Raw genomic sequence first — 72,089 nt, 5'->3', positions numbered from 1 at the left:
GCTTTTGGTCCTTAGGCATTTTTCATGTGGGCACCCTTTCCTGCCTTTGACTCTTTCCAGCCGGACAGTCGCTTTGCGAGCTGCGGCTTAAGGCAAGAGAGGACTTAGATGCCGGCACATTACTTGTCCGACTGCAGGTAGCACCGACATAGTACAAGGTGGCAAGCCCCCAGGCCGATTGGCCGAACCCGGTGCCAGCCAGAATAAAGAAATAACACATTCATAGGCATAGAACTTATCATATAGATAAAAAGGGTAGCCCCCGAGTGCTCCTCGAGGGACCCGATGTCTTAGCACTTAATACAGAAGGTAGCGTGATACATACTACATCAACTGTAAAATCTTCGGAGGAGGTTTGCATTCCATGGACGCTCTGATTCCTTTCGAGAGTCGTCTCTCTTGCGTTCTCTGGGCTTTTGTGCATCGATTAGGTAGTAGGAGTCATTGCCCAATGCTTTGCCGGTGATAAAGGGGCCTTCCCAAGGGGCCGAGAGCTTGTGTTGGCCGGCTGTTCGCTGGATCAGCCAGAGCACCAGGTCTCCCTCTTGGAAGGATCTTGGCTTGACCTTACGACTGTGGTAGCGGTGCAGACTTTGCTGGTAGATGACGGACCAGCTGCGTGCCAACAGCCGGCACTCTTCTAGCAGATCGACGTTGTCTTCTCATGCTTCCTTCGCCTCCGCCTCCGTGTACATGGTGTCGCAAGGTGAGTCGAACTCGATGTCAGTTGGGATGACAGCCTCGGCCCGGCCCGTACACAAGGAAGAAAGGAGTGAAGCCAGTGGACTTGTTCGGAGTGGTGCGCAGGCTCCAGAGGACGGCCGACAGCTCGTCGATCCAGCAGCCGGCCGAGTGCTCTAGAGGCTCGACCAGTCGGGGCTTGATGTTGGACAAGATGAGGCCGTTTGCCCGCTCGACCTGGCCATTTCACTGCGGATGGGCAACGGATGCTAAGTCCACTCGGATGCCCTGCGTCGCACAGAAATGTGCCAAGGCGCCTTTGGCAAAGTTTGTGCCATTGTCGGTGATGATGCTGTGGGGCATACCGTACCGGACGGTGATATCTGCGATGAAGGTCGCAGCAGTTGGATCGTTCAACTTCTTGATTGGCTTTGCTTCAATCCACTTGGTGAATTTGTCCACGGCGACAAGCAGATGGGTCATGCCGCCGCGTGTTGTCTTGAATGGTCCCATGATGTCTACTACACAACCTTCTTCTTGTAGACGTTGTTGGGCCTCAAAGTGCAGAGGTTTGTAGGACAGTAGCAAATTTCCCTCAAGTGGATGATCTAAGGTTTATCAATCCGTGGGAGGCGTAGGATGAAGATGGTCTCTCTCAAGCAACCCTGCAACCAAATAACAAAGAGTCTCTTGTGTCCCCCAACACACCCAATACAATGGTAAATTGTATAGGTGCACTAGTTCGGCAAAGAGATGGTGATACAAGTGCAATATGGATGGAAGATATAGGTTTTTGTAATCTGAAAATATAAAAACAGCAAGGTAGCTAATGATAAAAGTGAGCACAAACGGTATTGCAACGCATTCAAACAATTCCTAGGGTTCATACTTTCACTAGTGCAAGTTCTCTCAACAATAATAACATAATTGGATCATATAACTATCCCTCAACATGCAACAAAGAGTCACTCCAAAGTCACTAATAGCGGAGAACAAACGAAGAGATTATTGTAGGGTACGAAACCACCTCAAAGTTATCCTTTCTGATTGATCTATTCAAGGGTCCGTAGTAAAATAACACGAAGCTATTCTTTGCGTTTGATCTATCCTAGAGTTTGTACTAGAATAACACCTTAAGACACAAATCAACCAAAACCCTAATGTCACCTAGATACTCCAATGTCACCTCAAGTATCCGTGGGTATGATTATACGATATGCATCACACAATCTCAGATTCATCTATTCAACCAACACATAGAACTTCAAAGAGTGCCCCAAAGTTTCTACAGGAGTGTCAAGACGAAAACGTGTGCCAACCCCAATGCATAAGTTCACAGGGTCACTGAACCCGCAAGTTGATCCCCAAAACAGACATCAATTAGATCACGTGAATATCCCATTGTCACCACAGATAAGGACATGCAAGACATACATCAAGCGTTCTCAAACCCTTAAAGACTCAATCCGATAAGTTAACATCAAAGGGAAAACTCAATCCATTACAAGAGAGTAGAGGGGGAGAAGCATCATAAGATCCAACTATAATAGCAAAGCTCGCGATACATCAAGATCGTGCCAAATCAAGAACACGACAGAGAGAGAGAGATCAAACACATAGCTACTGGTACATACCCTCAGCCCCGAGGGTGAACTACTCCCTCCTCGTCATGGAGAGCACCGGGATGATGAAGATGGCCACCGGTGAGGGATCCCCGCTCCAGCAGGGTGTCGGAACAGGGTCCCGATTGCTTTTTGGTGGCTACAGAGGCTTGCGGCGGCGGAACTCCCGTTCTAGGTTAAGTTCTGGAAGTTTGGGGATTTATAAGAGAGGTTGGCGTCGAGAACAAGTCAGGGGGCCCCACAGGGAGTCCACAAGGCAGGGGGCGCGCCCTCCACCCTCATGGGGCACACGGGACTCCCCTTCGGTAACTCTTCGTTCCAATATTTTTTATATTTTCCAGAAAAAATATCCGTTGATTTTCAGCGCATTCCGAGAACTTTTATTTCTGCACAAAAACAACACCACGGTAGTTCTGCTGAAAATAGCGTCAGTCCGGGTTAGTTCTAACCAAATCATACCAAAATCTTGTAAAAATATTATGAGCATGGCATGAATACATCAAAAATTATAGATACGTTGGATACGTATCAGCATCCCCAAGCTTAATTCCTGCTCGTCCTCGAGTAGGTAATTGATAAAAACAGAATTTTTGATGTGGAATGCTACCTAACATAATTTTCAATGTAATTTTCTTTATTGTGGCATGAATGGTCAGATCTGAAAGATGCAAGACAAAAGTTTAATATTGACATAAAAATAATAATACTTCAAGCATACTAACAAAGTAATCATGTCTTCTCAAAATAACACGGCCAAAGAAAGTTCATCCCTACAAAATCATATAGTTTGGTTATGCTCCATCTTCGTTACACAAAATGCTCAAATCATGCACAACCCCGATGACAAGCCAAGCAATTGTTTCACACTTTAGTATTCCCAAACTTTTTCAACTTTCACGCAATACATGAGCGCGAGCCATGGACATAGCACTATAGGTGGAATAGAATATGATGATGGACGTTATGTGGAGAATACAAAAAAGGATAAAGTCTCACATCGATGTGGCTAATCAACGGCTATGGAGATGCCCATCAATTGATGTCAGTGTGAGGAGTAGAGATTGCCATGCAACGGATGCACTAGAGCTATAAACGTATGAAAGCTCAACAAAAGAAACTAAGTGGGTGTGCATCCAACTTGCTTGCTCACGAAGACCTAGGGCATTTGAGGAAGCCCGTCGTTGGAATATACAAGCCAAGTTCTATAATGAAAAATTCGCACTAGTATATGAATGTGACAAAATAAGAGACTCTCTATCATGAAGATCATGGTACTACTTTGAAGCACAAGTGTGGAAAAAGGATAGTAACATTGCCCCTTCTCTCTTTTTCTCTCATTTTTTGGGCCTTCTCTTTTTTTGGCCTTTCTCTCTTTTTTATTTCCTCACACGGGACAATGCTCTAATAATAATGATCATCACACTTCTATTTATTTACAACTCAAGGATTACAACTCGATACTTAGAACAAAATATGACTCTATATGAGTGCCTCCGGCGGTGTACCGGGATGGGCAATGACTCAAGAGTGACATGTATGAAAAATTATGCATGGTGGCCTTGCCGCAAATACGATGTCAACTACATGATCATGCAAGGCAACATGACAATGATGAAGCATGTCATAATAAATGGAACGGTGGAAAGTTGCATGGCAATATATCTCGGAATGGCTATGGAAATGCAATAAAAGGTAAGTATGGTGGCTGTTTTGAGGAAGATATAAGGAGGCTTATGTGTGATAGAGCGTATCACGGGGTTTGGATGCACAGGCGAAGTTTGCACCAACTCTCGAGGTGAGAAAGGGCAATGCACGGTACTCAAGAGGCTAGCAATGATGGAAGGGTGAGAGTGTGTATAATCCATGGACTCAACATTAGTCATAAAGAACTCACATACTTATTGCAAAAATCTATAAGTCATCAAAACGAAGCACTACGTGCATGCTCCTAAGGGGATAAATTGGTAGGAACAGACCATCGCTCGTTCCCGACCAGCAGTCATAAGGAGGACAACCAAAGAAACACCTCATGCTTCAAATTTATTACACAACGGTTACCATACGTGCATGCTACGGGACTTGCAAACCTCAACACAAGTATTTCTCAAATTCAAAAATACTCAACTAGCATGACTCTAATATCACCATCTTCATATCTCAAAACAATCATCAAGTATCAAACTTCTCATAGTATTCAATGCACTCTATATGAAAGTTTTTATTATATCCCTCTTGGATACCCATCATATTAGGACTAGTTTTATAACCGAAGAAAATTACCATGATGTTTAAGACTCTCAAAATAATATAAGTGAAGCATGAGAGTTCATCTATTTCTTCAAAAAAAAAAACCACCGTCGTGCTCTAAAAGATATAAGTGAAGCTTTAGAGCAAACGACAAACTACTCCAAAAGATATAAGTGAAGATCAATGAGTAGTCGAATAATTATGTAACTATGTGAAGACTCTCTAATATTTAAGAATTTCAGATCTTGGTATGTTATTCAAACAACAAGTAAAAAAAATGACGCTCCAAGCAAAACACATATCATGTGGTGAATAAAAATATAGCTCCAAGTAAAGTTACCGATGAACGAAGAAGAAAGAGGGGATGCCATCCGGGGCATCCCCAAGCTTAGGCTCTTGGTTGTCCTTGAATATTACCCTGGGGTGCCTTGGGAATCCCCAAGGATAGTATCTTGCCACTCCTTATTCCATAGTCCATCGAATCTTTACCCAAAACTTGAAAACTTCACAACACAAAACTTAACAGAAAACTCGCAAGCTCCGTTAGTATAAGAAAATAAATCACCACTTAGGTACTGTTGCAAACTCATTCTAAATTCATATTGGTGTAATATCTACTGTATTTCAACTTTTCTATGGTTCATACCCTCCGATACTACTCATAGATTCATCAAAATAAGCAAACAACACAATGAAAACAGAATCTGTCAAAAACAGAATAGTCTATAGTAATCTGTATCATTCGAATACTTCTGTAACTCCAAAAATTCTGAAATAAATTGGTGGACCTGAGTAATTTGTCTATTAATCATCTGCAAAAATAATCATCCTAAAATCACTCTCCAGTAAAAAAATGGCAGCTAATCTCGTGAGCGCAAAAGTTTCTCCTTTTTTACAGCAAGATCGCATAGATTTCACCCAAGTCTTCCCAAAGGTTCTACTTGGCACAAACACTAATTAAAACATAAAAACACATCTAAACAGAGGCTAGATGAATTATTTATTACTAAACAAGAGCAAAAGCAAAGGACAAAATTAAAATTGGGTTGCCTCCCAACAAACGCTAACGTTTAACGCCCCTAGCTAGGCATGATGATTTCAATGATGCTCACATAAAAGATAAGAATTGGAACATAAAGAGGGCATCAAGAAACACATGGCAAGCACATTTAAGTCTAACCCACTTCCTATGCATAAGGATTTTGTGAGAAAACAAATTGTGGGAACAATAATCAACTAGCATATGAAAGCAAAATAAGCATAAGTTCAAGATTTTAAGCACATAGAGAGGAAACTTGATATTATTGCAATTCCTACAAGCATATATTCCTCCCTCATAATAATTTTCAGTAGAACCATGAATAAATTCAACAATATAACCATCACATAAAGTATTCTTTTCATGATCTACAAGCATAGAAAATTTAATACTCTCCACATAAGCAAATTTCTTCTCATTCCGAATAGTGGGAGTGTCATAAGAAACTCGAATACTATAAATTGTTTCCACATTAAAAGAGTAATGTTCAGAAAAAGGGTAATCATAATCATGACAAGTTTTTTAAATATAATCATCACTACTTTTTATAATATAAGTATCATCACAATAATCATCATAAGTAGCAACTTTGTTCTCATCATAATCAATTGAAACCTCTTCCAAGATAGTGGAATCATTACTAAATAAAGTCATGACATCTCCAAATCCACTTTTATAATTATCACAATAAGATTCAATATCCTCCAAAATAGTGGGATCATTACTTCCTAAAGTTGACACTCTTCCAAACCCACTTTCATCAATATAATCATCATAAATAGGAGGCATGCCATCATCATAATAAATTTGCTCATCAAAACTTGGGAGACTAAAAATATCATCTTCATTAAACATAGCATCCCCAAGCTTGTGACAAACATTAATTGCAGCAAATAAATTCTCAAACATGTCATTCTCATCAAACATAGCATCCCCAAGCTTGGGCCTTTTCATATCATAAGCATAATCACTCTCATCATTAATAGTATGGATAGCACCAATAGTATAGCAATTATCATCATCACAATGAGTAATAGGAGCAACATCATTTGGGAGGGAAACCTTTTTACCTTTGCTTCTCCATATTTCCTTTTCTTCTTCACATTATGTGTGGGTTTAATCCTCTTTTTGGAGATCCTTATTAATGAGATTGGTTGAATAGAAGGCTCCTCCTCGTTACCTAATTCATCATAAGAAATAATAGGAGGATATTGGGAAGTCTCTTCCCTTTCATTAGTATTCTCTTCATCTTCCATTTGTTTTCTTGTCTTTATGTAATTGGCAATATAAGTATTTTCAATGCAATTCACCGCACAATACATAAAAATTTCTTCTAGATCGAAATCAAGAACCCTCTCAAGGGAAAATTCTGGAATATTCTCATTTATTCATAACCCAAAAGCAAACTAAGTTCATTATGATGTGCAAGGGAAATCAAGTCATCACAATTTTTGGACATGATTCGATCATGAAACAATTTGCATTGGATATTTAAATGACCACGTTCATTGCAAAGTTCACAAGGATGGCTAAGAAAATTTAAATTTTCAGCACAAACTTCTAGCCTTTCTTGCAACCATTTAGTTTCTAAATACTTATGCCTCTTGCAAAATCTATCTTCCCTATTTGGTGTGTAGTTGCAGAATCTATGTACTCCACACAAGTTGACATGCTTATAAGAGACATTTTCATCATGACTAGTGCAATCATCATTAGTACTATGGATATTCAAAGAGTTCATACTAACAACATTGCAATCATGCTCATCATTCAAAGATTTAGTGCCAAACATTTTAATGCATTCTTCTTCTAACATTTTGGCACAATTATGGGAATCCTTATTTTCATGAAAAATATTTAAAAGATGAAGCATATGAGGCACCCTCAATTCCATTTTTTTGTAGTTTTCTTTTATAAACTAAACTGGTGATAAAACAAGAAACTAAAAGATTCAATTGCAAGATCTAAAGATATACCTTCAAGCACTCACCTCCCCGGCAACGCCAGAAATTGCTTGATGTCTACTACGCGACCTTCTTCTTGCAAACGTTGTTGGGCCTCCAAGTGCAGAGGTTTGTAGGACAGTAGCGAATTTCCCTCAAGCGGATGACCTAAGGTTTATCAATCCGTGGGAGGCGTAGGATTAAGATGGTCTCTCTCAAGCAAACCTGCAACCAAATAACAAAGAGTCTCTTGTGTCCCCAACACACCCAATACAATGGTAAATTGTACAGGTGCACTAGTTCGGCAAAGAGATGGTGATACAAGTGCAATATGGATGGTAGATATAGGTTATTGAAATCTGAAAATATAAAAACAGCAAGGTAACTAATGATAAAAGTGAGCACAAACGGTTGCAATGCGTTGAAACAAGGCCTAGGGTTCATACTTTCACTAGTGCAAGTTCTCTCAACAATAATAACATAATTGGGTCATATAACTATCCCTCAACATGCAGCAAAGATTCACTCCAAATTCACTAATAGCGGAGAACAAATGAAGAGATTATTGTAGGGTATGAAACCACCTCAAAGTTATCCTTTCTGATTGATCTATTCAAGAGTCCGTAGTAAAATAATACGAAGCTATTCTTTCCGTTCAATCTATCCTAGAGTTCGTACTAGAATAACACCTTAATTAAGACACAAATCAACCAAACCCTAATGTCACCTAGATACTCCAATGTCACCTTAAGTATCCGTGGGTATGATTATACGATATGCATCACACAATCTCAGATTCATCTATTAAACCAACACATAGAACTTCAAAGAGTGCCCCAAAGTTTCTACCGGAGAGTCAAGATGAAAACGTGTGCCAACCCCTATGCATAAGTTCACAAGGTCAGTGAACCCGCAAGTTGATCACCAAAACATACATCAAGTAGATCACGTGAATATCCCATTGTCACCACAGATAAGCACATGCAAGACATACATCAAGTGTTCTCAAATCCGTAAAGACTCAATCTGATAAGATAACTTCAAAGGGACAACTCAATCCATTACAAGAGAGTAGAGGGGGAGAAACATCATAAGATCCAACTATAATAGCAAAGCTCGCGATACATCAAGATCGTGCCAAATCAAGAACACGAGAGAGAGAGAGAGAGATCAAACACATAGCTACTGGTACATACCCTCAGCCCTGAGGGTGAACTACTCCCTCCTCGTCCTGGAGAGCACCGAGATGATGAAGATGGCCACCGGTGAGGGATCCCCCCTCCAGCAGGGTGCCGGAACAGGGTCCCGATTGGTATTTGGTGGCTACAGAGGCTTGCGGCAGAGGAACTCCGGATCTAGGTTATGTTCTGGAAGTTTGGGGATTTACAAGGGAGGCTGGCGTCGAGAACAAGTCAGGGGGCCCCACAGGGAGTCCACGAGGCAGGGAGCGTGCCCTCCACCCTTGTGGGTCCCATGGGACTCCCCTCCGGTAAACCTTCGTTCCACTATTTTTTATATATTCCAGAAAAATCTCTGTTTATTTTCAGCGCATTCTGAGAACTTTTATTTCTGCACAAAAACAACACCACGGTAGTTCTGCTGAAAACATCGTCAGTCCGGGTTAGTTCTAACCAAATCATACCAAAATTTTGTAAAAATATTATAAACATGGCATGAATACATCAAAATTATAGATACGTTGGAGACGTATCATCCCACCATGTCCAGCCCCCACACGGCGAAGGGCCTAGTGAGGGGGATGGTCTTGAGTGCAGAAGCCGGCAGATGTTGCTTCCAGCTGAATTTCTGGCATCCCTTGCAATGCTTGGCCAAATCCTTGGCGTCCTCCGAAGCAGTCGGCCAGAAGAAACCATGGCTGAAAGCTTTGGCAACAAGGGACCTGGAGGTCGCATGGTGGCCGCACTCGCTTTGGTGGATATCTTTGAGGATTGCTTGGCCCTTCTCTGGTTCAACGCAGCGCTGGAAGACTCCAGTCACGCTGCGTCTGACAAGCTCTCGGTTTACTATCATGTAGGCTCCTGCTCGGCGCTGCACTTGCTGGGCCGAGATCTCATCAGTCGGCAGCTCTCTGTTCACCAGGAATTTGAGGATGGGCTACGCCCATGATGGTGCTTCGACTTCATGTACTGCTATCATGGCCACTTGTACTAGGGCGGTTGGGTTGGGAGGCGGCGGGTTGGAGTCTGCCGCCACTTGCTGCGCTGTTGAAGTCCCCCGGCCGATTGCTGCAGCCCCCTGGCCGGGTGCGACAGCTGCAGTCCCTGAGCCACTTGGTGAAGTCCCCGGGCCGACTACTGCAGCCCCCGGGCTGGGTTGTGAAGTCCCCGGGCCGGGTGCGACTGCTACAGTCCCCGTGCCGCCTACCGAAGTCCCCGGGCTGGCTGTCGCAGGCCCCGAGTCGGATCCGACTGCTTCAGCAGCAGCCGGCACGAAGATGGACTCGGATTCTGGAGAAGGCTTGATTGACGGCTTGCGGAGGCGCTGAAGGGAAACACCGGCTGGTATTGCTTGACGGGTGGACCTGATCCGTGCCAGGGCATCATCTTGCTCGTTGTTGTTCCGTGGCACGTGAAGGAACTCGCACCCTTCAAAATATCCACTGAGCTGCTGGACGAGGAAGCGATAACTTGCCATATTTGCATCCTAGGCGTCCCAGTCGCCAGACGACTATTGGACCACCAAGTCTAAGTCGCCGTAGCACAGGATCCGGCGAATGCCGACTTCTTTGGACAGCCAGAGTCCGTGTACCAGTGCCTCATACTCGGCCACGTTGTTGGAGGCGGCATAGTGAATTTGAAATGTGTATCTAAGTTTGTCGCCTTTGGGAGAGGTGAGGACAACACCGGCTCCCAAGCCGGTGCGCATCTTCGAGCCATCAAAGTGCAGTCGCTAATGAGTGGAGTCGGGAGCTGGCTCCAGGTACTGGGTCTCGGCCCAGTCGACGAGGAAGTTGGCCAGTGCTTGGGACTTGATGGTGGTGCGTGGCTGGTAGAAGATGGTGTAGGGGACCAACTCAATGGCCCATTTGGCCACCCGGCCAGATGCATCTCTATTGCCTATGATCTCAGCAAGTGGCATAGTGCAGACAGCCGTGATTGGGTGCTCTTGAAAGTATGGCTTCAGCTTCTTGGCAGCAAAATGCACGCCGTAGCACATCTTCTGGTGGTGAGGGTAGTTCTGCTTGGAGGCTGACAGCACCTGGCTCAGGTAATACACAGGCCTCTGGACTGGCAGTGCCTTGCCATCTTCTTTGCATTATACCACCATGACTGTGCTGACCACCCGGCTAGTGGCGGCGATTTAGAGGAGCATAGGCTTCTTATCAGTCGGAGCGGCCAAAACAGGCGGCATGGACAACATCTTCTTGAGCTGGAGGAAAGCCTCGTCCACCTTGTCATTCCACTCGAAGTGAGTGGTTTTCTTCATGAGTTGGTACAGGGGAAGAGCCTTCTCGCCCAGCCGACTGATGAAGCGGTTGATGGATGCCAAGCAACCAGTGAACTTCTGGATGTCTCGCAGTCGGGTGGGTCTTTCCATCCTCTCGATGGCTTTGATCTTCACAGGGTTGCACTCAGTGCCGCGCTCTGAGACCAGGAAGCCAAGGAGCTGGCGGGCTGGTACTCCAAAGACACATTTCTCTAGGTTGAGCTTGATCTGAAACCGGCGCAGATTTTCAAAAGTTTCCTTGAGATCTTCCAAGAGGCTACCGCGCTTCTTCGTCTTCACCACAATATCGTCTACATAGACGTGGGAATTTCTGTCGAGTTGCTTGTGGAGGCACTTCTGCATGCAACGGTGAAACGTGGCACCAGCATTTCTCAAGCCGAATGTCATGGTCAGGTAGAAGAAGGCTCCGAATGGTGTGATGAAGGCGGTCTTCAGGCAGTCTGCCGGGTTCAACTTGATCTAGTGGTACCTTGAGTAGGCATCCAAAAAACTCAGCAGCTCGCATCCGGTTGTGGAGTCTATCACTTGGTCAATCCGAGGCAGAGCAAACGGATCCTTGGGGCAGGCTTTGTTGAGACTAGTGTAATCAATGCACATGCCCCACTTGTTGTTCTTCTTCAGTACAAGGACTGGGTTGGCTAGCCACTCTGGAAAAAACACTTCTATAATGAAGTCGGCTGCAAGGAGCCGGGCTATCTCTTCACCAACAATTCTTCTCTTCTCCTCTGATAGTCGGCGGAGGGGTTGCTTTACTAGTTTTACATCCGGTCTGACATTTAGCTTGTGCTTGGAGAAATCCGGTTTCTTGACTAGTTTTGCATCCGGTCTGACATTTAGCTTGTGGTCAGCGAAATCCATCGGAACACCCGGCATGTCTTTTTGAGACCATGCAAAGATGTCCCGATTCTCATGGAGGAAATCGACGAGCTCGCTTTCCTATTTGCTATTAAGGTTGGTACCTACGATAGCGTGCCTCTCCGGGTGCTCGGGGTCCAAGGGGATCTTCTTTGTTTCTTTGGCCGGCTGGAAGGAGCCCTGGTTCTCTGTGTTGGGGAACGTAGTAATTTCAAAAAAATTCCTACGCACACGCAAGATCATGGTGATGCATAGCAACGAGAGGGGAGAGTGTTGTCCACGTACCCTCGTAGACCGACAACGGAAGCGTTATCACAACGCGGTTCACGTAGTCGTACGTCTTCACGATCCGACCGATCAAGTACCGAACGCACGGCACCTCCGAGTTCTACACATGTTCAGCTCGATGACGTCCCTCGAACTTCGATCCAGCCGAGTGTTGAGGGAGAGTTTCGTCAGCACGACGGCGTGGTGACGATGATGATGTTCCACCGACGCAGGGCTTCGCCAAAGCTCCGCAACGGTATTATTGAGGTGTAATATGGTGGAGGGGACACCGCACACGGCTAAAATATCGTATATCAAGTGTGTCCCTCGGGTGCCCCCCTGCCCCCGTATATAAAGGAGCAAGGAGGAGAGGGCCGGCCAAGGGGAGGTAGCGCGCCCAAGGGGGGAGTCCTACTCCCACCGGCAGTAGGACTCCTCCTTTCCTCGTGGGAGTAGGAGAAGGGAAGGGGGAAGGAGAAAGAAGGAAGGGGGCGCCCCCCTTCCCTAGTCCAATTCGGACTAGCCCATGGGGAGGGGCGCGGCCACCTTTTGAGGCCTTTCTCTCCTTTCCCGTATGGCCCATTAAGGCCCAATACGAATTCCCGTAACTCTCCGATCCTCCGAAAAATACCCGAATCACTCGGAACCTTTCCGAAGTCCGAATATAGTCGTCCAATATATCAATCTTTACGTCTCGGCCATTTCGAGACTCCTCGTGATGTCCCCGATCTCATCCGGGACTCGGAACTCCTTCGGTACATCAAAACTCAATAAAACTGTCATCGTAACGGTAAGCGTGCGGACCCTACGGGTTCGAGAACTATGTAGACATGACCGAGACAGCTCTCCGGTCAATAACCAATAGCGGGACCTGGATGCCCATATTGGCTCCCACATATTCTACGAAGATCTTTATCGGTCAGACCGCATAACAACATACGTTGTTCCCTTTGTCATCGGTATGTTACTTGCCCGAGATTCGATCGTCGGTATCTCGATACCTAGTTCAATCTCGTTGCCAGCGAGTCTCTTTACTCGTTCCGTAATACATCATCTCGCAACTAACTCAATAGTCACAATGCTTGCAAGGCTTATAGTGATGTGCATTACCGAGTGGGCCCAGAGATACCTCTCCGACAATCGGAGTGACAAATCCTAATCTCGAAATACGCCAACCCAACAAGTACCTTTGGAGACACCTGTAGAGCACCTTTATAATCACCCATTTATGTTGTGACGTTTGGTAGCACACAAAGTGCTCCTCCGGTAAACGGGAGTTGCATAATCTCATAGTCATAGGAACATGTATGAGTCATGAAGAAAGCAATAGCAACATACTAAACGATCGGGTGCTAAGCTAACGGAATGGGTCAAGTCAATCACGTCATTCTCCTAATGAGGTGATCTCGTTAATCAAATGACAACTCATGTCTATGGCTAGGAAACATAACCATCTTTGATTAACGAGCTAGTCAAGTAGAGGCATTCTAGTGACACACTGTTTGTCTATGTAGTCACACATGTATTATGTTTCCGGTTAATACAATTCTAGCATGAATAATAAACATTTATCATGATATAAGGAAATATATAATACTTTATTATTGCCTCTAGGGCATATTTCCTTCAGTCTCCCACTTGCACTAGAGTCAATAATCTAGTTCACATCGCCATGTGATTTAACATCAATAATTCACATCACCATGTGATTAACACCCATTGTTCACATCTCTATGTGACCAACACTCAAAGGGTTTACTAGAGTCAATAATCTAGTTCACATCGCTATGTGATTAACACCCAAAGAGTACTAAGGTGTGATCATGTTTTGATTGTGATATAATTTTAGTCAACGGGTCTATCACATTCAGATCCGTAAGTATTTTGCAAATTTCTATGTCTACAATGCTCTGCACGGAGCTACTCTAGCTAATTGCTCCCACTTTCAATATGTATCTAGACCGAGACTTAGAGTCATCTAGATTTAGTGTCAAAACTTGCATCGACGTAACCCTTTACGACGAACCTTTTGTCACTTCCATAATCGAGAAACATATCCTTATTCCACTAAGGATAATTTTGACCGCTGTCCAGTGATCTACTCCTAGATCACTATTGTACTCCCTTGCCAAAATCAGTGTAGGGTATACAATAGATCTGGTACACAGCATGGCATACTTTATAGAACCTATGGCCAAGGCATAGGGAATGACTTTCATTCTCTTTCTATCTTTTGCCGTGGTCGGGCTTTGAGTCTTTACTCAATTTCACAGCTTGTAACACAGGCAAGAACTCTTTCTTTGACTGTTCTATTTTGAATTACTTAAAAATCTTGTTAAGGTATGTACTCATTGAAAAACTTATCAAGCGTCTTCATCTATCTCTATAGATCCTGATGCTCAATATGTAAGCAGCTTCACCGAGGTCTTTCTTTGAAAAACTCCTTTCAAACACTCCTTTATGCTTTGCAGAATAATTCTACATTATTTCCGATTAACAATATGTCATTCACATATACTTATCAGAAATGCTGTAGTGCTCCCACTCACTTTCTTGTAAATACAGGCTTCACCGCAAGTCTGTATACAACTATATGCTTTGATCAACTTATCAAAGCGTATATTCCAACTCCGAGATGCTTGCACCAGTCCATTGATGGATCGCTGGAGCTTGCATATTTTGTTAGCACCTTTAGGATTGACAAAACCTTCTGGTTGCATCATATACAACTCTTCTTTAATAAATCCATTAAGGAATGCAGTTTTGTTTATCCCTTTGCCATATTTCATAAAATGCGGCAATTGCTAACATGATTCGGACAGACTTAAGCATAGATACGAGTGAGAACCTCTCATCGTAGTCAACATCTTGAACTTGTCGAAAACCTTTTGCGACAATTCTAGCTTTGTAGATAGTGACACTACTATCAGCGTCTGTCTTCCTCTTGAAGATCCATTTAATCTCAATGGCTCGCCGATCATTGGGCAAGTCAATCAAAGTCCATACTTTGTTCTCATATCTGGATCTTATCTCAGATTTCATGTCCTCAAGCCATTTCGTGGAATCTGGGCTCACCATCGCTTCTTCATAGTTCGTAGGTTCGTCATGGTCTAGTAACATAACCTCCAGAACAGGATTACCGTACCACTCTGGTGCGGATCTTACTTTGGTTGACCTACAAGGTTCAGTAATAACTTGATCTGAAGTTCCATGATCATCATCATTAACTTCCTCACTAATTGGTGTAGGAGTCACAGGAACAGATTTCTGTGATGAACTACTTTCCAATAAGGGAGCAGGTACAGTTACCTCATCAAGTTCTACTTTCCTCCCACTCACTTTTTTGAGAGAAACTCCTTCTCTAGAAAGGATCCATACTAAGCAACGAATGTCTTGCCTTCGGATCTGTGATAGAAGGTATACCCAACTGTTTCCTCTGGGTATCCTATGAAGACACATTTCTACGATTTGGGTTTGAGCTTATCACGATGAAACTTTTTCACATAAGCATCGCAACCCCAAAATTTTAAGAAATGACAACTTTGGTTTCTTGCTAAACCTCAGTTCATAAGGCATCGTCTCAACGGATTTTGATGGTGCCCTATTTAACGTGAATGCAGCTGTCTCTAATGCATAACCCCAAAACGATAGTGGTAGATCGGTAAGATACATCATATATCGCACCATATCTAATAAAGTATGATTACGACGTTCGGACACACCATTACACCGTGGTGTTCCAGGTGGCGTGAGTAGTGAAACTATTTCACATTGTTTTAACTGAAGGCCAAACTCGTAACTCAAATACTCTTCTCTACGATTAGATCATAGAAACTTTATTTTCTTGTCACGATGATTTTCCACTCCACTCTGAAATTCTTTGAACTTTTCAAATGTTTCAGACTTATGTTTCATCAAGTATATATACCCATATCTGCTCAAATCATCTGTGAAGGTCAGAAAATAATGATACCTGCTACGAGCCTCAATATTCATCGGGCCACATACATCTGTATGTACGATTTCCAACAAATCTGTTGCTCTCTCCATAGTTCCGGAGAACGGCGTTTTAGTCATCTTGCCCATGAGGCACGGATCGCAAGCATCAAGTGATTCATAATCAAGTGATTCCAAAATCCCATCAGTATGGAGTTTCTTCATGCGCTTTACACCAATATGACCTAAACGGCAGTGCCACAAATAAGTTGCACTATCATTATTAACATTGCATCTTTTGGCTTCAATATTATGATTATGTGTATCACTACGATCGAGATCCAACAAACCATTTTCGTTGGTGTGTATGACCATAGAAGGTTTTTATTCATGTAAACAGAACAACAATTGTTCTCTAACTTAACTGAATAACCGTATTGCAAAAAAACAGGATCAAATCATATTCATGCTCATCGCAAACACCAAATAACACTTATTTAGTTTCAACACTAATCCCGAAAGTATAGGGAGTGTGCGATGATGATCATATCAATCTTGGAACTACTTCCAACACACATCATCACCTCGCCTTTTACTAGTCTCTGTTTATTCTGCAACTCTCGTTTCGAGTTACTACTCTTAGCAACTGAACCAGTATCAAATACAGAGGGGTTGCTATAAACAGTAGTAAAGTACACATCAATAACATGTATATCCAATATACTTTTGTTCACTTTGCCATCCTTCTTATCCACCAAATAGTTGGGGTAGTTCCGCTTCCAGTGACCAGTCCCTTTGCAGTAGAAGCACTTAGTCTCAGGCTTAGGTACAGACTTGGGCTTCTTCACTTGAGTAGCAACTTGCTTGCCGTTCTTTTTGAAGTTCCCCTTCTTCCCTTTGCCCTTTTCTTGAAACTAGTGGTCTCGTCAACCATCAACACTTGATGTTTTTCTTGATTTCTACCTTCGTCGATTTCAGCATCACGAAGAGCTCGGGAATTACTTTCGTCATCCCTTGCATACTATAGTTCATCACGAAGTTCTACTAACTTGGTGATGGTGACTAGAGAATTCTGTCAATCACTATTTTATCTGGAAGATAAACTCCCACTTGATTCAAGCGATTGTAGTACCCAGACAATCTGAGCACATGCTCACTAGTTGAGCGATTCTCCTCCATCTTTTAGCTAGAACTTGTTGGAGATTTCATATCTCTCAACTCGGGTATTCGCTCAAAATATTAACTTCAACTCCTGGAACATCTCATATGGTCCATGACGTTCAAAACGTCTTTGAAGTCCCGATTCTAAGCTGTTAAGCATGGTGCACTAAACTATCAAGTAGTCATCATATTCAGCTAGCCAAACGTTCATAACGTCTGCATCTGCTCCTGCAATAGGTCTGTCACCTAGCGGTGCATCAAGGACATAATTTTTCTGTGCAGCAATGAGGATAATCCTCAGATCACGGATCCAATCCGCATCTTTGCTACTAACATCTTTCAACATAATTTTTCTCTAGGAACATATCAAAAATAAACAGGGAAGCAACAACGCGAGCTATTGATCTACAACATAATTTGCAAAATACTATCAGGACTAAGTTCATGATAAATTTAAGTTCAATTAATCATATTACTTAAGAACTCCCACTTAGATAGACATCCCTCTAATCCTCTAAGTGATCACGTGATCCATATCAACTAAACCATGTCCGATCATCACGTGAGATGGAGTAGTTTCAATGGTGAACATCACCATGTTGATCATATCTACTATATGATTCACGCTCTACCTTTCGGTCTCCGTGTTCCGAGGCCATATCTGCATATGCTAGGCTCGTCAAGTTTAACCTGAGTATTCCGCATGTGCAAGTGTTTTGCACCCGTTGTATTTGAACGTAGAGCCTATCACACCCGATCATCATGTGGTGTCTCAGCACAAATAACTTTCGCAATGGTGCATACTCAGGGAGAACACTTTTATCTTGAAATTTTAGTGAGAGATCATCTTATAATGCTACCGTCAATCAAAGCAAGATAAGATGCATAAAGATTAACATCACATGCAATCAATATAAGTGATATGATATGGCCATCATCATCTTGTGCTTGTCATCTCCATCTCCGAAGCACCGTGTTCGTCATCTCCATCTCCGAAGTACCGTGTTCGTGATCTCCTTCTTCGAAGCACCGTGTTCGTGATCTCCATCTCCGAAGTACCGTGTTCGTGATCTCCATCTCCGAAGCACCGTGTTCGTGATCTCCATCTCCGAAGCACCATCATGATCACCATCGTTACCGGCGCGACACCCTTATCTCCATCGTTGTATCGTTGTCGTCTCGCCAACTAATTGCTTTTACGACTATCGCTACCGCTTAGTGATAAAGTAAAACTATTACATGGCGATTGCATTTCATACAATAAAGCGACAACCATATGGCTCCTGCCAGTTGCCGATAACTCGGTTACAAAACATGATCATCTCATACAATAAAATATAGCATCATGTCTTGACCATATCACATCACAACATGCCCTGCAAAAACAAGTTAGACGTCCTCTACTTTGTTGTTGCATGTTTTACGTGGCTGCTACGGGCTTAGCAAGAACCGTTATTACCTACGCATCAAAACCACAATGATAGTTTGTCAAGTTGGTGCTGTTTTAACCTTCTAAAGGACCGGGCGTAGCCACACTCGGTTCAACTAAACTGAGAGAGACAGACACCCGCCAGTCACCTTTAAGCAACGAGTGCTCCGAACGGTGAAACCAGTCTCGCGTAAGTGTACGCGTAATGTCGGTCCGGGCCGCTTCATCTCACAATACCGCTGAACCAAAGTATGACATGGTGGTAAGCAGTATGACTTATATCGCCCACAACTCACTTGTGTTCTACTCGTGTATAGCATCAACGCATAAAACCAGGCTCTGATACCACTGTTGGGGAACGTAGTAATTTCAAAAAAATTCCTACGCACACGCAAGATCATGGTGATGCATAGCAACGAGAGGGGAGAGTGTTGTCCACGTACCCTCGTAGACCGACAGCGGAAGCGTTATCACAACGCGGTTGATGTAGTCGTATGTCTTCACGATCCGACCGATCAAGTACCGAACCACGGCACCTCCGAGTTCTACACACGTTCAGCTCAATGACGTCCCTCGAACTCTGATCCAGGTGAGTATTGAGGGAGAGTTTCGTCAGCACGACGGCGTGGTGACGATGATGATGTTCCACCGACGCAGGGCTTCGCCTAAGCTCCGCAACGGTATTATCAAGGTGTAATATGGTGGAGGGGGGCACCGCACACGGCTAAAATATCGTATATCAAGTGTGTCCCTGGGGTGCCCCCCTGCCCCCGTATATAAAGGAGCAAGGAGGAGAGGGCCGGCCAAGGGGAGGTGGCGCGCCCAAGGGGGGAGTCCTACTCCCACCAGGAGTAGGACTCCTCCTTTCCTTGTGGGAGTAGGAGAAGGGAAGGGGGAAGGAGAAAGAAGGAAGGGGGCGCCCCCCTTCCCTAGTCCAATTCGGACTAGCCCATGGGGAGGGGCGCGGCCACCTTTTGAGGCCTTTCTCTCCTTTCCCGTATGGCCCATTAAGGCCCAATACGAATTCCCGTAAGTCTCCGGTACTCCGAAAAATACCCGAATCACTCGGAACCTTTCCGAAGTCCGAATATAGTCGTCCAATATATCGATCTTTACGTATCAGCCATTTCGAGACTCCTCGTGATGTCTCCGATCTCATCCGGGACTCCGAACTCCTTCGGTATATCAAAACTCAATAAAACTGTCATCGTAACGTTAAGCGTGCGGACCCTACGGCTTCGAGAACTATGTAGACATGACCGAGACACCTCTCCGGTCAATAACCAATAGCGGGACCTGGATGCCCATATTGGCTCCCACATATTCTACAAAGATCTTTATCGGTCAGACCGCATAACAACATACGTTGTTCCCTTTGTCATCGGTATGTTACTTGCCCGAGATTCGATCGTCGGTATCTCGATACCTAGTTCAATCTCGTTGCTGGCAAGTCTCTTTACTCGTTCCGTAATACATCATCTCGCAACTAACTCATTAGTCACAATGCTTGCAAGGCTTATAGTGATGTGCATTACCGAGTGGGCCCAGAGATACCTCTCCGACAATCGGAGTGACAAATCCTAATCTCGAAATACGCCAACCCAACAAGTACCTTTGGAGACACCTGTAGAGCACCTTTATAATCACCCATCTACGTTGTGACGTTTGGTAGCACACAAAGTGTTCCTCCGGTAAACGGGAGTTGCATAATCTCATAGTCATAGGAACATGTATAAGTCATGAAGAAAGCAATAGCAACATAATAAACGATCGGGTGCTAAGCTAACGGAATGGGTCAAGTCAATCACGTCATTCTCCTAATGAGGTGATCTCGTTAATCAAATGACAACTCATGTCTATGGCTAGGAAACATAACCATCTTTGATTAACGAGCTAGTCAAGTAGAGGCATACTAGTGACACACTGTTTGTCTATGTATTCACACATGTATTATGTTTCCGGTTAATACAATTCTAGCATGAATAATAAACATTTATCATGATATAAGGAAATATATAATACTTTATTATTGTCTCTAGGGCATATTTCCTTCACTCTGACTCTTTGGGATCCGGTCACAGGTCCAGCTGCTTGCTGGCCATGGCCACCACCCGGTCCAGGAGCTTCTTCTCAGCAGCAATCACAAGGGACTTGGCCAGCCGGCTGCTGGCCGCAGCACAGGCGGACGACTTCTCATTGTCTCCGTTGATCGTGATAATGCCCTTGGTTCTTGGCATCTTCATCTTGAGGTAGGCATAATGTGGCACTGCCATGAATTTGGCTAAAGCTGGCCGGCCTAGGAGCGCATGGTAGGCGCTCTCTATGTCAACCACCTCGAACCAAATTGCCTAGCGGCGGAAGTGATCTTTGTCTCGGAAGAGTACATCTCTCTTGATCTTGCCGATTGGTGAGCAGGAAAGGTCGGGCACAATGCCACGAAAGACTGTTTGACTAGGCTGGAGCTGCTTCTGTTTGATGCACAACTTCACCATGGTATCACGGTAAAGGATGCTGCTACCGCCATCTATCAGAATCCTGGAGAAAAGAGCAGCTCGCCTCTCGGTTGCAATGGTAGTATCCAACACCATGGCATAAGAACCCGGAGAAGGCATCACTTCCAGGTGGTCCGCACGGCTCCAACTGATAGGTCTCTCAGACGAGTGCATGAACTCTGGGGCTCTTGTTGCAATGGCGTTCACCTCACGGTGTTGCTGTCGCCGGCTGTGTCTGTCGTTAGCCACACTGGTGAAGACGACGTAGGCACCATGCTCTTCAGGGAAGTCATCTTGGACGGCACCGACTTCTGGACGGGCCGCCGGCTGCTGGGGAGGCGGAGCCGGCTGGCCAGGTTCGGGAGGTAGCGCCTTGCTCTCAGCGAGGGGGCGGGTTCTCAATCCGCTGGCCGGGTTCTTCCACGTGGCAGTCGGCTTCTTGCTGCGCGGCAGCCGCGTCAATGAGCTGCTGAACGTGCTCCGTCATGCAGCGACGCTCGTTGCCCTCGAGGTGGTCCAGCTCGTCTACTGCCACCTGGGCAGCTCGTATGTTCTCCATGGGCATGGCATAGACAGGGCGGTCTACCCCGAACATGCTGGCAATGGCAGCGCCGCGCTGCCGGACCATGCCAATGCGGCTGGGCCCACCAGCAGCCGACGTGCCGCCAACAGAGCGGTCGATCTCGCGCTGGTAGGCCTCGGAAAGGACTCTCGTGGTGGCCAACTTCTTGGCGCTTTCGACCAGCGAGACATGGCAGGCTTCCAGCGTATCGGCGTTGGCGTATTCTGCGATGGTTGCAAACAGGTCCCGTAGTGCCGCCTGCAGCGGGTCTTTGGCGGCCCCGCTAGAGGCTCCGTCGTGGCTGATGATGAGCACCTCTGTGACGGTGTTGCTGCCACTGTCCGCGCGAGGGAGGGGGTCGATGACCAGCACGTTGGTAGGGAAGGCGTCTAGGGATGCCATGTCGGAGTTGCCAAGCCTCCGATCAGTGGAGCCGATCGACTCTAGGTCGGAGGCCGGCTCATTGGTGATGTCGAGCTTGCCAAGGAGGTCGACGAGGCAGCTCTCGGAGATGGCTGCTCCCGCGTCGAGCGCGGCCTTGTCGGAGAGGTGGACCTCGCCAATGAGATCGGTGAGGCAGCTCACCGTGCAGGCGACTTCCGTGCCATGCAGCGCGTTGACGCAGACGCCGTCGGGCATGCCAGGCTGGCTGCGCTCGCTGGGGAGGATGAGGGTTCCCGTCCAGAACAGATCTCCGGACGACGGTGCACCTCGCCCCACGGTGGGCGCCAAATGTCGGGGGTGTCGTGCGACATATACAAAGGATGGCTTATCATGGTGGGGGGTATTAAGACATCGCCGGTGCCTGGAAATAGGATAAGGCGTAGACATGTACCCCGACGCATCTTACCCAGGCTCGGGGCTCTCCTAGGAGATAACACCCCTAGTCCTGCTCTGCGGGGTCTCCGCATGATCACTAGATCGACAAAGGTGGCTACAAGCTTGCTCCTTGAGCTGTTTGGCTAGAGGAGGAAGAAGGTCAAGGCTAGCTCTCTCCTCCCTCTATGTGTGTGTTTGTGTGTTCTCTAAGAGGTTGAAACCTTTGCATGGGTGCCCTGGGGGTTTATATAGGCGTACCCCTAGGTGTACAATGGTAATCTGGCCGGGTGTAGGACCCGGTTGTCAGTGTCTATGGTCGCCGGCTTCTCCACCGGCCGCTGGGGCCCGCCGCCTGGTGGGTCCCGCCAGCTGTCTCGTATTTAGCCGACAGGCCGCGCCCGCCGCTGGCGGGTCCTGCCGGCTGCTTAGTACTGTGGCATTGCCACTGATGAAGCACGCTTGGTCGGGGAGAGCGTGGCTACAGTACTGCCGCCTGGCGGGCGTTCACTGTAGCCATCCCCTGTCTCTTCTGATTAATGGAGCACAAACTCCAAGGAAGGGGGAGGGCCGCCTGGTTAGGAGTCGGCCTCCCCCTGAGCTGACTAGTCAGGGCTCGCCGCCCTCTGGCTTCTCACGGACAGGTAGGGCCCGCCACCTACGGGCCATACTGACGGTCCGTAGTGGGAGCATGGCCTCCTCTGTCATAGGTGATGTCGTGGGCTGCGTGGCAACAGTGTCGCGCCGGGCGAGGGATGTCCGCCCAGTATGCTGCGCTGTGGTCACGCTCTGCCCTGGATTCGAGGGTGGCAGGCTGCACTGTAGCCACACCCCGTCTCGTCGTAATTATGTGGGTGCTAACTTTGAGGGCACGAGGGGCCGCCTGCTAGGAGCCGGCATCTCTGGAGGCCGCCTGCTAGGAGTCGGCCCACTTTGTGGCCGTCTTCTGGATTCCGCCGCCTCCTGGCACCCGACCGTTTGTACCAGGCGGCCCCAAGAAGGCGGCCTTCTGCCTTTGGTTCTTGAGGGCGCAGCCGGCCCCGATGTCTTGAAATACCAGGGGATGCTGATGAGGCTACCCGTGGTCATTTACTCCGACAGTAGTCCCCGAAGTTGGTGGGGCGCCGCGGCTAAAGTAGGCGAGGAGCCTCAGTAGCTTCCTACTCCGAGTGGTATGGTAGATCTTGCTTCGTCCGTCTTCTGAAGCGCCGACTGCTAGGAGCCGGCCGTCACCAGAGAGGCCACCTGGTGATTTCGAAACGTCGCGGCGGGAGCCAGGTGGCGTGCCATCCAGGCGCCAGGCTTGCCGCCCATTCCCCGGATGCCACGCGGCGTCAGCCAGCCGGACCGGCCTGCTAGCCCACGCGCGGAACAGGACGTCGCCGCAGGCCGGGGCCCACCAATACTGGGCCTCGGCACGCGCGCAGATCCGTTGCGGCCGAGGCGGACGGTTGGGATTCCGTGGCACAGTAATTGCACACCAGTACCGCATGATAATTGTGGGGTCATGGGGTCATGGGCGCAGTTAATCCCACGACTCCCCATGTTCTCGCCCCCTCGGCTCCATCGCCTGGTCCTATAAGTAGGGGGAGAAGGAGGCGGCAGACGCACGCGCGCCCGCCTCTCCCTTCTCCTTTCTTCTTCTGCTGCTACTGCCGCACTCCCGCATCTTGCCGAAGTGCTGCCGCAGCCCGTCGTCGCCGAGTCCATCTTCCCCGTAGCGTCGCCGCCCCGCCGCGGCCTTGCGCGTTCGTCATCACGCCGTGCCTCCGTCGGCTGAAGCTCTCATGGCACGCTCCGGTGACTGGGACGACTCTAACGTCCATGATGAACACCTCTCCTTCCTTCCGCCAAACGCGGCGGCTGCCCGGTGAGGGCTACATACAGGTACGCGCTCCGCCCGCAAGAGAGATCTCGCCGGTGCCAGAGGAAGGCGAACGCGTCGTCTTCCGGTCGCATTTCCTTCGCGGCTTCGGCTTGCCGGCAAGCTTCTTCCTCCGGTCCTTCCTTCAGTTCTATTGCCTCCAGCCGCACCACCTCACACCGAACACGGTGGTGCTGCTGTCCGCCTTCGTTACTCTCTATGAAGGTTACCTCAGTGTTCTCCCCACCTTCGAGCTCTCGGGGAGTTCTTCTACACCAAGCTCGGCACTGCCGTCAAGGGGGACGCGGCCCAGTGCGGAGCCTTCGTCGCGGTGCGCCGTCCGAGCTCCGGGAACTACTTCCCGTCCAGTAGCTTGACGCAGTCGGTCAAGCTATGGCAAAAATCATATTTCTATGTCAAGAATGTCCACCCGACGCTGGACTTCGTCAATTTGCCGGCTTATACAGCTGGCCCGCCAACTGAGCCCCGCAACAACTGGACCTTCAAGCCAAGGACGCTGTCGGCCGCCTCCGCTGCCACCATCGCCGGCTCAAGGTGATGACGGAGTCGGAGGGCCTCAAGGGGTCGGATCTGCTGACCGCCTTGGTGGAGCGCCGAGTGCTCCCTCTCCAAGGCCGGCCTCACCTAATCAGTCGAATGAGCGGGCATCAAGACCCATGCCGGATGAGCACCAAGGAGATGCCGACCACGGAGGTGGCCCGGCAGTGCGGCAAGCGGCCATACTCCCGCGCAGATCCGCCGCCCGCGGTGAGTCCTTCACTTCTTTTTTCTCTTTATTTGCCTGGTTCTGCTTTTGCCGCCTGATCAGTCAGCCACAATGCAGATCCTCATACCCCAGCCGGCAGCCGATGCCGTAGAGCAAGGATAGGAGTACCTACCGGACCGGTCGGTGAGCGACGCGGATGACCCCGACTTGGGGGCGGCCGCTATGGAGGAGGATGACGCCACAGGCGGTGGTGGCGGAGCAGGTAGCTCCGGAGGAGGCGGCATCGAGGACTGGTCGGATGACGATGAGGAGGAGGCCGAGCCGCGCCGTCCGCCCGATGCCGACAAGACGGGCGTGGGCTCCTCAGCCGCGCCGACCGTACCAGGCGGCGCGCAGAAGCGCCAAGCCGTCCCACCGCACTTCGGCAGCCGGCCGAAGAAACCCAGGAACACGGCCGCCGCGACCAAGCGGCGGGACGCCACCGCGAAGGTAGCCCAGTTCAAAATAAACCAGAAACTTAACCATACCTAAAGTAAACTAAACTAAACCTAAACTAAACCAGAAACTTGACCTAAACTAAACTAAACTAAACCTAAAGTAAACTAACTAAACTAAATAAAATCTAAACTAAATTATACTAAACCTAATTAAACTAAATCTAAAAAAACAGAGAGAAAACATGAAAATGTCTCACCTCGGAGCGGCCGGGATGGCGAAGCGGGGTGGAGCGGCCGGGGCGGCGAGGCGCCGCGTCGAGGCGGTCCGGCAGGGCGGCTGAAGCAGGGCTGGCTGGCGCGGAGGGGCAGGGCGGCTGAAGCGGGGCAGGTTGGCGCGGAGGGGCAGGGCGGCCGGGGCAGCAGGGCAGCACAGGGCGGCCGGGGCGGGGCGGGGAGACCGGGGGCGGGGCGGGGCGCCGGAAAGGCCAAGCGGCCAGGGGCAGCGAGGTGAGGGGGCGGCGCGGTGAGGGGGCGACCGGGGCGGGGCGACGGCGCAGGGTTGGGACAAGGGGAGATGGAGAGAGAGGGGCAGGGCGCGAGGGAGTTTCGATATATAGGGCTACGCTCTTTGTCGTCTGCTAGCTGACGGCAAAGAGCCTAGCTAACGGATGTTAGAACGGCCATTTTCTTTCACGTCCGCTAGCGGACGGCAAAGTTTCTTTGACATTAGCTAACGGACGGCAAAGAAAGTGGCCGTTAGCTCCCCCCTCGACCCACCCTGCCTCTTTGACGACAAACGTTCTATGCCGTCAGCTAGCTGTCGGCAAAGAAATGGCTAACGGCAAACACTTTCTTTGCCGTCAGGTTTCTTCAAGATGATGCCAAAGATCCTCTTTGCCATCGCTAGCTAACGGCAAAGAAATGGCTGACGACAAAGTTCCTGATTCTCGTTGTTTCCCAGTTCATCATGTTCTTCGCAAGGGTAAATAAAATCTATTTTTACTGCCCTTGTTGATTCTGATGATTTCCACAAAATCTTCTAAAGGTGTTTATTCTTCAAATTCCACACTCTTAAACACCACACTTGCATCTGTTCTTGATTTGTTTCTCTAAGCAACATTTTTCCTCAAGATTCATCAATTGTGTGGATTTTCAATCTATAGAACTCTAGAACCTAAGTCAAAGACCGCTTAGTGAAATTCCTCAAGACACCCATGTTCAAATTCCTCAAACTTGATTCTTTTGAAAACATTCTGAGAATGCATATGACCTCTCCAAATTCTTCGCACCTATACTCTGTTCACAGGTACACGTGTCCGCTGCGAAATCTCTAGGTTATCATCAACTTAACTCATTTGTAGCGTTCCTTGAAGACAAATTGCATACCTCGTCAGAGAATTCAATTGTTCAAAATCCTCAGTTGAAGAAAATGGCTGATGGCAAAAGACCTCAGAAGGGAGGCAAGAGACCAGAAGTGAATACTGCTTTTGAGATCCCTGATGATATCTATGCAGTGTATTACAGTCCTGATGAAGCAATTCATGGCAAGGAGACGAAGAATGAGCGCAAAGTGCACATTCAGAAGATAGAGAGGTGATGGGTGTCGGTGTTAAAATCGGCCGATCTCGAGTAGGGGGTCCCGAACTATGCATCTGAGGATCGAAGGTAACAGGAGACAAAGGGGGCACGATGTTTACCCAGGTTCGGGCCCTCTTGATGGAGGTAAAACCGTACTTCCTGCTTGATTGACTATGATGAGTATAGGGGTTACAAGAGTTGATCTACCTCGAGATCGTAATGGCTAAACCCTAGATATCTAGCCTATACGAATTCTGATTGCCTCTACGGACTAAACCCTCCGGTTTATATAGACACCAGAGGGGCCTAGGGTTGTACAGGGTCGGTTTACAGAAGAAGGAAACTACACATCTGAACGCCAATCTGGCCATCCACGCCATGGAGAGTCCCATCCGGACACGGGGGATGGTCTTCTACCTTGTATCTTCATGGCCCATCAGTCCGGCCCATAACACATGGCCCGGACACCCGAGGACCCCCCTAATCTAGGACTCCCTCCGTAGCCCCTGAACCAGTCTTCAATGACGATGTGTTTGGCGCACAAATTGTCTACGGCATTGCATGGCGGGTTCCTCATCCGAATACTTCAAAGCAATCTTCTGAATAAAAGAACTGAATCCGGCTCTGTATAATAGTCACAACCCTCAACCACGAAAGCAAAATATTTAATCAAAGTAATATCTGTCAACTGACAACTTTTCTTAGAAACGCCATGTTTGGCTCCTTTAACATTTCGAACCGTTTCCTGCCTCCCGCTCCGTGTTTCGAGGCGCAGCCTCTATTGACACGTCCTGTCAAAATAGATATCATGTCGCTTATCGCTGGATCCTCATCAATACGGGTTTGGGTAACCCAACCGTGCCATTCGCATGACCCCTTGGGAACAGGAGAGTTTTCAGGCTTGAGGGGGGGCGCTTGATATTCACTGCCTATATAAGTGGATAAAGATCCCTTCTTTCATCCCCACGCCTTCTTCCTTCTCCTGCTTTCCCATCCTCAAGCTCCAGTGCCCAAGTTTCAATATTTCCCACCGCCACCAATCTCTCCAGCCATGTCTGGATCTGGCTTGAAGGGCAAGTGGGAGGCCTCCTCTGTCACAGAGAAGGACATAAAGGACCTCCGGGAGGCGCGGTACTTGTCTGCGGATATCGCACACAGGCTCCCAACCAAGGAGCAGGTCATCCCCACCCCTGAGCCCGGCGAAAGGGTTGTATTCATCCCTTACTTTCTCCGCGGACTAGGGTTTCCCCTCCATCACTTTGTCCGCGGTCTCATTTTCTACTACAGGCTAGATTTCCATGATCTAGCCCCAAATTCCTTCCTCCACATCTCGGCGTTTATCGTCGTGTGTGAGGCGCTACTCCGCATTCCCCCAGACTTTGGCCTATGGCTGAAAGTCTTCAATGTGAAGCCAAAGGTGGTCGACGGGCAGCATGCGGACTACGGCGGCACCATGGTGAGCAAACTCCCCAAAACCACTTGGCCTAAAGGGGCTTTCGTGGAGACCGTCAAGGTGTGGCAGCAGGAGTGGTTCTACATCACCGAACCCTGCAGCGCCAGATGGGCGGCCACTCCTTAGTTCAGATCCGGGCCGCCTATGCGGCTCGCATCGTGGACCAACAAGGGTCTGGACTGTGGGTGGACTACGGAGGTGATGACGCTGCAAAAGTGCATCAAAAATATGATAGGCAAGAACACCAATCTCACTGACGTGATTCAGGTGATGCTCTTCCACCGGATACTCCCCTACCAACTCCGGTCTCTCCACATGTGGGAGTTTAATCTGAAAGGCCCACGGACCCTGCAGCGCTTCTTCAGCACAACGCATGAAGAGATCTGGAAGCTGCTCTTCAAGGCCCAGAAGACGTGGCCGAAGAAGACCAATGACATCGGCCTTGACAGTGCAAATCCAGCCACTCCAGTAAGTATTTTGTTTCCGAACATAATTTCGGTTATAAATCAGAGGGTATACTGAGTTTTCTATTCCTCATTCAGGGATAGACAACGAAGGCGGAGCGGATCAAGTGTTCGACTCGGCTACCTGAAGACCCAGCCACTCCTCTGCTAAGGAGGATATTCATTCCGGCACCGTATCAGGAGCCGGAGAAGGCCAAGAAGAACAGCAAGGAGGCCAAGGGTAGTCTCCACCGTAAAGGTACTTCGGATGCAGTGTCCGGAGAGACCGAGGCTCTCTCCTCCCACGAGGGAGATGAAGATGGAGAGGAGGAGGAGGGCTCTGGCACAAGGACCCTAACACTCATATGCCTGATTTCAATCTCACACCTGGCCAAAGTCATATGTTGATGGCCTTTATTGGCAAAGATAAATGGAAGTTTGAGAAGGCCAGGCAACTGAAGAAAGCTCAGTACAAAAAGGAGCACTTTCTAAAGAAGAATGTTGTCAAAATGACTCCTGATGAACTTGTGACCATGCAAACTGAGATCAAAGCACTCAGTGATGAATTTGACGCATATCGTGCAGATTAGCTAGGAGCCAAAGTCAGATTCATCAAAATGGCGAAGGGATTTACCTCAAATGTTGCAGCTTCATCGCAACATGAAATTCCTCAGGTTGAGGCATCTGCTCAGCCTACTGAAGAACACGCAAGCACAGCTGATGAAAATCAGCCTCTTGATGATTCTGAATGTACCAGGGCTGCTGAAGAAATTCCAGCCACTGAAGAAACCGCCAGGGCAACCTCCACTGTTGCGCCTGAAGAACAAACCAGGCCAGTTGAAGCATCTACCACTGTGCCTGAGGAAACTGAACATGCCAGGGCAACTGCATCAGCTGCGCCTGAAGAAATTGCACCAATTTCATCTACTCCTGCTGCACATATGACAAGCATCAACCTTCCTTCTGCATCAGAAGCAAAGAAGACCAAAGTTGCGGAGCGAGCAGCTGTAAAGAAAAGGAAACTGAAAGTGTGTTATATCGACTAGACGGGGGTGAATAGGCGATTTTTACAAATTTGTCTCTGAGGAATTTCAGGGTGAGGAAATTCCTAAGTAACGAACTACTTAGGAGTGGAATAAGTACTCAGATGCAAGCATAACAGAGCAGTCGCACAGTCATCATGATGAAATGAAAATAAGCACAGAGTACAAGTAGCGTGAACACAGGATAAGCAGGCTGAAGACAAACTGACTGAAGAAATAGAATTGAGGAAATTGAGAAAGTCTTCAGTCAAAGTCTTCAAACAGTAACGATCAAGTACATCAACACAAGACTGAGGAAATGAAAGGGTTGAGGACATAGAACCAGTAGCTTGGTGAAGACGATGATTTGGTAGACCAGTTCCAACTGTTGTGACAGTCCTACGTCTGGTTGGAGCGGCTAGGTATTTAAACCTGATGACACACAGTCCCGGACACACAGTCCTCACCGTATTCTCCTTGAGCTAAGGCCACACGGACCTCGCCCAATCACTCCTGGTAAGTCTTCAGGTGACTTCCAAACCTTCACAGACTCGGTCACTCGGCGATCCACAATTTCCTCTTGGATGCTCGAGACCATAACGCCTAACCGTCTGGAGGATGCACAGTCCTCAAAGGTAACAAGCGTCGGTTCCACACAGGAATAGTCTCTTCAGTGTTGCTCAATCACTTTGGGTTTGTAGGTGTTTGGGTTTGGGTTTTTCCTCATTTGATGATTTTTGCTCAAGTCCTCGGAGGATGGGATGCTCTCAAGCTAGTGGTTGTAGTAGCAGCCAACCATCTAGTGGTTGTAGGGGGTGGCTATTTATAGCCTAGGGAGCAGCCCGACATGATAAGACATGAATGCCCTTCAATAATATGGCCGTTAAGTGGGAAGACATTTTGGGAGAGCTAGCACTTAGCACAGCAACGGTCGGATATTTGAGTATCACATTCCTCAGGCCTATCATGTTCCTCGCTTGTAGGTTATTCGCAGTGGCGAATTCCTAACTCCTCAGTCAGAACAAATTCCTCAGAGAACAGAAGATCTTCGTCTCTATCACCGAAGAACTTGACTGAACTGTATGAGATTTCCAGTGGCTTCACTCGAAAGGATTGGTAGGTGTAGGATTTTGATATGAGCATCACTTGGAAACTTGTCCTTAGTTTTACCTCGACCCCTTTAACAGTACGGTGTTTCCTATGACTCAAGAAAGAGAAAAACGAAACTACGAAAACAAAAGTCTTCACGCTTCATATTCCTCGCATGAATATCAGGTCTTCATGGTCACACCAATTTCTTCACTTTCAAAGTCTTCAAAAAGCCAGAGTCTTCAGTTGAAGACATTCATTTTTAGGGGTCGACTTTCATCATAAATATAAAACTCCTCATAGACTTATAGACCTGTGTACACTCACAAACACATTATTCCCTTAACCTATAAGTCTTCAATACACCAAAATCACTAAGGGGCACTAGATGCACTTACAAGTTGAGACCCGTTCATCGATCACCGGTGGGTCCTTGGCTCGTCCCATGAGTGATGCGCCGATCGACGTGATGTGCACCCCCCTAATCCGATAGAACATAACGGCGGATAGGGTGGCATAACTACTAACTTACGATAAAAGCGGTGGTGGATAATATCACCGCGAAGCGGGTGACATGACTCCTGACAACTAACAGCTCTTCGAGCGCCGGAGGGAGGCTCGAGGAGACTTTTTGCGGGTGGCGGAAGCGTATATGATACAAGTGACCAATATCCAGGATCGCACGGGACTGACAGGGACTCCTCTAGGCGTCGGACTCACTATCAAACTCTTCATCCGTGAGATCGCCTTCGTCAACATCTGGCCAAATCAACAAGCCAGGTGAGTACTATGAAAGTACTCGCAAGACAGTTCGGACATAAGATATAATCAATGTAAACATGATGCATATGAACAGATTAGCAAGTGCACTCAGACATATAGATAAAATTTCATGGGAAATAAAAGAGAAGTCGGGCGGTAGTCCTTCCGAAATCCCAAAGTAAATACTGAGGGCCAAACGAGTGTCTGAATGACTCCTCGAGAGGAAAATACAAGAATAACAATGCCGCAGTCGGGCGTCAAGGCGACACCACTTAAAGGGCTTATAATTGAAAATAACTGGCAGTGCGTGCCACAGTCGGACGTCAGAGCGACATCACATAAAGGGCTTATATTGAAAGTAAAAGACAAACATGCCACAGTCGGACGTCTGAGCGACATCACATAAAGGGCTTATATTAAAAGTAAAAGACAAACAAGCCACAGTCGGACGTCTGAGCGCCATCACATAAAGGGCTTATATTTCATAACTTGATATCTCAGCAAGTCAAGAATTTAAAACATTGCAAGGGCATAATCAGGTATGAAATAAACAACAGGATTAGTCCATCCACGGAATAACGTTCAACCAATATACCAATCAAGCTTGTTTACCGGGGAAAATACCACGAGGACTTGACATAGATATGGGTTCACTGATCACGGTCTTTGACCACGGATACGATGACTCGGAAGGATTTGACTCTGCAGAGTTTGTACTTTAACCACAGCCAACGGAGTTCAGTAGTCACGGGGACTAGTTCCGTTTACGGTGTTTTGGAAGAAACACATCTAACCAGTACACACCCATTCAACATTCCGAAGCCAGGAATCACCCTCGGCAACGTTCAAGAAAAACCTTGAGACGGGGAGGCTACAACCTCGCATAGCATGGGATCAAATTTATATACGCGCGCTCTAAGGGGTGCCCCCCTCTCGGTCCCAACCGGAAACACCCATGCCCCCTGGCCGGATGACTGGCTTTAATCCAGGGCCATGGAACCCTCATCCCGGCCCCTCTATTTGGTGTGTACACGGAAAGAGGTTACCAACTTACTAAACCGCATTCTGGCAGAAAACATGTGGTAGCACGTAAGGGGGAAGAACGATAACGTGACTCCGTCCACGTTAACGTCGGAATTTATCGGATGACGTAAGGCTGGCATGCTACAACAGTACCACCTTACTACCCTTCATGTCACCACATGACTAGGCCATCTCTCATCAGAGATCATAGTAACTTCGGAGCACACGGGTAGTTGCCTTACGTGCAATGAGATACTCACCGATGCTCATATGCCATGCACAACCATTCAAGCAAACATGCAAAACACCTATCATATCAAAGGTTCAAACATGCTTGCCTGGTTCGGAGAAGTCGGAGTCTAGCTCGGCGAAGTTCGCGGCTCCGTCACCTCTTCCGGGACCTACGGTATAGCGAAAACGTATACTAACATGAAAATCATCGCGTGCACAAAAGTTGTCTCAAAAATTTTCCAAATAAATCCTATAAAAACTAGACAAAAATATAAGACTGTCAGAAAAATAATCACTCAAAAATCACTTTTTATTAAAAAGTTATAAGGGTTTTAGTCCAGGGACTAATCTATGATGAAACAGAAAAGATCCAGGGACTTAACTGAGAAAACAGAAAACGGTTCGAAGATTAACGCGCCAGCCCAAAGAGAAAACGTACTTGCCCAAAGGCGCCAACAGAAAACGTTTCGAGGGAGAGAAAGAAGAGAGGCTGACGTGGGGGTCCCACATGTCAGGTTTAAATCCTCGCCGGCGCCCGAAGGCTGCGGTGGTCGCCGGCGTCGAACCACGGTGAGTCAGGGAGATCGGAGGGTACCAAGAGGTTCAGCGTGTCCTTCCGCGTCGGTGGGTGGTGGACTTGGTCGTCGGAGAGCACCACGTCGAGGGCGACACTTTCTCCGGCGGACGGCGGCTCGGGCGATGGTGGAGAACTCCGGTGGTTGCTGCAAACTCCGAATTGAAGCGCGGGTCAGGAGAGTGGATGCATAGGGAAGCTACTGGCAAGAGTTGAGAGGTAGAGGTTCACGCACGGGAGTGAATCGAGCTGGATCCCGTGGCGGGTCGCGGCGGCCGGAGTTGGGGAAGAAGGCTCCCTCGGGGCTCTTCTAGTGGCTAGGCGTGGTGTTGGAGGTGTGCAGAGGTGGTGTGGGTTCGAGTTGGAGCTCGGGGCCTCTATTTATAGGCGATTCGAGGGGGTGGCCGTGAACGGGATCGCTCCGGCGAGCAATTACGGCGAGGCAATGGCTTGGCAGGGAGCTTAAGTGGCCAGGCAGCATCAGAGAGGTGTACTGGTGCCGTTCCCCCGCTAATCTTGGTCGGGCTTGGCGTAATGGCGCCGGTCCTCGATGGGGTGGCCGTACGGGCACGGCGGCGGCAGAGAGCGCGCTCCGCGCCTGGCAGTTCACGACAAGGGTGGCAGCGTGCACTGGGGAGTGGATGGCCACGCGGCGGCCTCCGGTGGCTTGGGCGGCGCGGGACGGCGCCGTCTGCGCTGCGCCTCTCTCTGGTGGCCGCAAAGCCGCCACTGCCGTCGCTCACGGGGCGGCGCACCTCCTCCTGCTCGTCGCCGATGCCCGCAAGCTTGCAGGCGCTCGTGCGGTGCAGAGGACAAGGAGGAAGCGCGGGGCGCACGGCGACACCGCGGCACTGGCGAGATCGACGTCGGGTTCTGAAGAAAACGACAGTGCACTGAAACTGTTTTGACTGAATTTTCTGAACATGTTAGCAACAGTGTCCAGCAGGTGTTCGATGAAATGATTTGGCATGAAGAAAAAAATTTCTGGAGCTGGGACTTGGTGAGGTGACCTCTCAATGCACCCAGAGGCTGCCTGATTTTTCTCAGATTTTTAGGAGAAGAATTTAAATGAATTTCATCAAATTTGGCAAATCTGGTCCAAACTTGCAGCAAGTATAGTCTGAAATATTTGAACTGAAGACTAGTGGATCTTCATGGATCTTGGTTGAGGGCTCAAGGGACTAGCTAGGGAAATCGGTTTGGAGGCAAAACTCAAAGCAGAAAGAGTAGCTCCTTTGTAAACCTCCAAGGATCAAGATAGAAGGCAGAAATTGTTTTTGATAAGAAATAAATGGAGATAAATATATGGAGAGGTTCAACTTGCTGGATTTGAAGCCTATCATGATCCAAAGATGAGGAAGGGCTTATGGGAGGGAATTTCCACTTAGGTCATGGCAAGAGGGATTTTTGGAAAGGGGAAAAAGGATCTCTCAAATACCATAGGGCCATTTAAAAGGTTTTCAAAAGAAAATTTTCCAAGTGAAAAGCATTTTGGTTTTGAGTCCCAATAAGGAGGGAAAACCTCCAAGACCAAAATCAAGTCTTGGGTGAATCCAAATCAAAACACTAGTCATAAAAGAAAATATTTTGGGAGGGGGAGTTCTTTAGAAGAAAAATTTTAATCACCTCCCTCAAATCAAATAAAAGTTAAAAAAAAGCCAAATAAAATTTTGGGTGTCACAACACCTACCCCCTTAGGAAAAATCTCGTCCTCGAGATTTCAGCTGATCCTCAAATAGATATGGATACTCTGCCTGGATAAAATCTTCCCTTTCCCATGTAGCTTCATCCTCAGTGTGGTTGCTCCACTGAACTTTGAAATTTTTTGTTGTTTTCTGACGGGTCCTCCCTTCAGACTCTTCCAAAATCTTTACTGGCCGCTCTCTGTAGGTGAGGTCTGGTTGTACATCAATGACTTCATGACATACATGCTTCTCCGGGTTACTTACACATTTTCTCAATTGTGAGACGTGGAACACGTCATGGACGTCTGACAGCTCCTTGGGTAGGTCTAGTTTGTAGGCCACTGTGCCTCTTCGTGCGACTATACAGAATGGTCCAATAAATCTCGGGGCTAGCTTCCCCTTAATTTTGAACCGTTGCAGACCCCTCATAGGAGACACTCGGAGGTATACGAAATCACCGGGTTCAAATCTGACCTCACGATGTTTTTGATCGTAGTAGCTCTTTTGTCGGCTTTGCGCTGTCTTGAGTCTGTCCCTGATCTGCTTAACTTTCTCCTCGGCCTCCTTGAGCATGTCTGGGCCAAAGATACGACTGTCACCAGTTTCTGACCAATTTAGTGGGGTACGTCACCTCCGTCCGTACAATGCTTCAAAGGGTGCCATTTGTAAGCTGGCTTGGTAACTGTTGTTGTAAGCAAACTCGGCGTATGGCAAACTTTCTTCCCAACTGGATCCATAGGTGAGCACACAGGCTCTCAGCATGTCCTCTAGGATTTGGTTCACGCGTTCCGTTTGTCCATCAGTCTGAGGGTGGTACGCTGTACTGAAAGCTAGTTGCGTGCCCAGAGCTTGTTGTAGGTGATCCCAAAATTTAGAGACAAATTGAGTGCCTCGGTCGGATATTATAGTTTTTGGGACTCCATGCAAACAAACTATACAGGAGAGATAAAGCTTGGCTAGCCTTTGTGTGGAGTAGGTTGTCTTCACGGGGATGAAATGGGCTACCTTGGTTAGCCGATCTGTGATGACCCATATGGCGTCATTTCCGTGTTGTGATCGAGGTAGTCCGACGATGAAGTCCATTCCAATTTCATCCCATTTCCACTCCGGTATCCTATTTGGCTGGAGTAGCCCTGCTGGCTTTTGATGCTCGGCTTTAATGCGCTGACAGGAATCGCAACAAGCAATGAATGTTGCTATATCCCTTTTCATACCGTGCCACCAAAATCTTTCCTGAATGTCCTTGTACATTTTGGTTCCTCCAGGGTGGATCGAGTATGGAGCGGTGTGGCTTTCGGTTAGGATTTGTTCCTTGAGTTCCTCAATGTTAGGTACGCAAAGTCTGTCCCCGTACCATAATATTCCTTCACTGTCCATGACGAACTCTGAAGCCTTGCCCAGGTTCATTTCCCTCTTTATACCCTCGATGCTGGGGTGTCCCTTCTGAGCCTTCTTAATTTGTTCCACTAGGGTGGGTTGTATCTCTAGATTTGATACGGTGCCCTCAGAGACTAACACCATGTTGAGTCTAGCGAACTCTTGCTGAAACTCGGGCCTTAAGTTTTGTGGACCGTCGTTGCCCGGGCTGGGGTTCCGACTAAGGGCATCTGCCACTACATTGGCTTTCCCTGGATGGTAGTGAATGCCGACATCATGGTCCTTGACTAATTCCAACCAGCGTCGTTGGCGTAAATTTAGCTCTGGTTGTGTGAAAATATATTTAAGGCTCTTATGGTCCGTATATATTTCACAACGATTTCCCAACAGAAAGTGCCTCCACTCCTTGAGTGCATGGATGACTGCTGCTAGCTCCAAGTCATGAGTTGGATAATTTTCCTCATGTTTCCGCAGTTGCCTGGAAGTATATGCGACAACTTTGCCATCCTGCATCAGCACACACCTGAGGCCTTTCCGAGATGCGTCACAATACACTTCAAAACTCTTGTGTATGTCTGGCACAGTTAAGACCGGTGCGGTTGTTAGTTTCTTCTTGAGTTCTTGGAAGCTTTTCTCGCATGCTTCCATCCATACAAATTTCTTGTCTTTCTTGAGCAATTGTGTCATTGGTTTTGCCACAGTGGAGAATCCTTCAATAAATCTTCTGTAATATCCGGCCATTCCAAGGAAACTCCGCACATCTGTCACGTTGGCTGGTGGCTTCCAGTCAAGTATGGCTTTGACTTTTTCTGGGTCTACGGCCACGCCTTCCTGGTTTAATATATGGCCTAGGAAACCAACCTGCCTTAGCCAAAATTCACACTTGCTGAATTTGGCGTACAATTGATGTTTCCTTAATTCTCCCAAAACAATTCTGAGATGCTCAGCATGTTCTTCTGGTGTCCTTGAGTATACCAGAATATCGTCAATGAATACCACAACAAATTTTTCCATGAATTTCATAAACACTTTGTTCATGATGTGGACAAAATATGCGGGGGCGTTCGTCAGTCCAAACGGCATTACTGTGAACTCATATAATCTGTATCTGGAGGTAAATGTTGTCTTAGGGATATCTTCTGTCCGTACTTTCAATTGATGATATCCCGATCTCAAATCAATTTTTGAGAACACCTTGGCTTGTGCGAGCTGGTCAAACAAATCATTTATCCGTGGCATTGGATATTTGTTTTTGATGGTGACCATATTGAGAGCTCGATAGTCTATACACAGTCTCAGTGTCCCATCCTTTTTCTTGGCGAACAATACTGGCGAACCCCACGGTGAGGAGCTGGCTCTAATAAATCCCTTGTACAGTAATTCCTTTATCTACTTCTTCAATTCTACCAATTCTGAGGGTGCCATTCTATAAGGTTTCTTATAGATGGGAGCGGTGCCAGGTGCTAGTTCAATGCTGAACTCTATCTCTCGGTCTGGTGGCATGCCTGGTAGTTTTTCAGGAAATACGTCTGGAAACTCGCACACCACTGGAACTTTTTCTCAATTCTGAAATGTCCACTTTGTTCAGCTTTGGTTGCCGGGACCGTGGTCTTTCTTGAGCTGTAACCTTTATTGTCTTGCCGTGATGATGAGTGAGGATAACAGTCCGATTGAAACCGTCAATAAATCCCTTGTTGGTGGTCAACCAGTCCATCCCTAGGATGACATCTAGTCCTTTATTCTCCAACACGATGAGATTAGCTTGGAACTTTAGTCCTTCGAACTCAATGATCACTCCTTGGCAGTAGCTCTGAGTGATCTGCTTATTTCCGGGGGACTTGATGATCATAGATTTTTCCAAGGGGAGTATCCGAAAACCATGTTGCAAAACAAAAGTCTTCGAAATGAACGAATGGGAAGCTCCAGAATCAAGCAAAACCGTGGCAGGTACTGTGTTGACAGGGAACGTACCGAGCACGATGTTTGGGGGATTCTGCGCTTCTTCCCTGGTTACTGGTTACATGGTTCAGGTGACCCTTGCTGTGATTGTTGTTGGGGTTGAAATTGTTGCGCTTGGGGGCTGGATTATTCCCACCATTGTTCGGCTTGGGGGCCGAGTTCCTTGGTTTTGGGAACTGTTTGGCATAGTGCCCTTCTTCACCACAAGCATAGCAAGTGACCCCTGGACGGTACGTGAAGTCCTTGTCCCTGGAATGAAACTGTCTGGTTGGCCTTAGATCAGTAGTCGTGGATTTTCTGGCTTCATTCCTCGGAACCTCAGTCTTGCTTCGGTTGTTGCGAGCAAGAGTCGTCTTGTCCCTTTTCCGCTTACAGATATCTTCTAGACTACGGCGCTCATTCTCCAAGGTAATGGCCTTGTCAACCAGAGTTTTGAAATCTGGGAAAGTGTGTACAACCAGTTGGCATCTTAGTGTCGGTGCCAGGCCGTCCAAGAATTTTTCCATCATCTTGTTCTCTTTCATGTGCTCGTCGTAGGCATAACGAGATAGCTGGGTAAACTGACCGTTGTATTCTGTCACTGACATGCCTCTTTGCTTGAGGTCATCAAATTCTCTCTTCTTGATTTTTATGATGCTCTTGGGGATGTGTGCCCCACGAAAGCCTTCCTTAAATTCTTCCCAGGTGATGTTGTGTTCACTGGGATGCATGTGTAGGAAGTTTTCCCACCATGCTGCAGCTGCTCCAGTAAGGTAGTGGGGTGCATAAAGCACCTTCTCATGATCTGAACACTAAGCAATAATCAGCTTCCTTTCGATGTCACGAAGCCAATCATCGGCTTCAAGTGGCCTATCAGTGTGAGAAAACGTTGGAGGGCGTGTCTTCTGCAGTTCAGACAACTTGGAGTGTGGTTGATATGGCTCACGGTGGTTCCCCATATTGATGACGTGATTCATCATTTCTTGGTGTTGCTGTTGGCATTGCTCGAAAAGGCAGCATACTTGAGATAGGGCTGCTTCGCTGTCCTGTTGACTAGACTGTCCCTGAGTGAAGTTGTTGCTGGTCTGTGTTCCATAAACCTCTTCTGGCTGATTGGGCATGGAACGAGTCCACGGACAAGACATTTTTCCAGTCTGGGCTATTATTTAGCAAAACTCATGAGAAGAACTGTGTGGCACAAGGAAAATCTTGCAAAGGCAAAAATTTAAAAGACCTCAAGATTTTTCCAGAAAACATAAACGATTTCGCACGGAGAAGGACCGCTTAGCACAAATCTTACACGCGAAAAGCAAACACACGATACAGCACTCAGGATGTGCGTACACATTCCTGACATGTTATTTAGACTAGCACACTCCTCCGGAATGCAGCGAACACACTACTACAAACTAACGTACAGATAAAACATATCATACAAGCAGACACAACGCGCGGCTACTCGGCGCTTTCAGTCGGAGATGGTGACGATGTCCTTTCCCTTGCCGAGGGCAAGACTCAGCGGTGCAGGAGACTCAACTTCCACCTCCTCTCTAGCAGGCTCCAGACGCGTAGCACTGCGCTGCGGTGATGGCGGGGGTGCGACAGGCGGTAGTGCGGGTGCGGCAGGCGGTGCAGCTCTGACTGGAGTAGGAGCGATGACTCGGTCGAACTCCTTAGTGGTAGGCAGATGGCGAGCAGTGGCCAAAATGGCCGGTGCATAAGATGCTGAGGACGAGACGAATGTCAAAGGCGGTGCCATGTGGAGAAGCTCCTTCCTGCTGGCAGGACCTCCCCGAACTAAGTCCATGCGGGCAGCCACAAGATCGTCCACGAGGTTGTCGAAAGATTCCTCCAGAGCTTTGAGGTACTCCACAACCATCTCGATGGCTTCATCTCGCTCTCCCCTATGGCAGGCGAATGCATTGTGACAAGTATATGGCACATGGCATGGGAGGTAGCGGTAGCGACGAGTCTTCATCATAGGAAGAATGTTCTGAAGGCGAGCTATCGCCTCACGGGCAGCCATCTGCATGGCATGCCTCTCCGTAGGCGTGGCCCTTCCCACAAAACGGAAGTGGCAAGACGCACAACGTCCTCCCTTGAATTGCACCACGGCCTGGTGCATAGACACGTCGTCGCTGAGCTTGTGCTGGTAAAGCGTGAACTCCGGACGAGTAGCTGGCCCGATCGCGAGCTTGGTGATGGAGACGAGGAGTTTGACAAACCCCTCGAGCACGTTAGTGAACACCCGAGTCTCGCAGTTGCTGCTAGCCATCTACAAAAGTAGGCAAAAATTCTGAGTAGTCATGTCATAAATTTATGATGACCAACAGAAAATAGCTACATTTGCAAAATGCTGAAAAAGCACTAAAGACGCTAATAACCGATTAGCGATCGCACCTAGTGGCTTCCTACAGTCAGCCTGGCTCTGATACCAAGCTTGTCACGACCGGTTTTCCAATAAAAATATTTATTGAGAGACCGATCCCTTTTCCGGACCAGTAAAGAAGAATTCCTTCTCACTGGTAGACAATATCTTGGTCACGGAAGAAAATACTAGGAGTACTGAATATAATACAAGGTTGAGCGGAGACTGCTCAACAATTTATTACAAGCACGCCGATATAACATAACGGCGGATAGGGTGGCATAACTACTAACTTACGATAAAAGCGGTGGTGGAAAATATCACCGCGAAGCGGGTGACATGACTCCTGACAACTAACAGCTCTTCGAGCGTCGGAGTGAGGCTCGAGGAGACTTATTGCGGGTGGCGGAAGCGTATATGATACAAGTGACCAATATCCAGGATCGCACGGGACTGATTGGGACTCCTCTAGGCGTCGGACTCACTATCAAACTCTTCATCCATGAGATCGCCTTCGTCAACATCTGGGCAAATCAACAAGCCAGGTGAGTACTATGAAAGTACTCGCAAGACAGTTCGGACATAAGATATAATCAATGTAAACATGATGCATATGAACAGATTAGCAAGTGCACTCAGACATATAGATAAAATTTCATGGGAAATAAAAGAGAAGTCGGGCGGTAGTCCTCCCGAAATCCCAAAGTAAATACTGAGGGCCAAACGAGTGTCTGAATGACTCCTCGAGAGGAAAATACAAGAATAACAATGCCGCAGTCGGGCGTCAAGGCAACACCACTTAAAGGGCTTATAATTCAAAATAACTGACAGTGCATGCCACAGTCGGACGTCAGAGCGACATCACACAAAGGGCTTATACTGAAAGTAAAAGACAAACATGCCACAGTCGGACGTCTGAGCGACATCACATGAAGGGCTTATATTGAAAGTCAAAGACAAACATGCCACAGTCGGACGTCTCAGCGACATCACATAAAGGGCTTATATTTCATAACATGATATCTCAGCAAGTCAAGAATTTAAAACATTGCAAGGGCATAATCAGGTATGAAATAAACAACAGGATTAGTCCATCCACGGAATAACGTTCAACCAATATACCAATCAAGCTTGTTTACCGGGGAAAATACCACGAGGACTTGACATAGATATGGGTTCACTGATCACGGTCTTTGACCACGGATACGATGACTCGGAAGGATTTGACTCTGCAAAGTTTGTACTTTAACCACAGCCAACGGATTCAGTAGTCACGGGGACTAGTTCTGTTTATGGTGTTTTGGAAGAAACACATCTAACCAGTACACACCCATTCAACATTCTGAAGCCAGGAATCACCCTCGGCAACGTTCAAGAAAAACCTTGTGACGGGGAGGCTACAACCTCGCGTAGCATGGGATCAAATTTATATACGCGCGCTCTAAGGGGTGACCCCCTCTCGGTCCCAACCGGAAACACCCATGCCCCCTGACCGGATGACTGGCTTTAATCCAGGGCCATGGAACCCTCATCCCGGCCCCTCTATTTGGTGTGTACACGGAAAGAGGTTACCAACTTACTAAACCGCATTCTGGCAGAAAACATGTGGTAGCACGGAAGGGGGAAGAACGATAACGTGACTCCGTCCACGTTAACGTCGGAATTTATCGGATGACGTAAGGCTGGCATGCTACAACAGTACCACCTTACTGCCCTTCATGTCACCACATGACTAGGCCATCTCTCATCAGAGATCATAGTAACTTCGAAACACACGAGTAGTTGCCTTACATGCAACGAGATACTCACCGATGCTCATATGCCATGCACAACCATTCAAGCAAACATGCAAAACACCTATCATATCAAAGGTTCAAACATGCTTGCCTGGTTTGGAGAAGTCGGAGTCTAGCTCGGCGAAGTTCGCGGCTCCGTCACCTCTTCCGGGACCTACGGTATAGCGAAAACGTATACTAACGTGAAAATCATCGTGTGCATAAGAGTTGTCTCAAAAAATTTCCAAATAAATCCTATAAAGAACTAGACAAAAATATAAGACTGTCAGAAAAAGAATCACTCAAAAATCACTTTTTATTAAAAAGTTATAAGGGTTTTAGTCCAAGGACTAATCTGTGATGAAACAGAAAAGATCCAGGGACTTAACTGAGAAAACAGAAAACGGTTCGAAGAGAAACGCGCCAGCCCAAAGAGAAAACGTACTTGCCCGAAGGCGCCAACAGAAAACGTTTCGTGGGAGAGAAAGAAGAGAGGCTGACGTGGGGGTCCCACATGTCAGGTTTAAATCCTCGCCGGCGCCCGTAGGCTGCAGTGGTCGCCGGCGTAGAACCACGGCGAGTCAGGGAGATCGGAGGGTACCAAGAGGTTCAGCGTGTCCTTCCGCGTCGGTGGGTGGTGGACTTGGTCGTCGGGGAGCACCATGTCGACGGCGACACTTTCTCCGGCGGACGGCGGCTCGGGCGATGGTGGAGAACTCCGGTGGGTGCTGCAAACTCCGAATTGAAGCGCGGGTCAGGAGAGTGGATGCATAGGGAAGCTACTGGCAAGAGTTGAGAGGTAGAGGTGCACGCATGGGAGCGAATCGAGCTGGATCCCGTGGCGGGTCGCGGCGGCCGGAGTTGGGGAAGAAGGCTCCCTCGGGGCTCTTCCAGTGGCTAGGCGTGGTGTTGGAGGTGTGCATAGGTGGTGTGGGTTCGAGTTGGAGCTCGGGGCCTCTATTTATAGGCGATTCGAGGGGGTGGCCGTGAACGGGATCGCTCCGGCGAGCAATTACGGCGAGGCAATGGCTTGGCAGGGAGCTTAAGTGGCCAGGCAGCATTAGAGAGGTGTACTGGTGCCGTGCCCACACTAATCTTGGTCAGGCTTGGCGTAATGGTGCCAGTCCTTGACGGGGTGGCCGTACGGGCACGGCGGCGGCAGAGAGCGCGCTCCGCGCCTGGCAGTTCATGACGAGGGTGGCAGCGCGCACTGGGGAGTGGATGGCCACGCGGCGGCCTCCGGTGGCTTGGGCGGCGCGGGACGGCGCCGTCTGCGCTGCGCCTCTCTCTGGTGGCCGCAAAGCCGCCGCTGCCGTCGCTCACAGGGCGGCGCACCTCCTCCTGCTCGTCGCCGAAGCCCGCAAGCTTCCAGGCGCTCGTGCGGTGCAGAGGACAAGGAGGAAGCACGGGCGCACGGCGACACCGCGGCACTGGCGAGATCGACGTCGGGTTCTGAAGAAAACGACAGTGCACTGAAACTGTTTTGACTGAATTTTCTGAACATGTTAGCAACAGTGTCCAGTAGGTGTTCGATGAAATGATTTGGCATGAAGAAATTTTTTTCTGGAGCTGGGACTTGGTGAGGTGACCTCTCAATGCACCCAGAGGCTGCCTGATTTTTCTCAGATTTTTAGGAGAAGAATTTAAATGAATTTCATCAAATTTGGCAAATCTGGTCCAAACTTGCAGCAAGTATAGTTTGAAATATTTGAACTGAAGACCAGTGGATCTTCATGGATCTTGGTTGAGGGCTCAAGGGACTAGCTAGGGAAATTGGTTTGGAGGCAAAACTCAAATCAGAAAGAGTAGCTCCTTTGTAAACCTCCAAGGATCAAGATAGAAGGCAGAAATTGTTTTTGATAAGAAATATATGGAGAGGTTCAACTTGCTGGATTTGAAGCCTATCATGATCCAAAGATGAGGAAGGGCTTATGGGAGTGGATTTCCACTTAGGTCATGGCAAGAGGGATTTTTGGAAAGGGGAAAAAGGATCTCTCAAATACCATAGGGCCATTTAAAAGGTTTTCAAAAGAAATTTTTCCAAGTGAAAAGCATTTTGGTTTTGAGTCCCAATAAGGGGGGAAAACCTCCAAGACCAAAATCAAGTCTTGGGTGAATCCAAATCAAAACACTAGTCATAAAAGAAAATATTTTGAGAGGGGGAGTTCTTTAGAAGAAAAATTTAAATCACCTCCCTCAAGTCAAATAAAAGTTAAAAAAAGCCAAATAAAACTTTGGGTGTCACACTGAGACTAGTCAAAGTCCTGTTTGAGGCCCATCTCCTTGAGATCTTCATCACCGTAGAGGTGAGACAATACAGCCCAAGTGCGATCAAAAACTTCATGCAGGTAGTAATGGTTCTTCTTCACAGTGTTTTGCGTGATCGTCATGTTCTGAGGAATTGAACCAAGCTGACGCTTGACCCACTTGTGATTGCGATCGACCTTCTGATGAAGTCTGAGGAGAAGCTCACGATCAGTCGTCACTCGTGGAGAAGTGGCTTGAGGTATTTTCTTTGAAGCTTTGGCGGTAGAGTCTTGTGTGGCAGAGTCATCATTGGTGGAATAAGAAGCAGCTTTGCGAAACTGTCCATCCAATGGACGAGTGCCTTCATCTATAATAGCAGCCTTGCCCTTCTCATCAGCTGAGGAAATAGTCCTTTTGAGGACTTCAATTGGGGGCAAATAGCTCAGATGATTTTGAAAATCAGCCTCGTAGTTGATTGAAGACCTTGATCTGATGAATCTCATGATCCAGGGAGCGTAAGGTTTCAACTCAAATGGTGACAGAGCTACATTGGCCAAAGTCCTCATGAAGAAATCGTGATAGTTGATAGGAATACCATGAATGATATTGAACAGTAGATTCTTCATTATGCCAACAACCTCTTCTTCATCAGATTTGTGGCCCTTGATTCGACTGAGGGTTTTGATCAATATTCTGTATACCATCCTTGGCACATAGAGCAATTCCTTGACGAGGAATTTGGTCCTTGGATCTTGGCCAGGCTTCAAAGGCTTCATCAACACTTGCATCAGATGATCTGAGAGTTCAGGTTCAGCATAGATGAGCCTTGCACCTTAAGTGGCAGGACTGACTGGGACAGCGTGAAGTAATTCAGGGGCCGGAGCTTTGTAGTGAGTGTTTTCAGTCATGCAGTCCAATACCAATTGACATCTTTAACACTTCCAGTAATGTCCAGTGTGGCGAAGAATTGAAGAACGAGTTCTTCATTCCAATCGCAGATGTCGGTGCAGAAGTTGAGCAGCCCAGTGTCATGAAGACACTGAGGACTGGGGTGAAGCACGGTAGAGACTCCATATCCACATGAGGAAGTTGATCATGGTCAAAAACTTTGTCCTTATCAAACAGCAATGGGGAATAGAAATTCATCTGGCTGGCAGTCCAAAAACGCTTACGACAAAGTCATGGAGAGTCATATGGATTGTAATCAGAGAAGAAATGATGCTCAGCAAAGAAGTCATCAGCCTTGAACTTCTGCTTCTTGATGTGAGGATTCTGTGGCTTGGGCTAAATATTTGCAGTGGAAGTCTTCATAGCTTCTTGAAGCACAGTCTCTGGACCCACAGGCTGAGGAATTTCAGGAGCAGTATCATCAGCAGCCTTGGCCTCCATTTCTTCAGCACTAGCGGCTGGAGCTTCTTCAGGGATAGAAAGAAGTGAAGCTTGTCGTTCATCAGAGCCCATATGAATTTCTTTTGTTTGGACAGGGGACTGGGGAATTTGTTGCAGAGGTGTTGTCAGTGGTGAATTGGGATGATGACTTTCCCAGTAGTCATCATTCAGAATCGGAGTTGTAGACCCAATAACCACATCTTCATCTTCTTCATCAATTTCTTCAACGCCTGCCTCTTCAGCTATGAACTGAGGCATGGGCGATGATACCAGCGGAGTTGAAGGGATATTATCCACTTCAATTTCTTCATCCAACTACTCTGACGTAGCAGCAGAGGGATCTTCATCTAATTCACTAGGAAACACATATTCCTCACCAAATGGAACAATCTCCTTTGATGGCATGCTTGATATTGGAACAACATTTATGGGATTTGCATAAGAGCTCATCAAAGTCTTCACTTTCTTCAGAGCTTAAGACTCTGAGGATGCAGATGCTTTCCTTTTCTTCACAGCTACTCGCTCTGCAGCTTTGGTTTTCTTCGCTTCTGATGTAGAAGGAAGATTGATGCTTGTCATCTGTGCAGGAGGAGCAGAGGAAATAGGTGCAATTTCTTAAGGCGCAACTGATGCAGTTGCCCTGACATGTTCAGATTCTTCAGGCGCAGTAGCAGATGCTTGAACTGGCTTGGGTTGTTCATCAGGAGCAACAACGGAGGTTGCCCTACCAATTCTTCAGCGGCTAGGATTGCTTTCATCAGCCCTGGTGCTTTCATTTTCTTCAACAGCCTGATTTTTATCAGTTGTGCTTGCCTGTTCTTCAGTTGGCTAAGCAGATGCCCTAGCCTGAAGAATTTCATGTTGCGATGAAACTGCAACATTTGAGGTAAATGCCTTCGCCATTTTGACGAATCTGACTTTGGCTCCCAGCCAATCTACACGGTATGCGTCAAATTCATCACTGAGTGCTTTGATCTCAGTCCGCATTGTCACAAATTCATCAGGAGTCATCTTCACAAAAAATTTCTTCAGAAAATGCTCCTTCTTGTACTGAGCTTTGTTCACTTGTCTAGCCTTTTCAAACTTCCATTTTTCTTCGCCTATGAAGGCTGTCAACATATGACTTTGGCTAGGTGTGAGATTGAAATCAGGCGTAGGAGTGTTGGGGTCCTTATGCCAGAGGTCTATAAGGTCAAGGATCAACTTGGGATCCTGCAGAAGAGGCACATTGTTGCCTTTAGCTCTAGCGGCCCTTTGCTGTCTGCCTCGATGATTTCAGCCAATTCTTCATCATCAGCTTCATCTTCACTACACGGCACATGGAAGGCAACCTGCTTCTTGTGAGGACTTGGCCTTGTGCCTCGTCCAGTAGTGGCCTTTTTCTTCAGCGAGGTTGGGCCTGTTGAGGACTGAGGAGGAGCTGAAGAACTTGCAGATGCTCTTGAAGCAACAGGGATACCAGTGGTCCTTTGGCAAGAGGAGAGATGCGCATGTGCCAAGGACTTTGCAGCAGCAGTTGAAGGTTTTGCAACAGTAGGGACTAGAGCTGCTTGAGGAATAGGCCGTGAGGGCTTTGATGAGCTTGGCCGTGAGGGCACTACAGCTGAGGAACTGGGCTTGTGAGCCGGCTTCTTTGGCATAGCCTTCTTGGACTTGCTAGCAGAGGCCTCAGCAGTGGCAGCAGCAGAATCTTCATTGAATTTCTTCACTGCTTCTTTGGCCATTTTGGCCAATTTAGCTTGCCGCTTGGCCCATTCATGTGGAAAATCCTCACCACGCTTGATGCTAGTGGGATCAGCTTCTTGGCCAGGTGCCAATGGAGGTTTCGGGCAAGGAGGGTGTAAAGCGAATTTGTTCATGTACTTCGGAGTTACATATCTGTACTCCCTCCATTCCTCTGCCCATCTCCTTTCTATCCTCTGAATGCGCACCTTGCATTGATTTTTTTTCTCCTTGCCATGCTTGGCTTCATCAGGAGTACAATATTCCTCCTAGATGTCATCAGGGATCTCAAAAGCAGTATTTACTTCTGTTCTCTTGCATCCCTTCTGAGGTCTTTTGCCATCAGCCATTTTCTTCAACGGAGGATTTTGAACAATAGAATTCTCTGACGAGGTATGCTATTTGTCTTCGAGGAACACTGCAAATGAGTTAAGTTGATGAGAACGTAGAGATTCAGCAGTGGATATGTGTACCTGTGAACAGAGTATAGGTGCGAAGAATTTCGAGAGGTCATATGCGTTCTCAGAAGATTTTCAAAAGAAACAAGTTTGACAAATTTGACCAGGAGTGTCTTGAGGAATTTCACTAAGCGGCCTTTGACTTAGGTTCCAGAGTTGTATAGATTGAAACTCCACACAATTGAGGAATCTTGAAGTAAAACGTAGCTTAGAGAAACAAGTCAAAACAGATGCAAGTGTGGTGTTTAAGAGTGTGGAAGTTGAAGAATAAACACATTTTGAAGTTTTTTTGGAAATCATCAGAATCAACAAGGGCAGGAAAAATAGATTTTATTTACCCTTGACGAAGAACACGACGAACTGGGAGTTGAAGTTGATAAGTTCGTCCGTTTAGGTCTTCCACGCCCTAACTTGGCGGCGGAAGACATCTACAGCGGCGGCGGAGTGAAGATTTCCACGGCCGGCGCGAGTACGGCGGCGACGAGGTCGAGGCAATGAAGATATTCCTCACCGGCGAGGATGGAAGTAGCGCCGGCGCTAGGTCAGAGAGCTCGAGCGAGGGGAGTGAGGTCGAGCGGGGTAAATGTGGTCCGAGGAGGGTGAGGAGTATTTATAGCCGAGGTAAAAACCCGCTCGTCCGAGGAAAATGGACGAACGTGCCCCTGACCCTTCTCATCCTAGCAACATGTGTCACCCACGTACTGTGAAGTAAAGATCATGTGAGATTGTGGGTGAATAGAATAATCTCATCGTGGGATGCGGAATGGTTTGAGCGGCAAAAGCCAAAAATTAAGATAAGAATATTTTAAAGTTTCGTTTGCAAATTCTTCAGCTGACAAGGATACAGTGAAGATTTTGAATGGGTTTCAAATAGAATGCACATGAAGAATTTGTGAACAGACTGGGTTGAGTTTAGCATAGAGGGGGACGGGTCCGATCACATTCACTTACAAGAAAAGTCAACTTGAAGAATTAGCAATAAGTGAATGCTGTTGAGGATAGAAAACTCAAATATATATATAGTCAATGAAGAACACGGACGGAAAGACTGAAGACTTTGCAAAGTTGAAGAATTTGAACAACTGAGGAATTTCAAAAATTGAAGAAAAACTCAAATTGAAGATTTTCAACTTTTGTTGGTAGCGTGACCCACCGTGTAATAATGATGATTTCAGACGCCGCGTACACTTGTCGTAGGGCTCTCAGAATCAAGAGGGTTAGTCATCATTGATTGAAGAAATACGTTACTTCGTGTGTTGCACATCTAAGTCATCAATTTAGCATAAGTGTTAGGATCTGTGTCCTTTTTAAAGAACATTTGAAGATTCTAAGATATTTAGCTCACATCGCAACTTGCTAAATCTCTTCACATCTAAGGGCTTTGTGAAGATATCGCTAATTGTTCTTCAGTCTTCACGTGCTCGATAGAGATGTCGCCCTTCAACAGATGATCACGGAGAAAATGATGACGAATCTAGATGTGCTTTGTCTTGGAGTGCTGAACTAGGTTATGAGAAATTTTGATGGCACTCTGATCGTCACAGAAGAGTGGCACATTCTTCACGTTGATGTTGTAGTCCTTGAGGGTTTGCTTCATCCATAGCAATTGAGCACAGCACGAACCAGCAACAATGTACTCAGCTTCAGCAGTAGAGAGTGATACGCAGTGATGCTTCTTCGAGGACCAACATACTAAGGATCATCCGAGGAAATGGCATGTGCCTGATGTTGACTTGCGGTCCACATGATCACCTGCATAGTCAGAGTCTGAATATCCAATGAGATCAAAAGCCGAGCCCTTGGGATACCAAAATCCAATCGTTGGAGTGCTAGCTTGAAAGTGCGTTATATCGACTAGAGGCGGGGTGAATAGGAGATTTTTACAAATTCGTCAATAAGTCATGAACAACTAGCAGCGGAATAAGTACTCAGATGCATGCATAAAAGAACAGAAGCGTTGTCATCATGATGAAATGGAAACAAGAACAGAGTACAAGTAGCGTATAATTAGGATAATCAGGCTGAAGACAAACTGACTGAAGAAATAGGATTGAGGAAATTGAGATAGTCTTCAGTCAAAGTCTTCAAACAGTAACGATCAAGTACAACACTATATGAATGAGGAAATGGAAGGGATGAGGAAATAGAACCAGTAGCTCGGTGAAGACAATGATTTGGTAGACCAGTTCCAACTGTTGTGATAGTTGGACGTCTGGTTGGAGCGGCTAGGTATTTAAACCCGAGGACACACAGTCCTCACCGTATTCTCCTTGAGCTAAGGTCACAAAGACCTTGCCCAATCACTCATGGTAAGTCTTCAGGTAACTTCCAAACCTTGACAAACTCAGTCACTCGGTGATCCACAATTTCCTCTTGGATGCTATACCATGACGCCTAACCGTCTGGAGGATGCACAATCCTCAAAGGTAACAAGCATCGGTTCCACACAGGAACAATCCTTCAGTGATGCTCAATCACTTTGGGTTTGTAGGTGTTTGGGTTTGGGTTTTTCCTCACTTGATGATTTTTTCTCAAAGTCCTCGGAGGATGGGATGCTCTCAATGACAAGTGTCAGTTTCTCTCGGAGCAGCCAACCAGCTAGTGGTTGTAGGGGGTGGCTATTTATAGCTTGTGGCACCCCGGCTCAGAGAAAACCGGAACGTCCCGTATTCCAGCCCAGAGATAGAGGTGAAGTCTTCTAGAATACAGCACTTCTTAGTGTAGCACAAACCAGCTCTCTATTACAACACGAATATGAATACAAGGGTTCCGATATTACAATGAATAACATCGGTACGGCGATACTACGCCAACAACGGTTGCTCTATACAAGCAGTGTAACAACTCGAAGCAGCGGAACAACTACTAGTAGCGGAACAACGAACGGCGATGATGGACTCGAATCCGTAGGGACTCTGGCTGGAACGTTTATCCTAGCTCGCGAACACGGGAACAACACCAAACAAGCAAGCAATCCAGGCACGACCTGCAAGCTGTCATGACACGCCAGGTCAGTACATTGAATGTACTTGTAAGCTCACAATAACCAGAAGCATTCAAGACAAACAACAGCATGGCAATTACAGGTTAATCAGGAATTATCATGAGATCATCAGGATAACATGGCATGAACAACATGAACATAATATCGCTAGGACAATATATGATCATGGCATGAACATATAAATCTGATGATACTAGCATGCAACATGATGACACTACATGCACCATTTATTCTGTTCGGGTTACCTCGTAACCATCACATGCATCACTTACCAACCTCGGAAATTACACGATCATCTCAGGATCAAATCAAGCTTGGTATAAACAATACCGTAGTAATCATCAAATGACCACAAGGAGCTTGATCTTTACCCACGATTCTCGCACAACATCACGAATATCCAACAACTCGGTATCCTCGACACCACGGTGATCATTCGGCGATCACAACCATGACCAACACTTGGTCTCAAATGGTGATCTTTCGGGCGATCACAACCAACTTATCTCATCATCGAACCGGGGTTGTTATTAAGCACATTATTATTATTACTGTTGACTCATAGTGTGACCAACTACGAACTGGGCCCTTATCCGCGGGCGCGGCTATCCATAGATTTAGTATACACTTTGCAGAGGTTAGTACACTGTACCCACACTACGGAACCCATGGCCTCGCACTCCCATTCGGGTGGACCAACGGCGTTAAGAAAAAACTATCTACTGCCATGACACTCCCGGTCGCTCCGACCCACTCCCAACTGGGCTAGTCCTAGGTGGCCTCGTGTCTACCAAAGACACAATGACCACCGTCGTGGCCAAAACGTCCATCATGGGGACCGTCCCTCACGGGGACCACTACAAAAAAAAAACACTACCGTGATGATACGTGTTTGTCACAGTAGGTCGCGTTTTTTGTCATGCATGTACATCCATGACGATTTTATGACGGAATCAAGATAGTCATACTTGTGCTGTCATAGAAGTGTTGCATGACATTACCAAAATTATCATCACGGAAGTGTGCACTTCCATGATGATAAATCGCGCATCACAGAAGTGCTTTCGTCAAGGGTGATCGACACATGGCATCCACCGTAACGGAACGCCGTTAAGCTATCGCGTCGGGTTTTGGATCCGATAACCCATTAACAGCCCCGACCAATGGGGATTTTCCACGTGTAAAATCATCATTGGCTGGAGGAAACACGTGTTAGCTCATCGTTGGGACAGATGTCATCCACTCATTGGACAGAAGGCGCCTATGATACGTCGACACGTGGCACGGCCCAACAGAGGCCCATTCCTGTGAAAAGGCCGGCCCGTTTGACTTGGTCAAAAGGTGGCAGGCCGGCCCATGGAAAGCCTATTTACGGCATGTTCGCATATAGCCCATTTATAGCCCGCTAACCCAAGGCCCGTTACGCCCTATCCGAATTAGGCCCAGTAGCGTCATCTGGGCCATCCAATATGATTCCAGCCCATTTTCACTTCTGGCCCATGTATGGCCCATGACGTCTTTCGGCCCATATGAGGCCCTATGTAACTCTTGGCCTATTAACGGCCCGTGGTGAAACTGGCCCGTAATGAACAGTGTATCACTTTACACCCATTAACGGCCCATGGTGAAACTAGCCCGTAATGAACAGTGTATCACTTTATACCCATTAACGGCCCATTATTCTGTTGGGCCATTTCCAGCCCATGTTATCTTTCGGCCTTCTCAGAGCCCATTTATTCTTGGGCTCATTTCCAGCATTCGTTTACTTACGGCCCGTTACTGTCATTTTCTGCTTGTGGGCCAAATTCAGCCCGTGGTTACAATCGGCCCGTTTGTGGTCCGTTAATATGTTGGGCCGTTTTCATAGCGTCATCAAATACGGCCTATTAACGATGGCCCATTATGGTTGGCCCATGAACGAACGATTCCAACTCTAGCCCGTTTACGGCCATAATGCGGCCTGTTATTGGCTCATGTTTGTCCAATCGATCATACGGCCCGTATAAGGCCCACTGATGATACAGCCCGTAGAAGGCCCATTGATTCTACGGCCCGTAGAAGGCCCATTGTTTCTACGGCCCGTAGAAGGTCTACTGTTTCTACGGCCCGTAGAAGGCCCACTGTTTCTACTGCCTGTAGGAGGCCCAGTGTCACTACAGTAAATATTAGCCCATGGTAATTGTGGCCTAGTTTTAAAAAATAGGTTATTGCAGCCACTAGCAAACCGCGGAAAAAGAACTGCACTGACTACAAGCAAACAAATAAACAAGACAACAAGGAAATAAATAAGCAAGCAACTTATGCTAGGCTATCACGGCTATTACACATATTACATCCACTGGGCATCAAAGTTCGCCACCAGTGCAAACATAGGGAACAAAGCAGCATATAAACGCCGCAGCAAAATAAGTCCAGAACTGAAACCACTTCAGAAGAGTTCAAGAAACAATATCCTGGGTACCCATAATGCTGGCAAGATGCTTAGCAAGCTTATTAACTTTCTCTTGTTTGGCACTTAAATCCTACAGCGCTTGCTGCTGCACAAGAAAGTACGCATCTGAATTCTGCAGGGACTTCCTCAGTCCATCGGCTTCTTGCCGCAGCACAACTGACTGATGCCTTTCAGCTTGTAGCTGAGATTGAAGAAGCCGAAGTGATTCAGGCAGCGAGTTCGAAGAGCTTGTGCCAGCGGTACTAGCCAGTAACTCGAACACTACATCAACGCAGGACTGTGGGGTTTTCTCACTGTCTACAAGATCGTTTTTATCACCTTTCTTGGAGACCAACAGAGTTGTCTCACTATCTTGAACCTTATATGCATTACTTTCTCTACCATTGCATAGTGGGGTGCTCTTCTCCAATATTCTGTTTCCATACTACAAGAGAAACAAGCAGACACATCACAGGTTTAGCTTGTAGTATACGAAACTCATTTTGGTAAACCGGTTCAGTAGTAAGGTGGACAGGATAACAGCATGAAACAAACATATATCTATGTACTATGGTCACTGTATTGTCCATATCATTCTAGTTTATGTTCCCTAATCAAGATAGAGACATAGTTTAACTCATATATTTTTAAGACACGGCAGCATAGACAGAATATAAGTGTGAGAAACTACACAACATTGGCAGCACTTGTAATGTGCATCACATGAGAACATAATTGTTTATACAACTTAAACTGAAATCAACATAGAGCAAGAAGTTAGAACAGCAATCCAGTTAAAGAAATAGGTTTAAAACATACCTGTTGCGCCATTGGAGTTTCAATTGGATCCTTCAAATTCGAAAATAGTTGGTATGAGTAAACACAGTGATGCAACAGCAAAGGAGTATGGACCATAGCTCTGGAATCTGACCTGAGAACAGTTGCTCTTCTGCTTTAAACGTGTAGTTTGGGTTAGCTGTGGCGGTCTTCGTGCTTTGGGCATTGCAGTAGCTTTACAAACTGCTCGTGTGGGGGTACTCTGTGGTGGACATGGTGCTTTGTCAACTATAAGTGGGTTACTATCCGCTGGGGTTGCGGTTAGATGGGTTGTAGCTGGTTCTCTGCCCAACGGTGTAAGTGTGCAATCTGGAAGAGTCTCGATTATGTGTGGTGGGGCTAGTTTGTGGGCCAGTACAACCATGGTTCTATCTGCATCGACGGGTAGCACTGCCTTTTGTGAAGAACGGGTTTTTGCTCCCTAGATACTCCCATCACCCCCTCCAATTCAAATGGCTGATAAACAAGAAAATAAATTGAATGTACAGACATTGTATGATAGACAGATGTGGTAATTCACATATATGTTGTCTAACCAAACAGGACAGCATGACACAATTTCACATATATGATGCCTAACTAAATGGGATAGCATGACACGGTTTCAGATATATGATGGATAACTTAACTGGATATAATGGCATAATTCAACATATGATGAGTACCTAAACAGGATGACATGACAAAACTATATGATGTCTTTCTAAAATAGGTTGGGATGAAATAATTCACATACATGTTGTCTAAGTATACAGGATGGCATGATATAATTGACATAATTGATTCATATACTAAGCAGCTGGCACTCGCATGTATGATCTCTAAACTAAGTAGATAGAATTCAATATTGTGCATATGATGTCTAAACTAAGCAATGCAAGACACCATATGCATCATATGAGAAATATAAACATTGCAACTTAGAGCATACACCTCAGGTGGGATATAGGACTGGTCATCTGTCTCTGAATCCTCCTCTGAGGAGCTCCCTGTAACCATCGAGATATATGCTTCAACGGGTACCATTGCCTGCTCTGAAGACCTTGTTTTCACTCCAGATTTTTCCATAACCGGCTCAAATGGCTGATACACATGAAGAGTAGTTCAATATACACAAATTGTCGACAAATGGAATACGTAATGAAAAAAAAGATGGCATGAGATAATTCACATATATGATGCCTGGCTCCATGGCGGTGCATAATTCACATATATGATAACTGGCTGAAAAACATGGCATTGCATAATTCACATATCTGATATAGAAAGCAAATTGGAGGCATTCACACAAAGCATGTCTAATCTAAGCAGATGGCATGGCAATGCAAGACACCATATGCATGATATGAGCTATATAACCCAGCCAAGTTCGAGCATGCACCTCGGGGGGGGATACGAGTGGTCATCTCTCTCTGAATCCTCCTCTGAGGAGCTATCTGTAACCAGCAAGAAATCTGCATCGACAGGTAACACTGACTACTCAGAAGACCTTGTTTTCACTCCGAATTTTCCCATGACCGACTCAAATGGCTGATGCACAGGAAGAGTAGATGAATGTATAAAAATTGTTGACAAATGGAATACATTATGGAAAACAATATGGCACAATACAATTCACATATACGATGACTGGCTAAACAGGATGGCATTGCATGCTTCACGTATATGATGCCTGGCTAAAGAAGATGGCATTGCATAATTCCCATATACTCCCTCCGTTCCTAAATATTTGTCTTTTTAGAGATTTCAAATGGACTACCACATACGGATGTATATAGACATATTTTAGAGTGTAGATTCACTCATTTTGTTCTGTATGTAGTCACTTGTTGAAATCCCTAAAAAGATAAATATTTAGGAATGGTGGGAGTATGATATAGAAATGAAACAGGTGGCATTCACACAAAGCAAATATAAACTAAGCTGATGACATATAAGATGTATAATGTAAGCAATGCAAGGCGCCATATGCATGATATGACCAACATCAGCATGCCAGGTTAGAGAAAACACCTCAGGTGGTAAACAGGCGTGGTCGGCTCCTTCTGAATCTCCATCTGAATAGTTATCTTCCTCTGGAATACAATCTAGAAATGCAGGAGGGGGGGCACTTCGCCCACCATGGAGCGGCGTCTGCACGACATTATATTCGCACGCAACGGTCTTCTCTTTTTCTCTACATGTTCAGTACGATTGTGTACAATATCTGACATGCATAATAAAAAAATAGTTAGATTTTGTAAGGCCTAAGGGGTGCATGCAAAAATCAAGACTGATGGTAGCAAACGAGTGGATGGATCCAAAACTAATGATAGCAGGTAGATTATAGCTTCAGTTTTAAAAGATAGACAATGGATCATCTATTGTTTGTTGCCCATCCAACATGAACCAGATAGAAGACCCCAAATGAACCAGATAGTAGACAAATACTATTCGTTGCTGGCTCGATATGAGACCCATGGGCAATTCAAAACTGAAGATTGAACGATAAAGTAGCAGGTAATAATAACCGATGTATAACGTAAGCAAACACGAAAGATTGCGCCCTCTCTTCCGGAACTGTGTAGTCCTCAGGTTCATCTGCTCAGTCGATGATGGTAATGCAGTTGGCGTGGCTGCCGACAAAGGGGAAGATGATCTGAGGCGGCGAAAGGAAGTCTGCAGGGGGGATCTCTGCTGCAGTGAACGCTTCTGTCGATGGTGCACCTCAGGTGGGGTGGACGACGGCACGGTAGGAGCAGGACATAACACACAGAGTTTTCTTTGACGCCTATCTGAAAATGAAGTAAATCTGTAAGGGCTCCTTAGAATTGGAGGATTCTATAAACACAGGGACAGGAAAAACACATGACTAGGATAGGAATGCACGTGCAAAACAGAGCATTTGGAAACATAGGATTTCAGTCAACCTGGGTGTTTGGCTCACATGAATTGGAAGAACAGAGGAATGGAGGAACAAAGTGATGCGACGAGTGTACAACCTCTTTGGCATAGCCTTGTGGACCTCAGCATCATTGGGTTGGACGTGGAGGATGGTGATGATGCTGGTGTGACTGTCGGAGGCGGGGAAGAAGATCCGAGGCCTCCAGAAACGGTGCCAAGGGTACTGCTCCGCTGTGATGGATGGTTACGTCGTTGGAGCAGCTCCGCTAAGGTGTACGGCGACGAGGCTGAACCATGACAAGACAGACAACGTTAATCTGAAGTGGGACCCTAATATCATCTGCAATAGTTGATGTAAAATACATCACCAAAAAGTGCTAGATGTAAAACGCATCAGCCGCGCCACGGCCGCTCCGATAGATGTTGTAAGTACTGTTCACTCTGAACTTAACTGAAGAAAATGAACTTCACAGTTGAAACTGAATTTTACTGTCGAAACTGATTGAACTAGTAACAGAGCATTGCAATAGATGTTTAGGGCATTCGAGCACTAGTAGCAGAGAAGCAGTGATCTAAATCAGCAGACGCTCGAGCAGGGAACGCACTAGCAGAAAGCAAGTCGTGCAGTAGCACCGCGAGCGAGTGCTAAAGCAGCAACTCCTGTAGCTGCCGGAGGTCGTGCAGCAGCAGCAGCGCAAGCGAGAGCAAGAGCAGAGCAGCAGCACGAACGAAAGCAGGAGCAGTGCAGCAGCGCGACCGACAGCAAGAACAGAGCCGCAGCGCGAGCGAGAGCCGGAGCAGCTGCAGCTAGTGTCGTTGTGGAAGTCGCCGCCGAGGAAGCAACAACATGGGGGAGAGACACCGTGGATGATGTGGCCGGCGACGGCGCCGTCGATGGAGACACGCCATGTCTGCTCGGTATCGAGCACCGGCAGCCCCGTGAGATCGAATAAAAGATAAAATGCAGCGGTGAGTGTAGAACCTCCTTGGTGGCGCCGAATTGGCCTCGGCTTCATCGGAGGAATTGGTGAGGGTGCTGCGGTTCCGGTGGGGCAGGTCAAGACGGCGCTGTGCGGATTGAGGTGGCGCGATAGGCGAGGCGAACGTCGGGGCAGCTCCTTGGAGGTGAAGGACGGGGCGGCTGATCCGGCGGGATGACGAGATCGACAACGGATCCTCATCCGGTGCAGTGGATGAGGGACGGCGAGCTGTTGTGGTGGACGACGTAGTCGGGGAAGAGTCTCCGGCTGGGCGGCGGTCGGGAGGCCGACGGAGGAGCGTGGGGTTTCGCGGGGTTTGGCGGCCTCAGTGTTCGAATGGGGGGCGAAAGGGGAGGGGGAGGCAAGCTTAGGGACGCGCTTGTTCGAAATGTAGGGTAAGTTACCAGCATACCCCCACCGGTTTTGACACCGCGGCGTGGAGCTTCATATCCGGCTGAGGGGTAGAAGGGGGATTTCGCGTGTCTGGCCTGCGGGAGCGATTTCGGATGAGGAGGGAGTTCTCGCGCGCATCCAAATTTCGGGATAACAAGGCGCGGCGCGGGTTGAAGAAGCGGGAGTTTCAAAGCAAGTGAGACAAAAGATACTCAAGCTTGAAAATTTCGGGATAACAAGGTGTGGATTTGTTGTTCGGCAGAACAAACTTAACGTGTAAAAAAACAATTCATACAAGACACAAGAGAGTCATGTCCCCTTTTGCTATATTGCTATAGATGCCATTGAAAAAACTATAAGAAAAATGTAAAAAAAAATCAGGAGAACAAGATTACCCTGCACAGAACCAAATCGATTCGCACTTCCCTCAACAACAACAAAAAACAAATCAATTCCCACCAAAGAAAGAGTAATGTCCCTTTTATATGATTACAGATGCCATGATGTCGAATTCCAATTTTTGAATCCACGTTATGTTGAATTCGAATATATCGTTAGGTGACCTTGCGGTTTATAATTGATGTAGTCGTACATTTTGATCTTCCATCATATATGAACATTTTACTCCACCATGTGAACATATATATTGTCGTCTACCATATGGACTAAATTTGAATCAATTTTCCTTATTTGAATACGATTGTTGTCAAGTTATAATAATTTAAATATTATCTTGATAACAAAAAACATACATATAGCAGTAATCATATTTCACTATGAACTATATGTACCATATGCTCTCCAATTCAAATATTTGTATCCATTTTATGTTGAATTCAAATCATAGTACATTATTGGTCTAGGTAGCGAGATTTTTGTGATAATCTAAACCCTGTTTTCATACGTATAATTTTTGGCTGAATTGGGACAAGTTTTGGTATAAGCCTCTTGCAAAACCAGAGATTCTCTCGACAAGCCTCGTGGTTCTGAGAGGGAACGTGTCACCTTTGTGTGCGAAACGATATACGCTACCTCCCCCCTGATTTTATTTAAAGAGGCAACATAGAACTATATGAGTGCCCTGTTAAATTTTGGAATTATTTCGGGTTCATTTGGCCCTTTTATACATTAATTGAGTTTTGTACTTTTAATGTGCATAATCTAAATATGAATTGCATGCACATGCTCCGGTGCACCAAAGTGGGTTGAAAAATCACACGTGTGTCCTTGGGTGAATTTCTAGGTCCCATGGAAGAAATGAGAATGAAATTCAAACATCTGGGGGTCATGACTCGGCCGAGAAAATCGACAAACTTTGATTTTAAATTCATGTAAATCCAAAACTCGCCTGGAAATCATGAAACTTGGCATGGTGTCATGTCATGGCACTAACATGTTGTGGTAAAAAATTGGGCCGATTTGGAAGCTCGTGGTTCTAAGAGGGAATGTGCCACCTTTGAGTGTGAAACCATATACGCTGCCCCCTTGAGTTTCTTAACAAAGGCAACATAGAACTACATTAGTGCCCTGTTAAATTTTGGAATTATTCCGGGTTCGTTTGTCGTCTTTTATACATTAATTGAGTTTCTGGTCATTTAACGTGCATAAGTCAAATTTGAACTACAAGCACATGCTCTCGTGCACCAAAGTTGGTTGAAAAATCACATTTGTGTCCTCCGGTGAATTTCTAGGTCCCATGCACAAAATGAGAATAAAATTAAAACATCTGGGCATCGTGGCTCGGCTAAGAACATTGAGAAACTTGGTTTTAAAATTCTTGTAAATCCAAAACACGTCTGAAAATCATGAAACTTGGCATGGATGTCATGTCATGGTACTACCATGTTGTGGTAAAACAATTGGCCGAATAGGAACAGATTTTGGTATAAGCTTCTTGCAAACCGAAGCTTCTCTCAAGAAGGCTGGTGGTTCTGAGAGGGAACGTGCCACCTTTGAGTGCGAAACGATATACGTTGTCCCCCTTGAGTTTATTTACAAAGGCAACATAGAACTACATGAGTGCCCTGTTAAATTTTGGAATTATTCCGGCTTCGTTTGGCCTTATTTACACATTAATTGAGTTTTTGGTCATTTAATGTGCATAATTCAAATTTGAACTACAAGCACATGCTCCCATGCACCAAAGTTGGTTGAAAAATCACATTTGTGTCCTTGGGTGAATTTCTACTCCCTCCTTCCATCTATATAGGTCCTAATGCATTTTTCGAGGCTAACTTTGACCAAACGTTAGAGCAATAATATATGACATGCAACATACACAAAGCATACCTTCAAATTTGTATGTCAAAGGAGCTTCCAATAATAAAATTTTCATAGTATACATCTCATGTGCTATTAATCTTGTCAATAATCAAAGGCTGTCTTGATAAACACATTTGGCCCTATATAGATGGAAGGAGGGAGTAGGTCCCATGCAAAAAATGAGAATAAAATTCAAACATCTGGGCATCGTGGCTCGGTCGTGAACATTGAGAAACTTGGTTTTAAAATCATGAAACTTGGCATGGTGTCATGTCATGGTAGTACCATGCCGTGGTAAAAAATTGGCCGAATAGGAACAAATTTTGGTATAAGCTTCTTGCAAATCGGAGCTTCTCTTAAGAAGGCTCATGGTTCTGGGAGGGAACATGTCACCTTTGTGTGCATAATTCAAATTTGAAATACAAGCACATGTTCCAGTGCACCAAAGTTGGTTGAAAAATCACATGTGTGTCCTCGGGTAAATTTCTAGGTTCCATTCAAGAAATGGGAATGAAATTCAAAATTCTGGGCGTCGTGGCTGGGTTGGAAACATTGAGAAACTTAGTTTTTTAACTCCTGTAAATCCAAAACACGCATGAAAATAATGAAACTTGGCTTGGTGCCATGACATGGCACCAACATGTTGTGGTAAATTTGCAGTCCGATTTGCGAAGGCGCACACATTAACAATCAACAAAGTCATTTTGGAACAAGTGATGTCACGTTACAATCGGAAACACAAGTATACCATTTACGTGCTGCCACGCGTCCCCATTTTTTATTAGCTAGGAGGCGCCATGCAGGGTAGCTATTTGAGTACGAGAGGCGTGCGATCAGACCCCTGCGCGTGCTTATCGGGAGGAGAGCCATTTGACCTCCATCTGCCGTCCACCTCTCTCCCAAGGTCTCCATTAATGGCGCCCGAGCCTCTGTTTAATGGCGTGGCTATGTCTCACTCGACTGAGATTTAAGAGAGAAAAAAGAAAATCTGAAAGCACGGATCTTGATGTAAGATCCGATGGACCTATATAGCATCTACTGCGACTTATAGCAAGATTGATGAACATATAAGGATGATTAAAATTTTTTTTGATAAAAGAAGGGCTTGCCCCTTCCGATTTTCATTACTGAAAACCACCACAATTCACAAGAAGTTCAGCACAACTCCAGCCTAACACGAAGGACTAAAAGCTACCAGATTGAAATTGCAACATCCCAAGAGGCCAGCAAAGGCCAAACGTCAAAACGAGAGTCACGGCATGCATGCATGCGTTGTAATTAATGCATCGGTAAACGCAAATTATTGAAATATATCGAGTGTAGTGCTTTGATGTGTCGCGTCAACTCGTACATCAACGAGAAGTTTGATTATCCTCTCCCTCGCGGACTTAACTGCACCTGCCTTTGGCTGTATAAGAGGTTGTCCACACACCTGTCGGGCCCACCTGTCATACACGCAAAGGCAGGAGCGTCCCTCCCTCGCCCATGAGCGTGGTGGCTGGCAAGACTAGGAGAAGCTTTCGCTACACGCTCTCCCTCCTGCACGCGATGGACATGCAGCAGTTCAATCGGTGTCAGATGGCCAGAAGCGTACTGTAGTACTCCTCCAGTGCAGTAGTACTCCATCATTGTTCGACTTCCCGAAGAGGCGACGAGCCAAGTGCAGCCCGGACGCTCGTGTGGCAGTTTCATGTGTAGAGTAGTCTAGGATAGCGTGTACCGTGCCTGTAAGCTTAAAATCGTTGGGGTCGGCTCCATGCTATGTGGCCGTTTCGAAGTTTAAAAAAAAATTAAAATAGTCTTCTGGCCCTACCTGACACCCTGGTGATTGTAGTTTGCACGCTCATCTGGTCAAGACAGGAATATATATTTTAATTTGTTTTTTTAGAAAAGGGGGGACTCCCCGGCCTCTGCATCAGAACGATGCATACGGCCACATATATTTTAATTTGTGGTGGGTAAATGTTAGAGGTTGCAGCAAATATATTGTACAATGCGGGTCTTTCAGCCAAGTTTAGAGGCAAGCATGTGGGGCCAGTGCTATGATGTTTCGCGTCAACTCGTACAACTAGGAGAAGCTTCATTTTACTACACGCCTTCTCCCTCACCCATTCACATGGTTGCTCGCAAACGAGGACATGCTTTTGCTTAGTACTACTTCTACAACAAGCTATCCGTCCCGCTCGCGGTGGACGGACATGCAGCAGTGGATTCGACACTGTAGAAGCAGTAGTAGTAACATCATTGTTCGTCTTCTCGAAGAGGCGAAGAGCCAAGCGCAAACCGAATGTTGCAGTTGCGAACATTGGAGCACGCATATAGCCAGGCCCTTGCATGAGACAAAATTGCTATGTGAGCCCACTATTGTACTAGTACGTACAACTACTTGCTAGTATAGCCCTGTAAACCAGAAAGGACTATTTGCCCTTCTAGAGATTTCAACAAGTGACTAGACTACACCGAGACGGAGTACATATGGAGCAAAATGAGTGAATCTGCACCGTAAATAAATATGTACTAGTTCTATCGTTTTTATGGCCATATCACCACATTGTTTTCTACTGCTGGTTCACTTGGCTACCGTGGTTCACACTGCTGGTTCACTAGGCTGCCGTGGTTCGCACTCCTCCGACCTGAGTAGTACTCCCTCCGTTCCTAAATATAAGTCTTTGTAGATATTTCACTATGGACCACATACGGATGTATATAGATGCATTTTATGTGTAGATTCGCTCATTTTTCTCCGTATGTGGTCCATAGTGAAATCTCTCCAAAGACTTATATTTAGGAACGGAGGGAGTAGTATAGTACTAGTATATACCGCATCATTCTTTGCTCCTTCTTACTACTCCGACATGTGGGAGAGCCAGCATCCGGGTCGACGTGTCATGCACCAGATTAGAGCGCGGAACGGAAGGGGGGCATCACCCCACCCCGGCCAGAGCGCCAGTAATTCATGACTATAGTGAGTGGTCATATCACAAGTCTTTCCAGCAGTAACGCGCCGTCAAATCGCACAGCCCCACTCGCTCACCCTCCTCGCCTCTCTGTCAAACCGCCTACCCGAAAACTGTCGCGCGTACTGCCCGGGAAAAGCCCCGCCCTCAACTTTTAACTACGCAAAAATAGTTCGAGCTTGTTCGTTCTATATAAATACAGTACTTACTGTATGTTTATTCACCCGTGGGGTTGTTCAATGAATGGAGGGGCGGAGAGCACAAGTGAACAATACTGTAGTACTACTAGTAGTAAGTAGGAGTCGTACAGTAGTCACCTTAAATACAGAGTTTCTTTTCTTTAATGCCACGTACACAAATTGAAACGCTTGTTGTGGAGAGAAAAAAGATAATCACTCCACTATATATGGACGTATGGGCCTGAGCGCTTGCTTTACTAGGGTTGCTCTCTTCATTCTCTCATCCTCTCCAGATATAAACAAGACAGCGGTAGAGACATTTTCTCTCTGCTCACCGTTGGTCACAGATCCGGCCGGATCCCTTCGGCCGGTGTGTGTAGAGGACTAAAAGGTGCATCGTTCACGCGGTCATCGCCGCCGAGGGAGGAAACCCACAGCTGCCGGAGGGGCCCGATCCTCTGCCCGTGCCGTTTTCTCCGACACAGCGCCGGCTCGGGAGGTCCTCCGACCCTTCTTCCTACCGTATTGTCCGCAGATCCGACCTGCCGCCACCGACATCCCGGCGACCCTCAGGTATAAGTTCTTCGAAAGCGGCCTTGCTCTACTGCCCCAGCTCCCCACGTGTCTGCATGTGCATCTTTTTCTACTCCCATCAGCTCTTCCATAGCCACCTAAATATTTAGTATTATTAGAGGTAAAGCTACTTCATGCATTCGAATCTAGGGCTTTGTTCAAACAACGAAGAAAGGGGGAAAGTTGTAGCATGAATCTAGGACTTGATTCAAAGAGGAAATAATATGGTGAAAGTAGTAGAGACCGGATACCCAAACGGTCTCTTGGTTGAAAAGGGAAATAATGGGAAAACGCAGTACAAACTGGATAAGGAACAGATCTATTATTGGTTGAAAAAAGGATAGAAAGTGGCGGCTGGTGGACAAGTCAACAGAGTATGTCCAGGATTAGATTTTCTGCCATCACATAGTAAAAGGTCTCCAGGATTAGATTTGCTGCCCTCACATAGTAAAAGGTCTCAGGATTAGATTTGCTGCCCTCACATAGTAAAAGTCTCAGGATTAGATTTGCTGCCCTCACATAGTAAAAGGTCTCCAGGATTAGATTTGCTGCCCTCACATAGTAAAAGGTCTCCAGGATTAGATTTGCTGCCCTCACATAGTAAAAGGTCTCCAGGATTAGATTTGCTGCCCTCACATAGTACAAGGTCTCCAGGATTAGGTTTGCTGCCCTCACATAGCATGAACAAACTCGGCATCACCACTTTATGCCTCCTTGTAGGTACATTGTGCTGATGCATCCACTGTCGCATCTCCTTATACCAACCTTTTGTTGTTGTCAAAGTAAGGGCACATGTAAAATGAAGCGATCACACTGTTACCTAAGGGACATGTCTAACCAGTGTTATTGTTAATCTAATGCCTCCAGTGATAAGATGCAATTAAAATGTGTTACAAATGGCACTCCTGCTGTTTTCCCCAGTATGATAAGTAAGTTGCTCCTTTACGCTGCTGAGTGTCCTGGTGTCCCCACGGTCCCATGCCCTTAAACCAACTCTTTAGCTGCTGTTGATTTACTGTGTCTGGTAAACAAGCAATGCCACCATTAAAGTAATCCCATATTTGAGGAATCTCATTGTTGATCGTAATGCTTCTGGTAACATGAAGCATTGCTGACGTTTTAAAATTTCTACTGTCCTTGCGTGATTGCCATGAACATAATTAAGATGCCTCTTTTCATTTTGTATATGTTTCGTACATTCTTATTGACCAGCAACTGTTTACTTTCTATCGTTTTGTGCAGATAGGGATATCCATTTCACCTTGTTGCTATTGTGACCTTTTGGTGAACTCCACAAAACACTTTTTTTGGAATGAGTGTCCTGTGAAGTTCAACTAAAATGTCACGTGGGCAACATCTCTCAATTTTGGTGGAACTGCACAAAATGGTGATTGGAGTTTCCAAAATCTCCGTCAATTTCTGCTGGTAATCTCGTGCAACATTTTATTAGCCTTTGCAAGATGGAGCCATCACTGTCACCACAATGGCACTTTATTTTAGTGGAACTCCACAAAAGGATAAGAAAATTATATTTGCACCTTACATGAGCCGGACAGCCAACCTTAATGTTCCTCAATTTTAGTGCAACTACTAAAGAAGAACCTGCCAGCTCATGGGAGCAATTACTTCTTGCTAGCTGAATGATGCAATCTTTGCTTTATTTCAGGTGAACTGCAGAAAAAGTCGCATGAATTGAATCATCGAGTGGAGCTGCCGGTTGACTTCAACTAGTGTCACTATTAATCATGCTCTTTCTTATCTATGCAAATAGGAATACTCAACTAGAGATGTTGTGATGGTCAAGAGCATTCACCAAGTTCTTGGGTTGTATGAGACGGATAGCCAAGATAGATTTAATCCCTGTATTCACTTTGTCAAAAGGCTCTAATGGGTTGGTTCTGAATCTTGCAAGCTGGGAATCAATCAGATGTGTAGGCATCTTTGTTGTACTTACTATTTGAATATTATTTGTTGGTTCTGAATCTTGCAAGCTGGGAATCAATGAGATGTGTAGGCATCTTTGTTGTACTTATTATTTGGATCTTATTTGTTGGTTCTGAATCTTGCAAGCTGGGAAACACGGCATGATGATGCAGAGGACAACAACCATAACAAACAGTTCAAACTTGGTAGTATTATCTTTGTGAAAGTGCGACAAATGTGATGATCGTGTGTGTCCTGAGAATAATAATTCTAATTGTCGTGCATGTTGATCCTGTGGCACTGATAGAACGAGCGAATGCATTGCTTCTTTTAAGTATAAATTTCTATTAAAGCTAATTAGATTTAAGTAAAGTGACCACTAACTCCTGTTATTACAGTACCAATACAAACCCGCTCGTGAACCGACGTGTGGCCGAGGGTGCATCTTCTGCCAGGTGTGCAGCGGACGAGGGAGGGGTAGTAACTGTTGTCGCATGTACACACTAATTTTACTGTTGAATCCAGTTCCCCAAGAGCTGAAAAACGAACTGCTGCCGCCGCCTACACACTCGTTCACTCGAAGAGACTCCAATGGCGATCCGAGGGGTGAGCCTGCTGGATATGGACTTCAGCAAGGAGTTCCCCTTTGAGTTTGCCGTTCAGTCCTATGGCTGCACCAAGTTAAATGTGATGTACACCAACGATACGGACTCGGTGAAGCTCTGCCTCGCCTCAGTCCTATGGCTGCACCAGGTTCTGGAGCATTCGCCTATTTCATCGGCAGCGCCGACTGCACCTCCGCTATGGTTGAGAGAAGGAAGAACGCGGCGATTCGGCCATCTGGTGCAACAAGCTTGTCGACATCCAGAAGCAATACAAGATCATCAGCAATGGGCAGGAGAATGACTCCGTGGTTGACCTCGCTGAGACCATCATCGACCCCTGATATGCCAACATGAAAGAAGACGACCTGAACACGTGGGAGGTACCTTTGAATCTAGCATACATAACCTACGCGGCCAAGGACGCATACGCATGCTATCACATGTACAGGCAGATCTTGGACATGAGGGCGTGTCTGCTTCCCATAACCGACGAGTACACGGACAGCCGCAGCGTCATGATCAAGCGTGCCAGGAAGGTCTAGATGTTGTACTTTATCTGTTTATAAGCACCTTTATCATCTGAGTGTTTCATGCATTAGCCTATGTGTCGTAATTATCTGTTTTGTCCGAAATATTTCTTTTAAGAACACATTAACCTGATTGCTTTTTTCAGTGGCTATTTGCTTATGTATGTAAACTAGTTCACTTGTCCGTAAAAAAAACTAGTTCACTCGGCTGCCGTGCTTTGAATCTCCTTCCTCCCAACATATTCCCCTCCTCAGGTGGACCCAGCAGGTCTCTGAATTTTCTCCCACTTTCTTTTTCGATGTAAACTGAGTTTTCTCCCAGTACTTTCCCCTAGAACCAACTCAACTGTCCCACGTCTAGCCTAAAAAAATAATACCCAATGTACTATTAACTCATCAAAATTAAAATGATATTTTATTTCGTAAGTTGAAAGTTCTTACAAAATAATAATATTAATTGTTTATATATAACTTGGAAAGTTAACTCCTAGTGATTGTGTACATAAGCTTGCAAAGATTTTACTGACGTGCAATCATGTGTTTATGTTCTTATAACATTTCTCCGTCTAGCCCAACATGATATTTTCACCCAGCCCAGCAAGTCCGCAGATTTCGAGAAAAATGCAAATGGGATTTAAACGGGCTGCATAGATGCTACATCATTGTTTCACCCTGCCCACCAAATGGACTGGCTGACATGTGGGCCCGTAGGTCGAAGCCTAAGAAGGCGTTGGATTTACATCCAACGGCCGGCATTCTTCTTCAATCTCTCGTCTTCTTCCCCCAGCGCTGCCGGAACCGCCTGCTCCAGCCTTCGGCGTCCAGCGGCGTTGTTTTGCACTCCTCAGCAAAACGCTACCCCACCGACGGCCAGGCCAGCCCTCCACTCCGCACCTCCTGTTATTCTCTGCCGAGTGTAGGCCCACCCCGCACCCGAACCAGTCAAGTTTCCCACTCCTCTCCGTCTGCGACTCCACTGCCGCATCTTCCCCATCTCTGTGTCGTTCCAGTCTGGGGCCTCGCCGTCGTCCAGGCATGGTCAACATACGAGAGTCATTGGAAGAGGACTGTACGTGGAGAGCCTGACGGTTGGGACCCACGAGGTCCATGGTCGCACACAAGGAAAGTTCCTCCTTATTACGCACTGTATGTAAACTGTACGTGGGAAGGGCTTCTGTATTTCACGAAAAAAACGTTCCCCCCGCTGACAGGTCGGACCCACCAGCTATATCTTCGCACGCAAGGAAGTGCCTCCTTATTACGCACCAAAAAATGAATACGCCCAGCTAGCTGGGACCCACCATAGTGGGTGGCTGACTTGTGGGCCTACTAAGTTGACAAGGACGGAGGGCTTTGTCAACTTAGTCAATATGAATGATTCTAGCTCCAGTGACCGTACGATGTCCATCCAATGGCCATAGTGCTTCTTCAACCTCTGGTCTTCTTGCTCCAACCGCCCAAAGCAGCACCGGTCGTGCCGCGTGCTCCTGCCTCTCGTGGCCGGCTGTGATGCCGTGGAGGCCTCACCGCCCTACTACTCCCACCGCTGGCCCAGGGTATCCCTCAACTCATCCACACCCCGTGTTATTCAGCGGCGACGGCAGCCTCACGCCGCAGCCGAACCAGTGAACCCTCGTACTCCTCTCCGCGTGGGCATCCACTGCCGCGTCTTCCCCGGCTCCATGTCGTCCCCTTCCTAGGCCTCGCTGTCGTCCACCTCCTTGGTGCTCTCGGCGCGGCGTGGTCAATGTGGTCAATGACCGACTTCCATCGGAAGAGTACTGTACGTGGAGAGGCTGACAGCTGGGTCCACGGCCACATCCCTGTTTTTTTGTGATTTGCCAAGTAAGTCACTTTGTCAGGCCTGTTGGGCTGCAAATCTTTCAAGAGAGGAGAGATTCATTCGGCTGGCCGAGAAAATGGCCTATCAGTAATGAGAAATGGGCTGTACATTTTTAAAACACAAACCGGCAATTCGTTTCAAATATCTTTTTTTCATTTCGAGATTTTAAATTACATTAATTTTTATGCGTGGAGAATTTGCTGGATTTTATATTGATATACATTTATTTTTAAAATCAGTTTGAATGTGAGTCGAAATTTCGGGATTAAAAACAGTTCGGACAGCACCGAAATATGCAAAATTTCGTATAATTTTTTAACCGTGGCCACAATATGGGCTGTAATGCTAACAAAAAGAATATGGGCTCCAAAAAAACCCTTAAGAATTAGCAAATGGGCTGTAAATTATTAGAAATAATGGCAGATGGGTTGTATGCTGTTTTCCACAGATTTTAGGCTTTCCTAAAAAAAGGTTTACGCACGAGCAGTGACTGTTGGATGTCCATCGAACGGCCGTCGTGCTTCTTCATTCTCTGCTCTTCCTGGTCCAGCCGCTCAAACAGGCGCTGGCGGGACTGCCTGCTCCCACCTCCCTGCGGCCGGCTGTGCTGCCGCGCAGGCCTCACCGCCCCACCGTACTCCCATCGCTGGCCTAGCCATCCCTCTACTCACCCACACCTGCTGTTATTCTCCGGCGACGGCAGACGAACCAGTAAACCCTCGTACAGTTGAACTCCCCTCCGCGTGGGAAACAACTGCCGAGTCTTCCCTGCCTCCGTGTCGTTCCCTTCCTAGGCCTCGCCGTCGTCCACCGCCCTGGTGCTCTCGGCGCGGCCTGGTCAACGTGGTCAACGACCGACATGCATCTGAAGTGGACTGTACGTGGATAGACCGACAGCTGGGTCCATGGCCGCACGCAAGGAAATGCCTCCTTATTACGCGCAAAATAATGATTCCTCCACCTGACATCAGGGACCCACCGAAAGGGCCTCTGTATTTCGCGAAAAAAACGTTACCGCCGCTGACAGCTCGGACCCACCAGCTATATCTTCGCACGCAAGGAAGTGCCTCCTTATTACGCACAAAAAAATGAATACTCCCGCTGTTAGCTGGGACCCAGTATAGTGGCAGGCTGACTTGTGGGCCTACTAAGTTGACGGGGACGGAGGGCTTTGTCAACTTAGTCAATATGGACGATTCTAGCTCCAGTGACCGTACGATGTCCATCCAACGGCCGTAGTGCTTCTTCAACCCCTGGTCTTCTTGCTCCAGCCGCCCAAACTAGTGCCAGTCGTGCCTCGTGCTCCTGCCTCCCGTGGCTGGCTGCGATGCGGCGGAGGCCTCACCGCCCCCTACTACTCCCACCGCTGGCCAGGCCATCCCTCTACTCACCCACACCCCCTGTTATTTTGCGGCGACGGTAGCCTCACACCGCATCGAAACAGTGAACCCTCGTACTCCTCTACGCGTGGGCATCCACTGCCGCGTCTTCCCCGGCTCCGCGTCGTCCCCTTCCTAGGCCTCGCCGTTGTACACCGCCCTGGTGCTCTCGGTGCGGTGTGGTCAACATGGTCAAGGAACGGCTTCCATTGGACGTGGACTGTACGTGGAGAGGCTCACAGCTGGGTCCACTGCCGCAGCAAGGAAGTGCCTCCTTATTACGTGCAAAATAATTATTCCTCCACCTGACAGCAGGGACCCACCGGACGGGCCACCTTATTTTGCGAAAAAAACTTTTGCCCCTGACTGCTGGGACCCACCAGCTACATCTTCGCACGCAAGGAAGTGCGTCCCCGCAAAAAAACCGATTCGCCCCCCTGACTGCTGGGACCCACCAGCTACATCTTCGTAGGCAAGGAAGTGCCTGACAGTCGGGACCCACCTGGTCGAAGCGTACGTAGCGTTGTCATTCTGGTCGCGAACGTGTACGTACATATATACTGGTGGATGTAGAGGCGCGCAGGTGTCGTAGTAGAGGCGGTCGTAGTAGAGGCGCGCACGTAGCATGTACAC

Source organism: Aegilops tauschii, chromosome 3 (assembly GCF_002575655.3).
Source record: "Aegilops tauschii subsp. strangulata cultivar AL8/78 chromosome 3, Aet v6.0, whole genome shotgun sequence".
Taxonomy (NCBI): domain Eukaryota; kingdom Viridiplantae; phylum Streptophyta; class Magnoliopsida; order Poales; family Poaceae; genus Aegilops; species Aegilops tauschii.
The sequence above is the reverse complement of the archived record's forward strand: the minus strand, read 5'-3'. Positions refer to the sequence as shown.